Source organism: Citrus clementina, unplaced genomic scaffold, assembly GCF_000493195.1.
Source record: "Citrus clementina cultivar Clemenules unplaced genomic scaffold, Citrus_clementina_v1.0 scaffold_7, whole genome shotgun sequence".
Classification (NCBI taxonomy): Eukaryota; Viridiplantae; Streptophyta; class Magnoliopsida; order Sapindales; family Rutaceae; genus Citrus; species Citrus x clementina.
The window spans coordinates 13,366,704-13,438,792 of NW_006262075.1; the positions used below are offsets into that span (position 1 = coordinate 13,366,704).

The 72,089-nt window shown below is 33.0% G+C and overlaps 6 protein-coding genes and 1 pseudogene across 11 annotated transcripts; all 7 read right to left on the reverse strand.

The window, feature by feature from the left end:
* Positions 1-80: 80 nt before the first annotated feature.
* LOC18036964 (probable disease resistance protein At5g63020) lies at positions 81-2,032 on the reverse strand. The gene is made up of 2 exons (XM_024180197.1): positions 711-2,032; positions 81-591 (listed from the first exon to the last, which is right to left on the reverse strand). The coding sequence occupies exons 1-2, from the start codon at positions 1,708-1,710 to the stop codon at positions 584-586; spliced, it is 1,008 nt and encodes a 335-aa protein (XP_024035965.1). The 5' UTR covers positions 1,711-2,032; the 3' UTR covers positions 81-583.
* A 1,259-nt stretch (positions 2,033-3,291) lies between these two features.
* Positions 3,292-6,174, reverse strand: LOC18036486 (probable disease resistance protein At5g63020). Its single transcript, XM_006427427.2, has 2 exons — positions 3,465-6,174; positions 3,292-3,301 (listed from the first exon to the last, which is right to left on the reverse strand). The coding sequence occupies exon 1, from the start codon at positions 6,172-6,174 to the stop codon at positions 3,487-3,489; it is 2,688 nt and encodes an 895-aa protein (XP_006427490.1). The 3' UTR covers positions 3,292-3,301; positions 3,465-3,486.
* A 2,696-nt stretch (positions 6,175-8,870) lies between these two features.
* On the reverse strand, positions 8,871-12,752 carry LOC18036487 (mediator of RNA polymerase II transcription subunit 15a). Its single transcript, XM_006427428.2, has 5 exons — positions 12,606-12,752; positions 11,386-11,486; positions 10,144-10,255; positions 9,331-9,451; positions 8,871-9,230 (listed from the first exon to the last, which is right to left on the reverse strand). Exons 1-5 carry the CDS (start codon positions 12,708-12,710, stop codon positions 9,226-9,228), a joined length of 444 nt encoding a protein of 147 aa, XP_006427491.1. The 5' UTR covers positions 12,711-12,752; the 3' UTR covers positions 8,871-9,225.
* Positions 12,753-17,581: 4,829 nt separating this feature from the next.
* LOC18036835 (probable disease resistance protein At5g63020) lies at positions 17,582-22,942 on the reverse strand. Its single transcript, XM_024180669.1, is given in 4 exon segments — positions 17,582-18,272; positions 19,762-19,861; positions 20,154-21,674; positions 21,677-22,942. Coding segments are annotated over 2 exon segments (2,688 nt in total). The 5' UTR covers positions 22,854-22,942; the 3' UTR covers positions 17,582-18,272; positions 19,762-19,861; positions 20,154-20,163.
* A 718-nt stretch (positions 22,943-23,660) lies between these two features.
* On the reverse strand, positions 23,661-35,321 carry LOC18036836 (mediator of RNA polymerase II transcription subunit 15a). Of its 6 annotated transcripts, none has more exons than XM_006427433.2 (12): positions 35,216-35,321; positions 33,691-33,809; positions 33,090-33,201; positions 32,397-32,517; positions 30,132-31,544; positions 29,200-29,270; positions 27,546-27,620; positions 25,862-27,265; positions 25,391-25,735; positions 24,759-24,959; positions 24,583-24,671; positions 23,661-24,289 (listed from the first exon to the last, which is right to left on the reverse strand). In XM_006427433.2, the coding sequence occupies exons 2-12, from the start codon at positions 33,801-33,803 to the stop codon at positions 24,082-24,084; spliced, it is 4,152 nt and encodes a 1,383-aa protein (XP_006427496.1). In that variant the 5' UTR covers positions 33,804-33,809; positions 35,216-35,321; the 3' UTR covers positions 23,661-24,081. The 6 variants fall into 6 exon arrangements, with proteins under 6 accessions (XP_006427496.1, XP_024036134.1, XP_024036135.1 ...); XM_024180366.1 differs by having other exon boundaries at positions 33,691-33,814; XM_024180367.1 differs by lacking the exon at positions 35,216-35,321 and adding an exon at positions 34,932-35,061 and having other exon boundaries at positions 25,904-27,265.
* A 2,843-nt stretch (positions 35,322-38,164) lies between these two features.
* Positions 38,165-41,719, reverse strand: LOC18037195 (mediator of RNA polymerase II transcription subunit 15a). Its single transcript, XM_006427436.2, has 5 exons — positions 41,507-41,719; positions 40,283-40,362; positions 39,030-39,141; positions 38,701-38,822; positions 38,165-38,406 (listed from the first exon to the last, which is right to left on the reverse strand). Exons 1-4 carry the CDS (start codon positions 41,579-41,581, stop codon positions 38,751-38,753), a joined length of 339 nt encoding a protein of 112 aa, XP_006427499.1. The 5' UTR covers positions 41,582-41,719; the 3' UTR covers positions 38,165-38,406; positions 38,701-38,750.
* A 3,766-nt stretch (positions 41,720-45,485) lies between these two features.
* LOC18037212 lies at positions 45,486-50,509 on the reverse strand (annotated as a pseudogene).
* Between the last annotated feature and the right edge of the window lie 21,580 nt (positions 50,510-72,089).

Here is a 72,089-nt window from a genome sequence, read left to right on the forward strand (position 1 = left end):
AAAGATAATTATTTCATTGAATAGGGTTTCATCTTTAACTTCAGTATAAGAAAATTAGCTAGACATACTTAAATTAAGAACAACAAAAAAAATAAATCCAGCCATGGAAGTCGAACTACTGCAGATTTTCTTCTCTGTCTCGCGTTTTTCCTCCTCTGGCGGCTCTCCCCTACTCTAAAGCCAAAGTTTGGCTTTTATATTTTTAATCCCTAGCCGAATCCTTGTCAAATAATGATAGCTAGTGAATTGCTCACACAAGCTAAAATCAGCCCACTCTTGCAAAGCCCAATTAAACTTCCTTTAATCCTTCATGTGCTGGCAAAGCTTTTAACTTGTCTTGGCTTCTATCACGTGTACTCCAAAAAGAATTTTCATTCCTTTTCCACTCACGAAAGTCAAGTGCGGGTCCTTTCTATTGCTTTCCACCCCTTTATCTTCTTTGTCCGCATGTGCATGGGTAAATGAATTTGTGGAAGTCGGTTTCCTTGGCTTGAATTAACATGGCATAATTGTTTCCAAGTTAATTAAGCTTTAATGCCCACAAATTGAACTTCTTTATGCTCTTTTTGTCCATAATCTCTAATTAATTCCCTATTCAATAAAACAATACAATTAATTAAAAATAACAAATAAAAATAACTAACAATTAAATAATTAAGGGTAAAATATGTATATAAATTATGCTTATCAATAAACCTCATTTCCCAAACCTGGAAATTGAGAACTTGATGTTCTTAACACCTCAATTGCATAAGTCCATTCTTCAGGTGTCTTCTTGCAAGCCATAGCTCGGCCAGTGGTAATAAGTGCCAGCGGCAAACCACCACACTCCTTAGCCACTGTATGTGCTAGCTCAACAATATCAGGATGGCTATGTAGGGCTTCTTCCCCAACTTTCTGTCGAAACAATTCCCAAGCATCGATATCTGATAAGCACGCGACTTTAAATTTCTTATGAGCTTCCATCAAACCACAAACTTCTTCGGAACGGGTTGTGAATACCACTTTGGGTGCATTATTTTGTGGGCCAGGAAGAGGGACGCCCACTTTTGTTAAATCAACCCGCTGCCATAAGTCATCTAGCAACAGCACAAACTTCTTCTCCTTCAAAATCCTGAAGATGTCTAAAGCTTTCTGTTCAATTCTTCTATTCTTCCATGTATCATTCAACAAACCAATCTTCTCCCCGATAGTGTCTTGAATGTTTTCATGTCGCAAGTCTTTTGACACGACGACCCATATCACATAATTAAAATTAGTTGTACTCTCAAGAAATTTGTTGTTGATATGGGTCAATAGTGTAGTTTTACCGACACCGCCCATGCGGTATAGGCCGACAATTCCAGCTGGTTCTTCTACAAGACATCTCCAAACTTGCTCAAGTTGTGATTGCAAGCCTATTACTGTTGGCTCAGTAGGTCTCTCAGTTGCAGCAGGTTCTGGTACTTTCTCAGCCACCACCTCAAAAATTCCTTCGCCCATTAAAGTCTCCACAAGTTGCAGCTTTTTAGTCACCTTTTTTCCTAAGTCGTAGCTTGACCTGCAGTTCTTGGAACAGTAGCTCCCAAGACATAATCTCTGAATTTCTTGAGAGCCAACTCTTATCAGTTGATCAGCCTCAGCTTTAACAGCTTCCACCCTTGAAACCCACCCTTGCACTTGATTCAGGCGGCTCATTTGTTGCCTTTCAGCAATTTCAACCCTATTCATCACATCATCTATTGCTTCCACCCTTGAACCCCACACTATGAATTACAAGGGTCTCATTTGCAGTCATAGAGCAATTACAACCCTTATCATCACATAATTCTTTGCTTCAATTAACTTTTTCAATTTAGTCTGCAAATCAACAAGATTCTGTTCAAGCTTGCATCCGTATGCTGCTTTGTTGACAGTACAATTGCATCACGAGTGAATTGGATGCCGAAACTGTTACCCATTTTTCGTATGAGATTTCGACATATAAGGGAAAGATAAGTGGGAGGTAATAATTGTTTCTATATATATATATATAGAGAGAGAGAGAGAGAGAGAGAGAGAGAGAGTCATCAAACCCCATTGAAAGTCAATGTTGGGTAACCAACTGCACCATAATATATGTACTTCTGTAGTTTATACATCTATAATAGATAATTAAATGTCTTGCAATTCAGTTGAAAACCAGCTTGAATGTTTAATTAGGCAAATACTCGCATTAGATTAACGTAGTCACATAATAATGTCAAATAATTATTATCACAGACACTGATATTTAATCAAGTCTTGCTAATCTTGGTTGTGGCGTGTAATTAATAAAACGAAATTAACCGACCTTCTTAGTACTTGTGTGTGTGTGTGTTTTCTTAAAAAAATTTCACACTACAAATTTACTAATATTAATGTAATGGATATTCACAAACTTTGATCAACAATGAGAGTACTCTAAAAAGTTTGTTTTTAAAATAGGAGAATTTAGTATAAATAAATAGTTGAAAATTTTATCTTAATAAGTAATTGGAGGGAATTGAATCTTTTAATAGTAATATTTGACCCCTCTTACATTTTTGTAAAAACAAGAGAGCTATAGAAATGACATCCCTTGCTGCCGGTTTTGTTATCCATGTATTGTTGCAAAAAAATAAAATAAAATAAAAATCAATAATTAGGCTACAAAAACGGCTGAGAGGTTTTTAATTAATTAATCAATAATTAATTTTTTAACTTCCAGTGTCTCTTATGACATATATTGTTATCGCTGCTTGTTGATAAAACCTAGAGTATAAATGATTTTTAACCGATCTATTGATTTCATTGACTAATACTAGAGAAATTCATTGTGAGCCTGAAGAGTATTTGTGATCCTTTTCCCAACGTTGTGTAACTTTATCAACTTTATGTTTTTAATTTTGAACCCATACTAGCAAGATTAATAACCAAGTAATTAGATACATCGTAGCGTTGAACATTAGATCTAATGGTTTGATTTTAAAAAAGATCAAAATCAAACCTTGGGTTAAATTAGAGTTTTATAGACCAAAATAAACAAACAAAAGAAGGGAAGTGATGAGCCTTTCTCCTTGTACATTTTGTACGGTACAAAGAGGAATACAAGCATTAAAACAGATTAAAAAAAGAAAAAGGTAGAAAACCAAATGGAATGCAACGAACACATCCGCTGAGCAAACATAAAAGAGACAAAATAAAAAAGAATGGCACTGAGCACATTTTTTATTGGAGCGTCTCCAAAGAGTCTTGCAATAAGAGAGAGATGAAGCGGCACTTGATGGCGATAAAACCTGAATCCGGATCTCTGAGAGAGTACCTTCAAACGATCAGACCAAGTTACATAGATTACAATGAAGGAGATTAACAAGAGGAACTAATAAAAATTAAGAACATATTGTGCAAGTAGAGTAAGTTATTAGGTGCAGATGTCTGCATGAAGGAAATTAATGAGAAGAACTAATGTAAGAGAAAGCACGCACCAGAAATTAATCAAATGTGATGTCAGTCCAAAGTTTTGAAACAGGGAAGAAAAGCATTTCGAGTGGCTTCGTCCACCCATTCAAGCTGATCCCACCATTTTGTGTATCCACTAATAACAATGTTACGCTCTCTTGCACTATTGGAATCGAATGGAAGCTTTTTAAGCTTATGGCAATTCATTGCCCTCAAATATTTCAGAAGTGGGAAGGACAGGGGCATCCAGTAAATGCTCTTCAAATTTATTGCACCAACTAAATCAAGATATTGAAGCTTTGCAAATGGGTTTAGATTTGCCGTTACCTCTGGAACTGCGGCAAATTTTCCCACACTTACCATTTCTTCCATAGCAACGCAACCTAATACTTCAATAGACTCGAGGTTTGGAGCGAAGACAAGGAATGTCAAGTCCTTCAACTTATAGGAATTGACAATTTCAACCTTCTTAAGACTGTGGAAAACAAATTGTTGAACTTCCCCCGTATAATCCATCTTTAACTCCTCCAACTTTTTACACTCTGCAATACGTAATCTGTTAAGTTGCTTCAGATCTGCCAAGGCTGAAACTTCAAGCGATGTCGAATCGTTGAAGCATTGGAGTAAGAGTGCTCGAGTACAACATCGTAACTTATGCGAGCTCAAAACGCTTTGGAGACCATGAGAACTTCTCAAGGTGAAGCTAATCACTTCTAAATATTTCAAACCAAGCAGTTCCTCTACTATGAGTGCACCCCCACCAAAAAAAATGCTGTCTTCGGATGCTCCATCAAAGGCATTATGACTAGCACCAAACATTCTCAGGACATGTAACCTTGAAAGATTAGATATTAGTTGACGTGGAATTGTAATTAAATTCCTTGTCCATTCCAAATTCAAACACTTGAGATTTACCAATGCCTTTAACTCTCCTGGCAACTCTGATATATCTGATTCCGAAAGATCAAGATGTTGCAGTGAAACCAGATCTGAAATCCCTACGGGGAGTTCAGTTAGTTCGGCGTGCGACAAATTTAAAACTTTGAGAGAGGGCATAAATCGGAAGAAGTCATTGTGGATCATCTGTAGCTTATTTTGGTTAAGAAACAAAGTAAGGAGATGACGGCATGTAGCAACCTCAGACAGATTCGTAATTTGATTGTCCATCAATGAAATTCTCCTCACATTTTCCCAACCTTTGACCTCTGGCGCTTCTGTCAATCCAACACCTGCATAAACCAAAAAATTCTCTTTCTCCTTTTCAATGTCGCATACAATCCACAGTGCCATATCTCGAATCACATCGTGCATTTTTACTTTCCCATCTCCTCCCTCTTCCAGTAAACAGGCGTGAAGAAGAATACCCAGAATATGGTATCCTTGGTTTTGTTCTACAAACCTGTCCCTCTCTGTCAAAAATCCCTCGCCGATCCAACAATCTATCAACTTCTCTTTAGAAATGCAATAATCTTCTGGATATAAACTACAATATAAGAGACATGATCTAATTGTGTCACTGGGCAAACTATCGTAACTGAATTTTAAAAGAGGGTAAACCTCATTTCCCAAACCTGGAAATTGAGAACTTGATGTTCTTAACACCTCAATTGCATAAGTCCATTCTTCTGGTGTCTTCTTGCAAGCCATAGCTCGGCCAGTGGTAATAAGTGCCAGCGGCAAACCACCACACTCCTTAGCCACTGTATGTGCTAGCTCAACAATATCAGGATGACTATGTAGGGCTTCTTCTCCAACTTTCTGTCGAAACAATTCCCAAGCATCGATATCTGATAAGCACGCGACTTTAAATTTCTTATGAGCTTCCATCAAACCACAAACTTCTTCGGAACGGGTTGTGAATACCACTTTGGATGCATTATTTTGTGGGCCAGGAAGAGGGACGCCCACTTTTGTTAAATCAACCCGCTGCCATAAGTCATCTAGCAACAGCACAAACTTCTTCTCCTTCAAAATCCTGAAGATGTCTAAAGCTTTCTGTTCAATTCTTCTATTCTTCCATCCACCGTTCAACAAACCAATCTTCTCCCCGATAGTTTCTTGAAGGTTTTCAAGTCGCAGGTCTTTTGACACGACGACCCATATCACATAATTAAAATTAGTTGGACTCTCAAGAAATTTGTTGTTGATCTGGGTCAATAGTGTAGTTTTACCGACACCGCCCATGCCGTATAGGCCAACAATTCCGACTGATTTTTCTTCAAGACATCTCCAAACTTGCTCGAGTTGTGATTGCAGGCCTACTACTGTCGGCTCGATAGGCCTTTCATCCGCTACTGATTCTGGAGCTCTCTCAGCTACCACTTCAAAGGCTCCTTCGGCCATTAAGGTCCCGACATCTCTTAGCTTTTTAGCCACTTGTTTGCCAAGCTTGTAGCTTGAATGGCAGTTCTTGGAACAGTAGCCTCCAAGACATAGTTTCTCAATTTCTTGAGAGCCATGTCTTATCAATTCATCAGCTTCAGCTTTAACAGCGTCCACCCTCGAAAGCCAGCCTTGAACTTTGTTCAGCCTTGTCATCATTGGTTGCCTTTCAGCGTTGACGACTCTCGCCATCACATCGTTCTTTGCTTCGATTAGTTTTACCAATTCAGTCTCCAAGGCTATGACATTTTCTTGCAGGTTTCTTATATATGCTGCTTTTCCAAGAAAGCAATCCAGGCAACGATTGAAAATAGCGCCATCGCATGAGATTGAGATTTGCAAAATGTTACCCATTTTTTTTTTTTTTTTGGATAATAGAAAACAACTACGAGAAACCAAGATAATTTTAGCAGAAGCTGGTGCGGATTGAAAAAAATTTGTGTTTTGTAAATTTAGAAAGATTAGGCATGTACCATTCGCGACTGCTTTACTTGCATTCAATAAATTGGCCTTTTGCTTTTGTAATTTTTTTTTTTTTGACCGAGAGGTATCTTGAGGAAGATCTTCACCTATAGAATGTTATTTTAAGTTCGTACCATAATTCTCTTAATTATAGAAGATATTTTTAAATTTATACTATAATTTAAATTAAAAGTCTCTATTCGAATTGAGAGGTACAGATTTTTTTAATAAAAATAACTTTTCTATGACTTAAAATAAAGAATAAACTCAATCAAGTTACTTAAGGATAGGGATGGCAAAAATCCCCACGGGGATGGGTACCCTCGGGGATTTTCCCCATTCGGGGAGGGTACGGGGATAATTTTATACCCAATTTTTTTTTCGGGGAGGGGACGGGGAAAATTTTTTACCCAACTTTTTATTCGGGGAGGGGACGGGGATGAGGCTGAATCCCCATCCCCTACCCATTTCCCCATTTTAATTTTTAATTTTATTTTTATTTTTAAAATTACTAATAAATAAATAACAAAATTATAAATATTGTTAAAAATAATAAATATCAAAATAGTTGTATGTTGGGAAAGTGGTCACCCTTTGCCGGGAATTAGTTGAAGAGTATTAATTGAAGTTTTCACCAACTGTTTATTGCTTTGATTATACTGGTAGTAGTTCTTCTACTAGATCTACAGGGGATTCTTATAAGAAAGCAACCAAATGGATGACAGGTTTTAATGATTATGTAAACAATGGAGATTGTACAGTTGTTGCAGATGAATTAGATTCATATTTGGATGAGAAAGTTATATCTCGGATGGAAGATTTTAATATTTTGAGTTGGTGGAAGACAAATGCTAATAGGTATCCTACATTAGCTCGAATTGCTAGAGATATTTTGGCAATTCCAATTACAACAGTTGCTTCTGAATCAGCTTTTAACACTAGTGGTAGAGTTGTGAGCTCATACCATAACAAACTTCATCCAAGCACATTGGAGGCCTTAATGTGCTGTCAAAGTTGGTTACGAGCTTACAATAGCGGTATGAGTTTATTTTAATATGATTAATTTAAAATCGAAAATAAAAAATGTATTAGACTATTAATTATTCGGGGACCGGGGACCCTCGGGGATCCCCTGTTATTATTCGGGGAGGGGATGGGGATTCTCTCAAGCAATTTTGACGGGGACGGGGAGGGGACGGAGACATATGCAAAACATCGGGGATGGGTATGGGGAGATTGGTCCCCTCCCCTCCCCTCCCCATTGCCATCCCTACTTAAGGACCTATTATCAGTGAAGCCATCCTTTTACATTTGTAATTAATTTAACATTTATCCTCAGCTTGTAATTTAATAAAAGAATTCTTCTTGTTGTCATTGTGACCTTGCTTTTTGTTGTTCCTTTTGTAATTAAATATAACAACTTTTGCTTTTTTGTGCCACTAACGATTAAAATATTAAAAGCAATTAACGTATAATATTACTTTTCTGACCAAGGCTTCCAACAAGGTTGATCATGATAATTGAGGGGAAACAACGCAGCAACCCTTTTTTTGTTTCCGAATTGGCACGTCGTTTAAATAAAATTCATAAAATAAAGAAACATTGGTTCAGAAAATTTATTGTGTTTATATTACATTAACCATTGGCCGTCATAGTATATGCAGAGTAATTAATCAAACCCCATTGAAAGCCAAAGTTGGTAACCGGCTAGCTAGAGCGCCATAATAAAATACAATAGTATAGCTAGTTAAATCATCTTAAAACCGACATGAATGTTTAATTAGCCAAATAATGGCATTAGACTAATGTAGTAACATGATAATATCAAATAATAATTGTCATCATAGAGAGTGGTTTGCAAACAAACTTTCGCTAATCTTGATTGTGACACCCTATATATAATAAACGAAAATAGCCCCCCTTTAATTGCCAATTGCCATAAGTTATAGTAGTAATTTTCTCAGCAATTTCATAATAATTCATCAGTCTGCTAGAAGAAAACAAATATTTTTCCTGCTTCTCGAATTGAAAAAACACCTATCTCGTAGTTTTTAGTTTTTCCTCACTGAATTTCTCTGTTTGTCAAAAACAATACTGTAAAACTCCCAAGATCTTATACTTTCCATTTCTTAAATACAACATTTCTTTCTGATTTGCAGAAAAAAATTAATTCAGAACAACATATGACAATATGACTTCATATCATACAGTGCAAGAAAACTGAACCCTTTGTAGAAGATAAAATGCTTCCTCTGTTAGCGTGAAACAGCCGACGAAACACATAGTTCAACTTCATTGTTGACTTCATAAAAAATTAATGTTAGGGACCTTCAGAAATTTCGGCATTTGAGTAGTAACTTGAATGGCAATTACAAACAAGCCGCCGCATTATGTTAAACATTTGAATTAGTAACAAAATTTAAGAAAAATTTAAGAAAATTATTATATGTCATGTTATTAACATAGACCCTTAGTTCGGAGCCTCATATTGGAGAACAGTTATGTTATTTTATTTTATTATATTATATTTGAAGTTAAGATATAATAAACATTGAAATACTTAAATATTTAGGAATGCTTTTCAAAAGTGATAAAAGAAATATACGTTACACACTCATAATTAAGCACTTCCAAAAACACACCCTAATTAATAATGACATCATATTATAATGTATCCCAAATCCGTTCATCAAATGACGATTTAAGAGCACTCTCAAACACACCATAATAAGATTATATTTTTCCAATCCATACAGTTTTTGATGTATATTTTCAAACTTCTCATGATCAGACACATGGGTACAAATCATATTTTCTAAGCTCTGAAATCCCCAGATCATGATATCAAATGTCGGAATTATTTATAACTATTGTGAGAGGTCTGGAGGTAAGCTAATCCAGCCAATCATACTGTTATGACTTTGACTGTCGAGGAAGAAATATTCAAGCTGCAAAAGTAAAGAACACATAAGAATGCTAGGATTGATTATAGGGAGCAGTTTCAGAGACAAATTGAAAGTGAAGCTGCATTAAATTCCACGTCACTACCTGGATGAGGGGGTTCGTTGCTCCTGCTAGCATTGTTGGATTGCAAAGGATTAGGCATCGCATTCTGAGACCTGGACTCCATTGAAAGCATCTTCAGAGATATTTTCCGCAGATAATCCGACTGAAATTTGAGACCAGTACAAAATGATTAATCATAGTACTCCATGTTGCCAAAATGATCAAAGAATATAAAACAGAAAACATGACCTAATTGTCGTGCAATGAATATAAATAAATTAAAATAATAAAATATGGTTTGAACAGATAATAAAAATGCTGGAGGCTATTAGGTGAAAATCTTCTTTCCAACAATAGCCACTATATGATGGCAACGACAAAAATGAATATATATATATATATTTCAGTTCCTTTCTTTTTTTTTTCTTTCTTCAGTTTCACAGGTTAGAAGATTTGCAACTTTTTCCTCTTCCAACTTCATTCTTCTCTCCCTTTTTTAAAAAAAATAAAAAAAATTTCAACAACGGCATCATCCGCTTTATCGTCACCACAAATTAATGACCATCAAGAGCCAATATCATTTGATACTTATTTACCCCATTTCCCTCCTCTTTTTTCCACTCTCCCTCTTTGGAGACTTTTCTTTCCCAATTTCCCAAGTACATGGCTACTTTGCACCACATATACATGTCTGTGCTTCCATGTGCACGGTTCACACATAGATTTACACAAATAAATATCAGGAATCTTTAAAAGGAAAAGAAACACATAGGAACAGCCCTGCATTGAAGCACATATATAAGAAAAGAGTATTTACATACAAGTCAAACAAAAAAAGCCTCAAACTGGAATTACCTGACTTGTGGCAGAAGTATATATCTTTTCTTCAAATCGCCCGGCCATGTTCTTGAGTTCATTTAATCCCTCTGGGCTAGAAAATGGAAGATGTCTCTTCAATGTATCCATTCTATTAAAAAACACTATGTTAATGAGTCACTATGCACATTGTTCAGTTTCTCAGAGAACACTCAATCAGTATACAATATGAAGTATTTGAATTCTCAGGCCAAGATCATAATTTGACGAAAATACAAAGTACATAATATCTATATGTAAAGGAAGCACAGTACTCTCTGGCAATTACCCTTCTTATCTGAAAGAATCAGGGAACTTTGTTACATTTAACTCTTGAGCAGGAAAGAGTAGAAACAGACAATTATTTCAGCAAGTCTTCTTTGGAAATCAAGGGGCCATTCAGCCTTGACAGCTATAGTCCATGAACTGATAGCTGGAAGACCAATATAATTAATGATACAGTTCCGTTCATTTCGGTATGCAGACAGCCAACACCAAAATATCTAATTTTGTGTGCCAACTATTGTACAATTTTCTGGGCAATAGGCTTTAAAGGGAACCAATTCAAGCAAGGCCAGAATCAGACAAAAGGAATTGCAATAAGTGACCCAAAATGTGTATCACTATAGCACCCAGTACATGACACAAAATGCGAAAAGTAACGTATCTCAAAAAATGAAATAATAGTGCTAGATCTCGACACATTTTCTAATCGAGGAGCTGAAATGTCACAAGAAACAGAATGGGCATATATTTTACCTATAATGGTGAGCTGAATTTAATAGTTTTGAAACTGAATCAAGAAAGGGCAGGAACGTTTGATAAGGGAATGCTTCATTCTTCAAATTCTTTATTTGCATCAATGTTCTATATAAGCACAATAACGATGCATATCATTTGGTCGATTGATACAGCATGACATAGTCACTCTAGGATGTAGCCATATCTCAGATAGGATTTCACACTCAAATTTTGTATTTGGTGAGCAATGCCTGTGCTTTTATTCGCAAGAATATATCCACAATAAGAAAATAGGAAAATAAATTCTGAGAAGCAAATAACTAGTTTTGATGGGAGCCATACCCGGTAAAAAATTCTATTCTTCTATGGAAATGGTATTGCCACTCAAATCACTGCCACTTAATACTAATACGAGCTAAAACCATAAAAGATATCCCAAAAACTATATAGAGGTTCTCGAGTAGATGAATTATGGCTGGGAGGAGAAAAAAAGACACGTACATTTTGTTGACAATTCTTCGTCGGGATTCTTGAGATAACTGATTTCTCCAGTCACTTGGGTCCAGCCCAGCTACCCCCTTCTGTCGAGAAGTCATCACATTCTAAGCCAATGAAAAAAAATTGCATATATTAGACCAAAACTAAATGTAATATTAAAACAAACCTGCAAAGAACGAAAATAACATTTAACTTAAGCAGGTAAAAATTAATATCAGATTCATAATATCATACAGAAGCACAATAGAAATTTTACATCGAGAGCACATCAAAAACAGAGAGAGAAGGGCAAAGAAGAAAAGTTAATTGCACCAACTTTTCGCTAATTCACAACTGTTACTGCAAAATCAAACTTCCTTTTCTTTTTTTCCCTCATAGTTGCTATCAAGCATACAAAGTAAATAATTTAAATGCTTCATTACTGTAGAAAGATTCTTTAAAAATCAGCACCCATTTCCTGGCTGTTGCTGACATCAGCATATTGCTTGATCTATTCTCCCATATGCATACCAGCATCCAAGTACTTTTGGTTTGTAATTTCTGGTCGAGAAAATCAATATTTTCTATGGAATTACACTCCCAAATATTCACCATATTAGCCAAATTAAGTTCATAAAACAACATCAAAAGTCTAACCCATCATAATTCCTTATATATGACACACACAACCTGAAAACTCACAAGTCTGTTAGCCAAAATAGCCACAATACATAACCGTTTTGTGGAGTCAATCATGTCATAATTTCATTTAAGCAGAATGTTTTAATCCAATCAATTGTCATAACAAAGATGCAGTTTAATGACTGTCTTTCTGAATATCATGAAATAATTATAGATGGCTCATCATATTTCTCAACAAAATTTCAAAGTAATACATAATAACGCTCAATAGTATATAAGCCCCACAAGGCTCACTAATTTCTTCCTCTATGAGCTCATATGGGCTTCTCATTAAAGCAAATAAACACTCCAAAAAAAAAAAAAAGTCACAACATGGGTTCTGTTTGTTTCATGGCAAAGTTTCTATTTTTGATCAAGTTGGTGAATACCTACATAACAAAAAATAGTAATCACAACAGATAAAAACAAAAGGAAGCATCTGCATACAAAAATCTGATGCTAAGGCAAACTCTTGGGTCTAAAAAATTCATCAAGCACTTAAATTCATGGTATCATAAGATCATTTAAATAACAATATATAAACACACACTCAAAAATAGCACCTGGGTTGACAGTGGATTTCCTCTTGAAATTCCCATCTCTGCGTTTGATTGCAGTATTGGTATCAATTGATTCAATTCTTTAACAAGCTTTAAGCTTTTGCACATGTAAAGCAAGCTTTGTGGCTAGAGAATACAAATAAATAAATTTTAGTTTGCTTTCAAATGAATAACTGCCACGTGTATTTTTAAGTTTAAGATTATTAACATTGTGATCGCTGTTATTCTCAGCTAAATTTATATATATGGCCTCTTCAAATATATATATATATATGGCGATTGGAATCTTAAAATTACTTTAAAATAGAGAACAACCGTATATAAAATAAATAAATAATAAAATATATATTATAATTTTAATTATGTAATTATGATTGGTGTTTTATTTTAAAACAACTTCAAAATAGCTAGATTCACTCTCTCTCTCTCTCTATATATATATATCAATGAAAAAGGGCAAAACAATAACTTTACTCATTTTGGCATATAAATCCTTCTTAGTTCAAATTAGTTATATTTAGGTCCTTGACTGCCATTGACCGTGAAGAGAAGTGTTTATCAATTCAAGAAATGACTATTTAACCCTTATTTAATTAAATAACCAAAAGGGGTAACAATATAAATAAATGTTTGTTCATGATAGAGTTAATATCTGGTTTACTCAATAAACAGTATAGAGTTGTGGCTTTTTTTTTCCCTAATAATTTTAAGGTATCTGAACTTAGATTATATTTGAATTTAGTTAAATGCATATGATTGAATGACATTTTTTTTTTCAACATGAGATTATAAATGATTGAATATTAGTAATTTAATACTAATATACTTTGAACTTGTACTTACATAACTTATATCTAAAAGCTAAAACTATTTTCAAGTTGAATATAATTCGATAAAATAACAAGACTTTATTTAATGACATAAAAAATATAATATTGACTTTTAAAAAAAATTAATTAGATATAAATATACATTACGTGCAGGGGCGAAGCTAGGAATCTTTTATACACTGGACTAAACTAAATTTTTTTCAAGTAAATTCTAAATATGGAATTTATCTAAAAAAACAGACAAAAGCTTAAAGAAAGTTTAGTTAGTACATCAAAGTTGTATAATTAAGTCAAAAAAGAAATTCAAATATAATTAGAGACTGTTGAAGTTGTGTCTTACAAAGATTCAAAGTGTTAAATTCTGTGTCTTCGCAACTTTGTTAGAGAGAGAAATGGAAAATTTCAAAATAAGATGGAGTATGGAAGAAGCAATTTGGGAAAATGATGACATGAGCTTTTAACTCTTCGGCAACTCTTAGATGCTCGTGTATGGAAGATCAAGATGTTGTATTCAAACCAGCATTGAAATCCCTCAAGGAAAATTGGTTAGCCATGTAATATTACTTTCAAAGCTCATTTGAACTCATATTAAATAGAAAATCAACATTCACTAAGCAAAACCTTCATTCCTTGCAATAAAATTTCTAAGAAAACAACCAAATCAAAACAAGATACCATTCTACAAACTCACATTGCAGTATTGCAGCATAGTTACAGACATCTTTTACATAATAACTACATCTGCTCAATGCTGTGTGGATGTTATTCCTGTGCTTTTACCCCAAAAGAACTTTCATACATATCACCCCATGAGAGCTGCAAGGCAAGACAAAACTTCCCCAAGACAGAATTGTTAAATTGTTCACTTCTTCAGGTTCCACGGGGTACAACGGATAAACACTTGCTTAAATTGTTTGCATATAAACACTTGCTAAAAGTGGCTAAATCAAAAAGAAGGAACAACTAAGAATTCTTTGTCCTCTACTTGCTAGAATGTTAAACAACACAGATGGTTGGTATATCAGTCATAATTTTTTCTTAATAAAAAAGGGCAGATTAAAGTACAGAATTCATAAACACAGCCATGTCGCGAATCACTTCATGCATTTTTACTTCATTGTCTCCTCCCTCTTCCAATAAACAAGCATGAAGAAGGATGCCCAAAATGTAGTACCCTTGGTTTTGTTCTCCAAACCTGACACTTTCGTCCAAAAATCCCTCACCAATCCAACAATATATTAAAATCTCTTTAGAAATCAAATAATCCTCTGGATATAAACTGTTGGGATTATATGCTCTTTTAAAGTATATTAATTTATTTTCTAATTAGTAAAATATTTGAGATATTTTCAATTACATAAATATATATTGAATAAAGTCCGTTTAATTATAATATATGTATTTATGTGATCATCATATGGATTCACAGAAGACATAAATACAAGTTATCTTATGATTAAATAAATTTAGTTCGCAGTTGATAAAAAGAGTTAGGCGCTCTATTTATGTTTAAACTGTAGTAAATTCATTAAATGATTTGTCTTAATCATATATGAATTTACTGATGTAGTTTGACTACATTGAGTTAGATCACATATGAGATTTAATTAACCTTGAAATAATTGTCAGACTTATTAAATCTTAAGTTAGTTATGATTTCATAATTGTAATTGTTATTCCATTTGAGCTACCAATGGACACGACACACAATTGTGGTCAAGATTACTCGGTATCTTGGTGGGAGCAATTATGAGTATTGGAGTTATAGATTAACAATATAGAATTTGTACAACACATCTCTTTATGGGTTTTCGGCACTTGATTATAGAATTCTTTGGTCAGAGTGTGTCAACATATTTAGTATGTTAAAAATGATTATTAGAAAAAATCAGTAAGTATCAAAGAATAAGATGTAATTAAATCGATTGGATAGTTGAGATATCGATTTAATTAACAATGTGGTACAAATGATTATGCAGTAAAGAAATTAATGTGGTTTGTGACGAATTATTATTCGAGCATACAATTATGAAAGTCAGTTCCAATCTTTTAGTGGTGTAGATTTGGAATTAAATAATTAGACTAGTTTAATTACATGCCTAATTATTGTAGCCACTATTGTATGTTCCCAAATGATCTCTGGGTTAACTCATTTAATTGACTGCACCATTACTGGATTAATAAGCAAGATAACTAGCTATTTGAGTCAAAAGCCTAAATATATCATTTAGTGGAGGCTCCATTTAATATGCTTATGTATAAGGGGCTTTATGTTATTTTACTAGCCGGGCCCCCTATGGAAAAAAGCAAGTAACGTGACTTTTCTTCATTATTTGGAGTTTAGAGTTTTCACTAAAGGGAGATATAAAAAGTTTATTTTCTAAAAAGAAAAAGAGAGCAGTCACTTTATAAAAAAAAATTTCTCTATATTGTTGAGAGAAAATTTTTCTCGTGCTAGTTGCTTTAGTGGTGATAAAGGCACTCACACGTCAAGTGCAGATCAAACCTGAGTCATAACTTGGAAGATCATTGGTGACAGTTCGTGATCTAACAGACGTGGTGGTGACGGATCATGATTTGGGAGCCTAAATCATTTCAGCGGAAAAACCTGGAAGGTTATTGGTGACAGTTCGTGATCTAATAGGCATAGTGGTGACGGATCGTGATTTGGGAGCTTAAATCATTTCAGCGGAAAAAGTCAAATTAGATTTTCAAGGTACGATTTATAGATTACATATTTTTATATATTGTATTAGAGCGGTCCTAAAAAGTTTTTAAAAAATTTAAAAAACTGATTTTTCTCCTTCATAAACTACAATATAAGAGACAAGATCTAATTGTATCATTGGGCAAACAATCATAACTGAATTTTAAAAGAGGATTTACGTCTTTTCCTGAACCTGAAAACTCATAAGCTGATGTTCTTAACACTTGAATTGCATACCTCCATTCTCTAGGCGTCCGCTTGCAAGCTATAGCTCGACCAATGGTGATAAGTGCAAGCGGCAAACCAACACACTTCTTGACCACTGTTTGGGCAAGCTCTAGGATATCATGATGGCTGTCAAGTGTTTCTAACCCAACTTTCTGTCGAAGCAGTTCCCAAGCATCGTTATCTGATAAGCATTCCACTTTAAAATTCTTGTTAGCTTCCACGAGGCCGCAAACAAACAAGCCTGGTTTTAAATACGACTTTAGATGCATTGTTTTTAAGGCCAGGAGGAGGGACGCCCGCCTTTGTTTAGATCAACTCGCTCCCATTTATCATCTAGCAACAATACAAACTTCTTTTTACTCAAAAACCTGAAGATTTCTAGAGCTTTCTCTTCAGAATTTTTATTCTTCCATGAATCACCATCCAACAAACCTACCTTCTTCCCGACAATTTCTTGAATTTTTTCAAGTTGTAGGTCTTTCGAAACTACAATCCATATCACACAATCAAAATCAGTTGAACTCACAAGAAATTTGTTGTTGATATGGGTTAATAGAGTAGTTTTACCGACACCACCCATGCCATATAGACCAACAATTCCAGCTGGTTCTTCTACAAGACATCTCTCTTAGTCACCACCTCAAAAGCTCCTTCGCCCATTAAAGTCTTCACATCTTGTAGCGTTTTACCCACTTGTTTCCCAAACTTATAGCTCGACTTACAGCTCTTGGAACTGAAGCCTCCAAGACATTATTTCTCAATTTCTTGAGAGCTATTTCTTGTCAATTCACCAACTTCAGTTTTCACAGCTTCGACCCTTGAAATCCAACCTTGCACTTGAGTCAAGTGTCTCATTTGTTGTCTTTCCGCAATTACAAGCCTCATTATCACATCATTCTTGTCAATTCATCATTCTTTGCTTCAATTAATTTATTCAGTTGAGTCTGCAAATCAGCAAGATTATCTTCAAGCTGGCTTATATATGCTGCTCTCTTGAGAGTACAATCAAGGCAGAGAGATAAAATGGCATCACATGAGAATTGGATTCCGATAGCGTTCCCCATATTTTTCTATGAGATTTCGACAAAATGGGTTTGAAGAAAAAAATGAGTATAATGGGAAGAATTTTCCTTGGTATAGCTAACGGATGTCAAAACCCTTTAGAAGTCAAAGTTGGAGTCCGTGTTCTTTATCTATTTATTTGTTATTTATAAAGAATAAAAACCACTTTCAATTCATTGAAGAAAATAAATACATCAGTTGTGAAGGGTATGAACCCATTCATACATTTCTTTAAAGCTAGTTTAACTAAAGAGTGGGCAGTAGCATTACAAGATCTGAGCATACTGGATACTAACATGATCAAAGCCCTTCAATAGGTTCTGAATTTCTGAGATAACCCGGAAGATCTTGGATCTGCTGTGCTAACTGTTGTTTACAAAATTAACCACCTCTTGGGAGTCTGATTCAACAACCAATAACGTCAAGCCTGCACGACCCGCAATCTACATACCCCATTCCATCGCTTTTGCCTCCACAAAAACAAAGGATACATCTCCAAAAAAACTTTGAAGGCTTAATTGCAGCTGCAATTACATTCCAGATTCATCTCGAATAACAGCTCCCAGCCCTGTGATTTGCTTTTCTGAGTTGGTGGCTGCATCTGCATTTACCTTGAAATAGCCTCGTTGGAGGGGACTTCATGTCTGCTGAAACAAAGCCTAATGATTTCCAACAGATGCAGATGCCAGTAATTGAGTTCTTTTGCATGCATCAACCACAGCTTCTGTCTTAGCTATCAGCAACCTAGGATTCTCCCTCTTTCCTTTAAATAAGAAATGGTTTCTTGCACTCCACGTCCAAAAAGTGGCCACCAACAATTCAATATCAGCTTTGCTTCTCAATCTAGTCATACCATGTAACAAAACTCAAAATGTTTTTTTAAAGCAACTTTGAAAGTCAAATTACATTGTATTATATATTCATATATAATTAATTAAATGTCTTGCAATGCACAAAGCAATTAACTGAAATTAATTTATTATCTGTTGTAACATGATTATATCAACAATTGCCATGATAGGTATAGAGATGTAAATAAAACTTCGCTAATCTTATCAGTATATTGAAACATAATATGCCTTGTAATCAAATCTCCTCTTTAGTTATATAAGCATCGGTTGAATTTCAAATTGTTTGTTTCAATCAGTCAGCTAGAGGGAAAAGCATTTGTGAACTGTGCAGAGGTAAGCAAATCTTCATGGACTTGAAATTGATGTATATCCAATTTAAATTGGTGATGTGAAGCATAGAGAAGGTAAATTTTATTTTGCATGTCTTTCCTATATCAATGCATGTTTTTATTACTAAGAAAGCAAGAGAGTACAGAGGAGCTCTCCGAACGCTAATAGTAGTTAAAAATAAATAAAAATAAACGAAACGAAAATTGGGAACACCCCAACAGTTAAGAGGATATATACTTAAAAAATGTAACTTATATAGGCATGAAATTCATATACATAAAAAGTGTAATGCATTGTTTGGTAAGACACAAAATGTATTAAACATGGCCCCCAGTTTCAAAATAAAGTGTGCTCTCAAATACGAAAAGCATACACAATGAACAAGTGGCAGGGAATATATGAATATGAACGATTCATCTTAGCTTGCCACAAGTTGTGTTCGGTACATCCCATATTTCATAAACAAAGAGTACTTTCCTCTCATTGGCAGTAATTGTAATTAAATTTCTCAACTTGTAAAATCTAAAGAATACTAAAGCCCTGGTTGCTGTTGAGGTTGAGTAGTTGTATCACCACTTGAGTGTTTGGTAAATACTTGCTATTGTGGCTACAAAGTTAAATTGATTTCATTTCACACTTATATGATGAAAAATCTGTAATTTTTTTATTATTGTTGTCAAATTATTACTTAAAATCATATTTACTTAAAATCATATTTACTAAACTCTATTACCTTTTGTTTTATAGTTATAATTTTTTTTTTTAAACAGCAGTTGTGCTTAAAAATTAGAGTACCTTAATATCAAATAGGCCTAAGTTTTAATAATATTTTATTACTTTTTGCTAACACACTGAAATATCATTCAATCAAATACATATAAAAGTAGAATTACAAGTTCAAAATATACATCATATAGAATCAATTTACAATTTATTACTATAAAGCTCACCACGTCTCCTCGTGATTAGGTGTTACCACCGAAAAAAACTATTGGAGATTAATGTCAAAACAAACAAAAATGAAAGCACTGGAGCTAAATTTTGGTGAGTTTATTAAAATAATTAACACGAGGAGCTGGAACACTATAAGTAAAACACGAACTTCCGAAATCAAAAAAGAAAACTCAAAATGAAATGTAGCATTCCCTTACCTTATTTCAACTGAAAACTTCTCTAACTGCATTGGAGAGCAATTAGGGTCATTTGTAGGAACAAGCAAACACAAGGGCTTAACAGGTGACTGCAACTCATCTGAATACACATATTAAATGCAGAGGAATGCATTAGACTTTTTTGATAAATATTTTCTTGTTCAGTTCTGAAAATAGAAAAATTGTCATATGTAACCTCATAATTCTGCAAATATCATGTAAACCCAAACTAAAATTGTATATAATAAATTCAGTGAGAAACCATCAAGGGAGACAAGGCTACTTTGATCAAGCTGTGTCACAACATACGACAAATGGGAAGGAAAGAAACAGAGTATTTTATTACATGAAGGAAATTAACAAGAAGAATTAATGTAAGAAATAGCACTCACCAGAATTCCATTACAATCTCTGCTCAGTAATCTCCAGTAGAGATTTGAAACAGGGAAGAAAAACATTTTGAGTGGCTTCATCCTCCCATTGAAGCTGTCGCCACCATTCTCTGTCTCCACGAATAACAATTTTACACTCCTTTGCACTGTTGGAATCAACTGGAAGCTTTTTAAGCTTATTACAAGTAATTATTGTCATTTCTTTCAGACGTGGGAAGGACAGGGGCTTCCAGTAAATACTCTTCAAATTTGGCAGACCAAGTAATTCAAGATATTGGAGTTTTGCAAATAGGTTTAGATTTCCCATCGCCTCCGGAACATCACTTACAATTTCTTCCAATGCAAGGCAACTTTTTACTTCAATAGACTCGAGGTTTGGAGCAAAAACAAGGAATGTCAGGTCCTTCAATTTTTGGCACCGGGCTATTTCAACCTTACAAAGGCTGCGGAAACCGAAATGTTGTATTTCCCCTGTATAATCAATCTTCAATTCTTCCAATTTTTCACAGTCTGCAATCCGTAATACGTTGAGGCGCTTCAGGTTTGCCAAAGATGAAACAACAAGCGATGTTGAATCTTTGAAGTATTGAAGGAATAGAGCTTGAGTACAACATTGTAACTTATGCGAGGTCAAAAAGCTCTGGAGAGCATAAGGACTTCTCAGGGTCAAGCTCAAAACCTCTAAATGATTCAAACCAAGCAATTCCTCCACTAAAAATTCACCCCCATCAAATAAAACGCTGTCTTCTGATGCTACTTCAAATGCATCATCACCAACACCAAACATTCTCAACACATGTAACCTCAAAAAACTAGCTATTAGTTGCTGTGGAATTGTCACTAAACTCCATGTGTATTCCAAATTCAAACATTTGAGATTTACCACGGCCTTTAACTCTCCTGACAACTTTTCTATGTTTGTAAGTGAAAGATCAAGATGTTGGAGTGAAACCAACTTTGAAATCCCTAACTGTAAGTTGGTTAGTCGTCTGTTGCGTGATAGGCTTAAAACTTTGAGAGAAGGCATAAACTGAAAGAAGTCATTAGTGATTATCTTTAACTCATTACTGTTAAGAAATAAAGTAAGGAGATGAGGGCACTTAGGAATCTCTGACAGATTCTTAATGCGATTTTGCATCAGTGACAATCTACTCACATTTTCCCATCCCCTAACACCTGGGTCCTCAGTCAATCCAGCACCTGCACATACTAAAAATTTCTTCCCCTTCTTCTCACTGTCGCATGCTATCCACAAAGCCATGTCCCGAATCACGTCATGCATTTTTACTTCATCTTCTCCCACCTCTTCTAGTAAACATGCATGAACAAGAATGCCCAAAATATAGTATCCTTGATTTTGTACTTCAAATTTTACCCTTTCATTCAGAAAACTCTCACCAATCCAACAATCTATCAAATTCTCTTTAGAAATTCGATAATCCTCTGGATATAAACTACAGTACAAGAGACAAGATCTAACAATATCATTGGGCAGACTTTCATAGCTGAATTTTAAAAGAGGATACCCTCATTTCCCAAACCTGGAAACTCGGAAGCTGTTGTTCTTAACACTTGAATTGCGTGTCTCCATTCTTGTGGCGTCCTCTTGCAAGACATAGCTCGGCCAATGGTAATAAGTGCAAGTGGCATACCCCCACACTCTTTGGCAACTGTCTGTGCCAGCTCAGGAATATCAGGATGATTGTTCAGAGTTTCTTCTCCAACTTTGTGACAAAACAATTCCCATGCATCTTTATCTGATAAGCAAGCCACTTTGAACTTTTTTTGGGCTTCCATCAAACCACAAATTTCTTCAGAACGGGTTGTAAATACCACTTTAGATGCACTACTTTGTGGGCTGGGAATAGGGACGCCCACTTTTGTTAAATCAACCCGCTGCCATAAGTCATCTAGCAACAAAACAAACTTCTTCTCCCTTAAAATCTTGAAGATGTCTAGTGATTTCTCCTGGAGGCTTTTACTCTTCCATGACTCATTCATCAAACCTATTTTCCCCCCAATAATCTCTTGAATATTTTCAAGACGCAAGTCTTTGGACACTACAACCCAAATCACACAATCAAAATCGTTTGGCACTTGAAGAAACTTGTTGTTGATATGAGTTACTAGAGTAGTCTTACCAACACCACCCATGCCATATAAGCCAACAATTCCAGCTGGTTCTTCTACTAGACATCTCCAAACTTGTTCAAGTTGAGATTGCAGGCCTACTACAATTGGCTCAGTAGGTCTTTCATCGGCCACAGATTCTTGTGCCCTCTGAGCCACCACTGCAAAATCTTTTTCTCCCATTAGAGTCTCCACAAGTTGCACCTTTTGAGCCACCTCTTTCCCAAAGTTGTAGCTCGACTTGCAGTTCTTGGAACAGTAGCCACCAAGACATAATTTCTCAATTTCTTGAGAGCCATCTCTTATCAGTTGACCAGCTTCGGTCTCCGCAGACTGCACCCTTGAAAGCCACCCTTGCACTTGGTTCAAGCATCTCATTTGTTGTCTTTCAGCAATTACAACCCTCATCATCACGTCATTCTTTGCTTCAATTAATTTTTCCAATTTAGCCTGCAAATCAACAAGATTATCTTCGAGCTGGCTTATGCATGTTGCTTTGCTGAGAGTACAATTTAGGCAGTGAGACAAAATGGCATCACATGAGAACTGGATTCCAATAACATTACCCATATTTTGTTTGAGATTTCGATAAAGAAAAACAAGAGTCTGATGGAAGAACTTTAGTCTAGAGCCCGTTTGGATGTGATTACCAAAACCATCACGACACCACAAGAATAGAGGGAAATGGGAATTGACGGAAAATAAATAAAATGATTTAAATATCAAGGGCCCCAAAATTAAAGCAGTGAGCTTTCACGCAACGACTAATAATTGACGGAAAATGATTTACATGCAAAATTACATATAAAATTAGGCTTTTGCTACCTTACTTTGCATGTAAGGTACAATTTTTTACAAGACTGATGGATTTAAGTGAGATTTATATCTAAATTTGTAAGAAATTGTACCTTACATGCAACGTAAAGTAGCAGTTCCCATAAAACTATACAAAACAAATAGAAGAACATTTATTTAAAAAAATAAATAAAATAACAAGGTGAATAAATTTATTTTTTTAGTGAAATATTTGTTAATAATTTTTTACAATTTTTTTTTTCAAATTTTACGTGTAAATATCATTACTCACACTGATGTCGGAGAAAACAAGTAGTCAACAATTTGTCTTAGCTGTATGCCACGAGTTGTGTGCAGTAGAGTACAGAGCGTCAATACCCCATTTCCAGCATAGAAGGAAACACGTTCTGGGCTCAAAGTCTTTTTCTCCAACAGTAGATTAGAATCTCTTAAATATCTCAGATTAAAAATTGATCTTTGATCAAATTGTAACCAAAGCAACCCATTGAACTTATTTAGTTAACGATCCCCATAATTATCTTTCAAAGCTCATTTGAACTCGTATTAAAAGAAAAATCAACATTTACTAAATAAAACCTTCATTCCTTGCAATGAAATTTCTAGAACATTAAGAGAGAAAAAGTTTCTCACTTTCTCTCATCTTTCAACTGAAAACAACCAAATCAAAACAGGATACCTTCTCACATTACAGTATTGCACCATAATTACAGACATCTTTTACATTATAAATACACATGGTCAATGCTATATGGATGCTATTGCTGTGCTTTTACCCCAAGAGAACTTTCATACACATAACCCCATGAGAGCTACAAGGTAAGACAAAACTTCCCCAAAACACAGTGCTTGTGTTGACGGTGCCCATCTGGCAAAGTGCTTGAGTGGTTAAGTCATCACCATGGCTGAAGCATTTGTAGTAAATTCTTCAGCATGGCTAACTGGGATAACCGTTCGACAGATTTGCACGAGTCTGAAGGCATGATCATGCGGCGCTCAGGCAGTTTTCCCAGGTTCCGTATTTTGAGCTGAAACTGCCTCCACCACTTTGCTGGGCATACTCAGAAATAACGGTTCGTGCACAAACATCCCAAGTCCTGGCTATCTCCCCGAGTGACATGGGTTGTGAAAGGCTTCGTAGAGAGATGCTAAACCTGGACTTTGCCTTCACCGAAAGATCTTCGTATTCCTTACTGTCAAAAACAAAGTGTGTTTCGTGGTTTCACAAGTTTGTCAGACTTGGTCTAGAAAATTGATTATGTCATTTAAGTTAGACACAAGGAAAGTAAGTTTAGATGATTTTGGCTCATTCAACAAATTTTCAATCAAAAGATACGATTAGGCGGGATGAGTGGAAAAAAGGAACTATGGAAAGTATTGGAGAGCAGTTTCAGTGAGTTAATGAAAATAACACGACGTGCTGCTACAAGTAATACCAACTTCTGGAAAATAAAATAGAAAAAGTAGAAATGTAGCATTCCCTTACCTAATTTCCACAGGGAACTTGTCTAATAGTATTGGAGAGCAATTTGGGTAATTTGTAGGAACAAGCAAACGCAAAGGCTGAATAGGTGACTGCAATTCATGGAAACACGAATAAATACAGAGGAAAGCACTAGAAAGTAAGGATTTTATTCCTTTTTGGAAGGCAAAAAACCTCACCATTTGTGCTGAAGCATACTGTGATTTCAAATTTGGACTGAGAGCAACAGCACTAAAAGAGCATTTAACAACAGTCCCTTCACCCCCTTCACCAGCAGAACCAGCTGCAGTTGGATCAGCATCTTCATCACTGATATCAACCACCGTGTCTATAAGCCGTTGATTTATTTCCCTTATTTCTTCCAAAAGGGCGTGATTAGCCTGTAACAGGTGCCAAATATTTTTGTTATACCTAAGAGTGATGAACATAAAGATGGCCCTAATAGTTCTATAGAATACAGAAGCAAAATAAGTAGCGCCTCTTTGCATTTGATATGATCCAGCTTATGCATTACATAAATCAAAGGTTACAAAAACTGGAATTTCAAAGAATTAATAAATGTCCTTGAAATAGGACTTATGAAGAAAAGGTAAGTTATTTGCCAAGTGCAAAATTGTAAAGAGAATATTTTGTCTTTGTAAAACTAGATAGTCAATCATTTAGTAACTCAAGAAAAGAACATTTCATAGATGCAGTCCCAGTAACTACAGCAAAAGGTGTCAACCAAAGTTTTATATCATAAATCCAACTGCAATTAGTCCATTAACATGAACCTGCTGTTGTTATACAAGTTAGAAACTAAGTACAATACCTCTATTCTTGGCCTCTTGATACTAGATGTTGCAGTTGACTCCAGGTCAGAGGTCTCTGAACCAGTCAATTGCTTAAAACTATCATTCATGCTACCGGCTGATGATACAACACTCAAGGGCATTGCACTTGTATAACGCCTCATTTTCCGCGGTCCACTCGATCCATCTTGTGTGATGAAATTTCTAGCCTGCAGACGACACTTGGTCATGGCAACCAAATCCTCACCAACTGCAGCTCTAGACCCATTACCTGGCGCTGATCCTGCTATCCTATCAATCATACTCACAACTGACCCAATGTCACTGACAGATGCACTCAATGCTTTAGGTGACATTGATTTCACCTGAAAAATAAACAAACAATATATTCAAAACAGATATAAATTTTAAGAAAACAATACAATTATCCCTTTTATATGGGGAAACATCACTAAATACCACAAAAACTCAGTGTACCAAGATATATTTACCGCTTTAATTAAGCGCTCAAGAGGCTGCTCTGTAACACTTGCCTTGATAGAAATAGCTGTCAAAGCATTACCATGAGCACCATCTGGACCAGTAAACTCAGCAAGCAAAGGTGAGGCTGATATCCCAGGAGTGCCAATTGCAAGGGATGGAGCTGCTGCTTGAGCACTAGTGGTTTGTTGATGTCCAATATTTCCAGCATTTGAAAGTGAAGAAATACCAGATATGGGTTTCTCAGAATCCCCTGGCATAGGCGATGGAGCCATGGGCGTTGAAGGAGATGGAACAACAAAAGGAGAGTTCACGGACTGCAATGGGGTTCCACTTTTTGTGATTGATTGAAGCAGATTCTGCTGGTCAACCTGAGGAGAAGAATGTTGTGGTATTTGAGGGGATGCAGTCTGAAGGAGCTGGGGTGAAGAAATAGGAAACTGAGCCCCTGGTTTCAATGGTTGATGGGAATAAGCTGAGCGCTGGCCTGATGTCAGATGTTGCTGAAAAACCCCAGGCTTAACAGCCATCCCCTGCCTAATTTTCAAGTCATTTACATCATTCATCTGATTCAGCTGTGGCATTTGGTGTGTCGGCAGCTGTGCTGGCAGTTGCTGTTTTGCTTGCTGATGTTGTTGCTGCTGATGCTGTTGCTGTTGATGTTGTTGCTGCTGCTGTTGTTGCATAAGCTGCTGTTTCTGAAACTGCATATGGCGCTGTTGCATTTGTTTCAGCTGTTGTGACTGTAAAATTTGCTGCTCCTGATGTTGCTTCAAATGCTGGTGTTGCATCATATTTGAATTCGACTGGAGAGCATTAATATTTGACTGCAGCATGTTCACTCCACTTTGTGATGGTAAATTGTTAATGCTTGCTTGTTGGGGAGCACTCACAGAATTTTGTTGCAGAGATCCAGCATTAACTTGATGCATTGAGCTTAATGAAGTTCCTTGTCCTGAATCCATATTGGGACCTGGCTGCACTGAATTTAACATATTCTGTTGTGAAGTTGAAACCCCTGAGACAGAAGGTACTGAATTATGCTGTACATTTGTCACATTGTTTGGTTGCATAGTAACCATTGAACCTGCTAAGTTCATTGATTGAATCTGTGAGTTCATTTGATTGTCATGAGGCTGCCCTTGACTAATTTGAGACTGTTGCTGCTGCATGGAATGCATATGTGTTGGGGGTAGCTGTCCTTGCTGTTGCATTGAAGAAACAGGCTTCCTTGGCCTGTTTGTACTGATGAAATTAACTATTTGCTTCTCATAAGAACCCAGCTTCTCCTTAAAACCAGGTAAAATATTGCTTTTCGAAACCTGTAAAAATGTTATAATGCGCTCCAACATGGTCTTAAATATTTTCAGCTTTTCAAGCTGATCTGATTTCGGTTGTTGTGGAAGAGAATCATGCTGACAAGCAGAAACAAAAATATACATAATAAGAAACAGCCTATTACAGTAAAAAATAACAAGATAACAACGATGCAGACAAAATGTTGGCGGTATAATTTTTGTTCTCTATAGGAGGCAAGAGAAGTGGAAGGCTTAGGGAATATCTGAAAAGGCTTCCTGACAGAACACGCCCTAAGAATTGATAAGCAGATGAACTTGAAGGAATATTCCATTACAGCCAGAGATCAGATGGAAACGCTAGTTAATCAATATGGTTGAGGATAAAGGGATCGCTTACCTGCTGCAATTTAGCAGCAATTTTCTGATACATTTCATTTAATTCGGGTAAATACATCTCCTTCATGGTTTTAATCTGCAAAGTAAAATTTGCAAAACAAAATTGTTAAATTATTCGCTTCTTCACGTCCCACAGGGTAGAACAGATAGTTGCTGCATATAGAATATTTAACAGCACAGATGGTTAGTATATCAGTCATAATTTTTTCTTAACAGAAATGTTAGTGAAAGGAATACAAGGAGAAAGAAAACCAAGTACATTAAATATGCCATCCATTAAAGAGGAACAAAGCTAAACCTAATTCACTCTAAAGCATAATCAGCAAAACATGACATAACGGATTGTTTCTCCATCAGTCATAATTTTTTCTTAACAGAAAAGGTCAGATTAAAGTGAAAAAAAAATTCATAAACGCGGATATGTATGAGTGAAAGGATGAATTATCGTTTTAGACATGAAAACATATTTCAGCTTCAAACTTCTCATCAAAAATGAAAAAATAAGTACGAACCAAACCATCAGTTCAGTGATTCACAAGTTACAGTAACATTAGTGAAATGAATACAAGGAGAAAGAAAACCAAGTACATTAAATACGCTATCCATTAAAGAGGAACAAAGGTAAACTTAATTCAAAAATTAATTCACTATAAAGCATAATAAGCAAAACATTGACATAACAGATTGTTTTCTCCATCAATTTCAAAAGCAGAAAAATCTCAGATCACAATTTCACAGAAAGTCTTAAGAGTTCATAGGTGAACCATGCCAATAGTCAGGGTTGCTGTGTACTTAAACACTCAAAATTACACCTTATTTGCATCCTACATAAACCATGCCTATGCATTGGAAGTATGGCCATGAACGAGGGTAAAAGCAAGACTGTTCATGGGATTTGCATTTTGAATAATGGATGGTTCCTTGAGAGGGGATCATGAAAAGCAGATCGACAAATCATAAGATTTTACACAACTGTGGAATTTAAGCATACATATATTGGGGGGGGGGGGGGGGGAGTGAAAATGAAAAAAGAAACCAGCCCAAATTTTGATAAAAAGATGGAAAAATGTTCTTTTTGATAAATAAACTCTCACTGATAGATTCTGTAGTTGTGTCTCAAAAAATCATAGATCCCTACCCTGATTAGAGAATGCAAAACAAAAATACAGGTATACGGAAGATAAATCAAGAAAGCAGAAACCTCTCTTGCCACGGTTTAGCTTTCTTTGCCCCAAATTTTTTATCATCGTCGCTTTATATCATCTAATATCTAGTATGACTACCTCAGTCCTAATCAAGAAACTTAATTTCACAGGGTGACCTGAATCACTCATTCTCATTTTCTTGGTGTAATGAACGCTTAAGGGAATTTTTGCTGTAAGATCAAACAAAGAAATAATAGATTAAGTCACAAAAAATTTCATTTATGCTTTGACAAGTCTTCTAAGATTAATGGATCTCTTTATCCTAAAAAGGTGTTGAGTTACTATCACAAGGATATCAATACAGTTTCTAAGTGATTTCAAGTTGAACATTCTTAATAGACCCTAGGTTTTCCCAATCCAAATTTCACCACTATCAGACCCAGATCATCACCTTGAATATTTTCTTACGAGAATTATAAGTAGACTTTATTAAAGGACATGAAAAATTACCTTTTGATACACCTCCTCTTGCCAATCAACCCCATTTGCTTGTCCTGTCTGGTGTGTGGAGTCAAGAGATGCTATCATTATAATAAAGGCACATGTAAGTTAATGGAAAGGCACATGTTTGATTCGTAATAAATAACACAGAAAATTATACTATACACATGCCATGCAGTGGAGCAGTCACGGATGTTTCAATAGAATTTAAGGTAACCTGAAATTCCAGTGGCAAAAGGAAAAGATTGGGATCATGTTGTGCAGGTTTTGATGGTGGGATGAACAGCATCACATAGAAGCAAATCACAAGCAAATATGTAATTCATACGGTGGAACAAAGCAAAGCAAGATGAGTTCATCATAACTATCTGAAGCAATTTAGGCGGACAAGAAAACAAGAATCAATTTCTGCCACAAGCAAAACAATTAAGAGATGGCACTCATAAACTCTTCAAGCAAAAAAGTTATGGAAAACAAACTTCACTCCTGTCCACAATCAACCATGCATTTAAAATTCTTAGTTGCTCTGCAAGAAAGAGGAGCCTTCAGTAGCATCAATAGAAGTGATGTTGAGAAGCAATAAGTTTCAGTGTATGTGCCCAAAGGAGTAGTGGTGGGACAGAGAGACAAATTGGGAACTGGCATCTTTACCATGAGCTTACAGATTTGATCAAGATAAAACATGGTCATTAACTTAGTAAGTGAAAAAATATACGAAATACAAATTGAAGCATTACTCGTGAATCCATTATTGCAATGAACAATGAGATAAAATCTCATGGACCATAATGCACTTTTATAAGCCAAAAGATTTAGATACTATTATAAAAAATTGATGTATGAGAGGTAAAAAGGGAATAAATATTACTAATAAAATGGAATAAAACAGCAAAGGCACAGCCATAACAAGACTAATTAACCGCATATATGAAACAACATACTTGACGATGTCTCTGGAAGGGCTCTTTGTGGTTGATATAACTGCTTTTGCTGATCCATTACATTCTGCGGTTGAAGCAAGGAAGCAGATGCTTGACCTGATGCCTGAAGTCTTTGCTGCATATCTCGTTGTAATGGATTAGGCTGTTGCTGTAAACCCAACTGCTGTTGCAGCTGAGTAGGCTGTGATTGAATTTGTGACATCATCTGCTGCTGTTGTGGTTGTGATTGCTGTTGCTGGCCTTGATTCGGTAACAAATTAGGAGCACTCTGCTGCATTTGTTGCTGCACTGGAACCTTGGGTTGCTGTAACATATGTGCAGGGTGTTGATTAGTCTGCATGCTTGAGTTCCCAGACTGAGTTCCAAGCAGCTGTTGCTGCGGCTGCTGCTGTAATCCTGAAACATTACTTTGTGGGCCCAACTGTTGATGATGCATACTTGAGAGGTTTTGCTGAGCCATTAACTGCTGCTGCTGTTGCTGCTGCTGTTGCTGTTGCTGTTGCTGCTGCTGTTGTTGCTGCTGCAAGTTTGGAAGATTACTCTGCTGGCCAAGCAACCTCTGCTGCTGCTGCATGTCTCCAACATTGTTTTGTTGGCCAATCAACTGACTCTGCTGCATGTTTACAGTGTTTGGTTGTTGTCCCATTAGCTGCTGCTGTTGCTGTTGCTGTGGTGGCATTACTGACTGCTGTGGCATTGGTGTTTGCTGTTGATGAATACCCACAGTTTGTTGCTGTTGTTGCTGCGGCCTAAGGACTGATTGTGGATGCTGCTGCATCATGGGTTGTGTTGATTGCTGAACTGAAGACTGCTGGTTCTGTTGAAGACCAGGGAGAGGGGCTGATTGCATCATGTTAGGCATAACAGATGATGTTTGCATACCAGATTGCTGAGAAGATTGCAACTGATTAGGCTGCAATAGGTTTGGCTGCTGTTGTGGCTGCTGCTGGATCTGAGGTTGCATTAGTGTGTGTGAGAGACCTCCCTGTTGCAGCTTCTTGTTCAGAGGCTGTTGTGGATACTGCTGGTGATATAAAAACTGCTGTGAATTCTGGGAGTGCTGTTGTTGCTGTTGGGGGAGGACCTGTTGCCTTCCTTGAATTTGCCTCTGGGAATTGGCAAAAAGATTGGAGGGCACCCCCTGCCCCATTGAATTCCCTCCTGAGTTTTGTGAAATCCCAGACATATTTTGCATGTTGACAGTTTGGCCTACAACACTAGGGATAGGAGACTGGGATAAACCAGAGACAGAAGGAAGAGCAGATGATAATCCAGAAGAACCTTGAACTCCTGCTGACAACATGTTATTCTGAATGTTCTGCGATAATAGCTGTTGCCGTACTTGGGACTGATTAGCTGACAATGGAATAGGAAGTGATTGCCCTTGATTGTGAACTTGGTTTTGCATAGACCCTATGTAAAGTAAAAAAACCAACAAAAACACCAACTTAGAGGAACTACCATCCCAAAAACATAGCCATTAAAGCCCTTGAACGACTAACATTTTAACTAAAAGAATCATTTAAACACCAATTGCGGAGTTAATTCAGAGCAATCAATTCATAATTCACCAAGCATCAAAATGTATCTGGAAATAAGAATGAAAAACAATAACAAATTATATTTGGACACATGTATCAATTGCCTTTCCTTTGCAACCCTCCACGATATACGTATTGATGATAAACAGTAATTAATATGAATGATAGGACAGGACAACCAAATCCACTCATTTCTGCAATATGGTTCTTAGATTAAAAAAGTGGCATATCTAACACTAGATGACATGAATAAATACCTAACCATGTCCAATTAAAATTTATAGTTAATAAATGATTCACCTTGATTTTCCTAAAACATAGTAGCAATATAAGCATATATTAGATAATTGCCACGAAGCTCGCCAATAATGCTATTATCAAAATTAACACAAAGACTATGGTTTTCTACAAGAAAATAAACACAGTTACAGTTGACAACACACACATAACAGGCCACATTGTTTTTAAGTTCAAATCTTATATGGCTACAAATACTACAACTGGCTCCACTTGGCAGCTTAAACTTATGGCTTGGAATGTCCAACAAAACTAATTCACACATATATAACCGTGTTTTTTATCGAAATATATAATCAAAATGAACATTCATGCATTACTAACATTGTGTCTGAATAATGATAACCAGCTCTACTTTCCAAACAGCAGTTTGTTGTCAGATTGAAAGCGAAGCTGCGAAACTGCATTTAATATTCCATGTCACTACCTGGATCAGGGGGTCTGTTGCTACTGCCAGGATTGTTGGATTGCAATGAATTAGGCATTGCATTCTGAGACTTTGACTCCATTGAAAGCATCTTCAGAGATATCTTCCGCAGATAATCCGACTGAAAAATTCGATACCAGTACAAATAATTTAGCACTCCATGTTACCAGAATCACAAAAGAAAAGAAAATGGAAAACAGAAGAAACAGAAGCTAATGGTCATGCCATGACTAAAGAAAATGATAAGACATGACACAAACAGCAAATAGAAAATGCCCAGGGGCTCATTATGCTCAGAAAGTCTTCCTTACAACCACTACCATCATATGCGGCAAGGTCAAAGAGGAAAAAAGGATTTTATTTTCACTTTCATATTTTAGAAGATTTGTAACCATAGTAGCCCTTTTTCCCCTTCCAACTTTCTTATTCTCTCTCCTCTTCCCTTTTTTCAAAGTGCATTTTAAATGACAGCATCTGTAACAGATATTAAGAAACTAAAGACCATCTACAGCCAATATCATTTTTATTTCTTTTTTCATTTTTCAGTCCTTTTGTTCACACTTCCTTTACAAGTCTATTTAGCACCAAATATGCATGTGTCTGTACCTCCACGTGCAAGACATAGTGCACATAAACTTTACATAAACAAATATATGAAATATTGAAAATTCAAGGAAGTCAAATTGGAATTACCTGACTTGAGGCAGCGGTATAGATCTTTTCCTCAAACCTTCCAGCAATTTTCTTGAGTTCATTTAATCCGTCTTGGCCAGAAAAAGGAAGATGTCTCTTTAATGTATCCATTCTAAACAAAATCAATAAATTAATGAGTCACTATGTTGGCACTCCAAAGCCCATTCTCAGTCACAAAACAATATTCATCTGGTCATGTGCCTTAATCAAAATGAGGAAGTTGGCCAAACAATACAGAGTGATAAATAGGACAATCCTAACCAATTAAATTTTGTGTTCAAGTTTTGCATTCAGTGCCGATATATAGGCGATAAGCCACTATCTGTGAGCAGGTCCATGATTCAACTCTTAAGCTATTTGTGAACAACAAATAACTAGTTTTGAGGATAGTGTTTCTCACATATGACAGATAACAGTACTGATAACTGTCTTTGATATTCCTTTTGTCGTTTTCATAGTAACCTGAGCTATATATCATTTAAATCGCCACAAATGCTTAAAAGGGTTATACCTTACAAAGGACACTAAAAAATTCATAGTACCTATAAGCGACGGATGCGGCTGATCATAAAAGGAGAAAGAAAGAAGCTTGCACACTTACATCTTGTTCACAATTCTTTGACGCGAATCGGGCTGCAACTGTGTTCTCCAGTCACCTGTGTCCAGGTTGGACTCTCCAACTGGAGGAGTAGGCCTCCAATTATTGGTATCCATCAGATTCTAAACTAAGAGGGTGAGGAAAGAAGTCAATGACAATCGATTCAAAATATATGTCATTTTAACATCGAAATTTATTATTAGGATTTGAACAAACTTGAACGTTCTCCATGTAACGACGTATTTCTTTATAAAAAACCATTATTTCCAAACACAACTTATGAATACAAAAAGTCAATCTACATATAAAAATGTTATATGACTCTTTGATCTTAAGAGGAATTCACAACCTGATAGCTTTTAGCACCAATAATTTCAGTGTTCGTCATTTTCTATTTGCGAACATAGAGCAACCTTATAGTTGATCTCAAATAAATACTTCTTGTTTCTACCACTAATTTTCCTTGTTTGGTTTAATTGGGGAAAAAAATATATCATGACACTCTTAAAAAAGTGCATAACAAACACGTGATATTCCATTAAATAATACACCATTATGGGCGCAACACATAATCTAATGAAATTCAATGCCTTCTAGCCAAAAGCGCCACAACCATAATACGACAAAAAATAATTTTGTTCAGCTAGCATGTATGATGGAAGCAATCATCAAACTACAGTCTCACTATACACGTGTTGCTCTAGACAAATATTAACAGTCAGCTGGCTTTTGCAGTAGCATTAGTTTCCTTATATAGACAACTCTTTGACTTTTCGGCCATCCATACTTCAACGGAGTATCACTTAAAATTCCCCAGCTTCACTGAGTTTCCCATTGGAAATCCAAGGCGACCAAATCCCTTTAGATCAAAATTACAACATGGACAGCATCTAAACCTCAGAAAACTTGAAATTTACTTAAGAATCCATATGAACAACCTGTACTTTTATTTCCACAGTAAAGCTTTTCTGGGTTGCTTTTGTTTTGGGTAAACAAAATATTCTAGAATCATATTTTAAAGGAAAAAAAAAACAGAAGATGGGTTCCGTAGTTTCACAGGAAAATTTCGTTTTTCCGTGAAAAATCGAATCTTTAACAAGTTTGCACACACCCACAAACACGAAACATCCAAAGAGACAAATGAATAACTAAAAGAAAAAAAGGAATTCAAAGGAAAACGTTCTGGCACAAAAATTTGGTCTAATTCACAAACAGATAAAGAATTCTGATTCAAAATAACTCACCAAATCTCTATTAGGATCCATGCACGATTGACTGATTTAAAACCATTTCAAATTTTTATTTTTTTCTTTTAAAAAAAGAACTAATTTCAGCTGCAATTGACTCAAAGTATGATTATATTATATTATTCAACCCATTTCAGTAAAAGAATCCGAAAAAAAAAAACCAAAATCAAGAATCTTACAACAATCGGTGGATGTTGTCCTTAACTCTTAATCACTTGTCAAAATAAGTCAAAATAATTTATATATAAACAAATTTAATGAAATGGAAGGAGAAGAAGAACCTTGAGGGATTGATTGATTGCAGCCGATAAGTTTTGTTGGTTGGTTTGTTTGCTTTCTCCGAAAAAGAGAAAGAAAGGGTCAGGTGTCAAATTGGACCGAAATGAAGAATAAGGAAGCTTAAATGGATAATTCCTCTACTTATAAATGCATGTCCATACGTGTGTACTGGGTCTGGATAATAACATATATATCCCTTTTTTTCATGTTTTCTCAAATAATGGAATAATGTTTGTTTTATATCAAACAGGGCAAATTAAAATGATAGAAATAAGATTAGCTTATAGTAATGTTGAATTTTAACCATCACAATGTAAGTTAACACTGAAAGAACTTTCAGTTAATTCAGTTTCATCAAGATTTTCGGTGGATTTAATAATTTTCTTTATTTTTTGTTATGTAATAATTAAAAATTTTCATACTTTAAAAAATGTTATTGTATTAGTCGAAGAGTTAAATCTATTAATAAAAGACAAATAGTAAAAATTAAAAAAGATATTTCTAATATAATTATAATATATTATAGACAGCGGATTGTATCCTCATATTCGTTAGTGTAATAAAACAAATACGACCATTAATGAATTGTAATGATGTGTGCTTAAATCTATCGTAACGTTGAATCTCTTATTACTATAATTGTTGTTGAAATAAAATTATTATTTGTGTTTTCATAAAATATAAAAACTAAAATGTATTGTACAATCAACACACTTTCTCTTCGTGTAGGAAATAATATTAAAGTTCAGGGATCTAAATGTGATTAAGGACTTTTAGAGTTTTAGTTGTTTTAATTTCAAGTTTTTCTTCTAATTTTCAATTCTTTTAATATACGATTGCCACGTATTGTCGTGACTCATACCACAATATTCCGTTTGAAATTTTGTGATTTCGAATCCATTTTATTGAAAATAAAAAATAAAAGTTTTTTAATATTAATGAAAGTTAGATTAATATATATCAGAATTTTTTAAGAGAAAGTTTCTAACGGTTTTTGAAAACTTATTCAAGATAACTTTTAGAATTTTCTAAGAAATTATTAATGAATTGAGAAATTAATAAAATTTGTATGTAGTGGGTGTTGGAAGGATAGAGTGGTATAGCAACAAAATTGAATTCATGCAGGTTAAAATTTTTACTAGTATAAAATGTAAGGAATAAAACATATAAAAATAACAAAAAAAATTAACTATAAGAATTATATATCAATATTTGATACATTTTACAATTGCCAGTGTTCTGGGTTTCTAAAATTTTATTTTTTGTTCTCCTCTACTGCCATTCAGCTCCAAAAAAAAAATAGTGATGCCTATATGTCAGTATCAAAAGTTTTAGATAGAAATCAAGACTTTTGGCCTTTAAAGGAAGGCACAAAGTGCCAAAATCGTGAAAAGTTAAAATATGATTTTAAATATTTATTGTATTTTACTCAATTGGGCATTTGGGCTTAATTTAAATTTTACAATTGGACTAAAAATATAAATATATGAGATATTTTTAACAAAAATTTACACTTAAGTTAATGAAATAATTAATTCAACAAGTCAAATGTATAATTTCATATTAAATAGGGCATAACATGTCTGTTAAAAATTTCTTAGTGGGATGGATATGATAAAGTCTTAATGGTGCAAAAAGTTTAGAATTTCAATCTTTTTGCATAAGAGTATGGTAGAGGATTGGTAGGCGTTTATTTTAATAATTTCTTAAACAATAAAGAAGATAAATAAACTTGATCTCTTTTTAGATACTTATTCTAATTAAAAATATCTTTATATGGAAATCCCATAATTGTACAAGGGCCATGAGATTATTATTAGTCCTGTGAAATTACGGAAATTCATCTTTCTAAGGCAAAGTACTTTTTGTTGTTGGTTAGTTTGATAATTGGCAATCATTACTCCTTATGATTTTAAATCATTGACTATTTTTATAATCCATCTCTTTTTTTCCTCAAACTTATCGTTTATGAGGACTATTATTTAGATTAGGACTTCTGAAAAAAGAAATTAGAAATTTCAAGTAATATATAACAAAATTTAACTGATTATTAAAAAAATTTATAACAAAATATATTAAGGCCCGTTTGAAATTAAAATTGAAATACTACTAGAAGTGATACTTCATTGATTGTGTTATGTTAAATGGACGAAAGTACAAAACAAGTCAAATCAGACAACAAGTATGAATTGATACTGTATCTAACAACAACCCAACCGGCTAATCTATTTTATTTTTTTTTAATAAGCAACCGGCTAATCTTAAGATACTTAAGTTGCCCTATTTTATTAATTTTTTTTTTCCTGAGTAAGCCCATTTTTAAATTTAAACAAGAAACTATAATAATTACTAATTAAGTCAACAAGTTTGCCATTCAATAACTCCTTCATATATCCATTGTAAAGGTGTTATACCCTCCCAAAGTGAGTTTTATTGGTTAAATTTATGTGTTGGTCCATTGCGCATATGAAAAATAACATATTCTAAAATTTATTTATCAGTTATGTATGTTATATTCAGAGTCGTGGTCAAGTTTATACCAATAAATATTTAAAATTTAAGTTCGAAATAAAATCAAAGTTATACAACAATATACAAGTTTATTATATAGACCTTCTTCAATGCGTATTCTTGAATTCACAAGACATTAACATCAAAGAAATACCATATCATGTTACGTGCGTTATTTTATTCAATACTTTCTAAAAGTTTGGATAAGGATGAGAAATGTCATTCACTAAAGACTAACTACCAAAAGCATACACAGCTAGTTCAGATATGCTCGAAGACATATTCTAAATTAAGATAAGCATTAAAAGCTTCAACCATCTAAGAATTTGTACCAAAAGTGATAAAGAGTATACCTAAAATGCACCCAAATTCTTTTCTTATGAATTTAAACATCGTAATTAAGGTAACTGAATCATGCTTAAGCACTTCCAAACACACCATTAACATATAATTTTCAGAATCCATTCATTAAATGACAATTTACCGCACTCTCAAACACACATTAATAAGAAATATAAGATTATACTTTTCCAATCCATATAATCTTCAATATACATTTTCAAATTTCTCATGATCAAACTTAGTTACAATATCTATCAATTGTTCCTAAGCTTTGTAACTCATGTAAGCTTTTCCAGCTAAAAGCTGTTCTGACTTTGATCATTGAGGCAGAAATTTCATGCTGCAAACAAAGAAAAGTACGTAAGAATGTATTAATAAATAGTTCATACAAGTTTAGGTATTCCAAATGATTTTAATTTTACAAAATACGCCAACATAGACATTCCCCTAGTGCAAGGATTTAAGAAGTTGCAATGTCTAGCATCCCATGTCTTGCATTTATGTTAAGAGCGTAAATAAAGGTAAAAATTCTACAAGTCAAAAAGCATAATGTTGTTAATATGAGTTAATTTGCGGGTGAAGCTTCAACAACTGCATTGGATAAAAGCAAATATTCAAATTCCATGGTTATTACCTGGACCAGGAATCTGCTGCCACTGCTGGCAGTGGGTGCATGGCAGAGAACTAAGGCATTTCATTTTGAGACCGTGAATCCAACTGATGCATCTTCAGGGATATTCTCTGCCGATAATCTGACTGAAATTTGAGATAAGTTTAGAACTTTAGATCTCCTAATACTCCATGTCATGTTGCCAAAACCACAGAAGAAGAAAACAATGTGGGGGGGGTGTGGATGAATCTAAGTAAGAATTTCGGAAAGGAACAATAAAAGTGCATAATTTTGAATTTTGGTGTATATGTATATATTTTATGAAATTTATAGAATGCAACAACATAACGTACCTCACTCATAGCAATAGCATAATTCTTCGCCTCAAACCTCGCAGCAATTTTCATGAGTTCGCGTAATCTCTCCTCACCGGAAAAAGGAACATGCCGCTTCAATGTTACCAATCTATGTAAAAGAATAATTAGTTAGTAACTGGCCATGCAAGAGTTGATCAGCTAGATATTCATGAGAAAATCCTCCATCCGTATGGCGCACTGATTCATTTTATCTCATAACCTTCTAAAGTAAACTATTAGAAATTCTGTAACGGTTTAAATCCTTGGACCAAATCTACTGCATCTTTGCCAAGCGAAGGCAGGCCTGCAGGCAGGGGCCACTAAAACCAAAATGTCTTATGCAGTGTGCCAACTAATGTGCATTTCTCTGGGCAATAGGCTTTATAAGTAGCCAATTAAAGCACAGTCAGCATCAAACAAAAGGGGTTTCAACAGGTTACCCAAAATGTCTATCACTGCAGCACTTGTAATGACAAAAGTCGCTCATAATAGTAGGCCTTTAAACATTTTCTAATGATATCATCAGGAGCTGAATTGTCAAACGAAAAGTAATTTGGATATCTTTTGCTTATTATGTTGTCTGCTGAAAGGACCAAATATGGGGAAAATTTGGCCTGTGTAGACATGTGTTCAACCTTGAAAGAATGCATTTACCAATCGCCTTTGCAGCAACCACATAATTCCAGAATAAAGACTCAATCACACATCAAGATGGTCATATGATGTATCCATCAGGTTTACCACATGCATTCAAACATACCTTAAAAGTTTATTTTATTTTTCACCAATGCCTCTACTACTTCCATCACAATCTGAGCGAGCACTGAATGCAAAATACAACTAAGTGGGTAACTTGAATTACAACTGATAAGCTGTTTTTCTTAGCCACCTCAATTCTTTTGACATTACTAAGCTCATTCTGGCCCATAGGGTACAAACTACTTTCAACAAGGATGCATATCATTTGGAGAAACGACACAGCATGCTATATCACCTTATATGGCGTAACCATATCAGATTGAATTTCACACTTGAGTTTTATGTTTGGCCACCAAAACTCCACACTTGATTTTCTTTCTAAGCCACATGTATCCAAAATAAAAATATAGCAAATTAGATTATCTGCCACTCAAATCACCACCACATAATACTATCAAGAGACAAAACATCAAAAGATAACACGAGAAAGTTAATAGTGGTTCCTTAAGTAGACAGATTATGGCTGGGAGGTAGAAGAAATAAACACCTACATTCTGTTGACAACTCTTTGTCGTGCTCCACGCCCCAACTGAGTTCTCCAATCACTTTCGTCCAGTCCAGCATCTTCGTTCTGACGAGTAGTCATCAAATTATACGACGAGAAAAAAGAATTGCAAATACTAGAACAAAATGAAATGTAATTTTAAAACAAACCAACAAAGAGCAATAGAACAATTACTTAAGCTAATAAAAAGGAATACCAGATTGATCATATCAGAAGCACAATAGAATGTATGTCGTGAGCACTTCAAAACTTAAGAGAGTGTGTAAGAAAGAAAGAGAAAAACAAGGAGCTGGGGGGTAATAAAAAAACAAAATGCACCAATTTTGGGCTAATTCATAATGGTTAATGCTAAAATTTCAATTTCTTTCTCTTGACTGTGCTGAGTAATCAAGCTTACAGTGTAACATATTAAATGCTTAACTTACTCTAGAAAGAATCTATAGCAATCAGAACCCATTATCTGGGTGTCGACGACTTCAGAAATTTTCTTGATCATATACATCTATGCATCCACCACCTTCTGATTTGTATTTTTTGATTGAGAAAATCAATACTCTCCAAATATTCACCAGGTTTACCAAAGTGCAAAAACAATATCGAAAATCTTATTTCATGATAATCTCCAGATTAATGGCCCATGTAATCCAAAGAACTCTGAAGTCTCTTAGCAAACTAGTAAATCATTTGTGGAGTATCATGTCATAATTTCATTCAACATATAGCAAGAATACCATAAACCAAGCAATTATCATAACAAAGTTTACAGTTTATTACCTGTGTTTCCTAATAAATATTTATAGTTTAGCTCAACAACTTTATCAACAAAAATTCAAAGCATTAAATATGCCTTTTTGGTCAAAATTGCAACACTCACAGCATTTAAACGCCAAAAAGTAACTAATTTACTGAAGGACCCTATATAAATAAAATAAAGTACAAAATACTCAGTCATATGAGCAAAGAAACACTCCAAAAACAAAATCACAACATGGGTTCTGTTTCTTTCATGGAAAAGTTCTTATTTTTCGATCAAGTTTTTGTGATCAATACCCACGTGCAAAAAAAAAAAAAAAATCAAAATTTGAGTCGACAGACCTCATCAAACTCTAATGTTCATAGTATCACATCATCATTTAACAATATCTAAACACAATTTAACCAAAAAAAAAAAAAAACCCTACACCAAAAAGAAAGAGAAAAAAAAAGGCACCTGTGAAACCTTTGGAGAGGAAGGTTTCTTGAGAGTGTCCCTGAGAGAGAGGGGCTTCCTTCTTGAAATTCCCATCTCTGTGTGGCTTCCCCTTCTCCAATGATTACAGGCTTTAAGCTTTTGCTCTTATTCTCTATTACGGTTTTGGTATTACCACAAATTCCATTTTATTTTATTTGTTTTGTTGTTTCATTGGACTTCTCATTGCATCACACTCCTTTATCTAATTGGTGCATAGTAAAATACTAATTCTTTTTTAGATATTTATAGAAATAGCCTTAAATTATGGATAATTCATAGGTATTTATAAAAAGGGCCTAAATTCAATTTTTCTAATGATTAAATCCATATGCTCATATTGATTATTGTAGCTAGTTTATATTTTTAATTTCTAATATTGTAATACTTTTATTCTTGCTGACAACAAAAATTATGAACAGATGAAATTGGTGATTATTAATCAACTAATTGGTCAATTAATGGTGTTAATAGATTATGATAAAATAATAAATTTTGTAAATATATGCAATAGTAGTAAAATGATGTGTTACAATACTTTTAAAAATGGGATAGATATTAACTGTTATTTTTTTTCCTGAGTTATTATCATTTGGCTGCCTTAAAAATTATAAAATATCAAATGACAGTATTAATTTTTGTCAATTTGTTACTATATTCTTATAAAATCTTTTTATTTTTCAACCTTATCATTTAGTACTATTAGTTGACCATTAGTTAACAATTAAACTACCAACATGCCCCTACTTTAAAAATTAATTAAGTTTTTAATTAAATAAAAAAATCAAACCTAGCTGAAGAAGGCGTGTCTTCGCTTCCAAAATTTCTTATTCTTGTAATTAAATATCTCCCTTAGCTAAACTGCTAATCTTGCTCTCATCAAGATGTCAAATTGAAGTCAGCCATTAAAGCTTGAAGATAGCAAATTGAAACTGCCATTAAAGCTTGAAAATTAATATGCTTTCTTATTTCTATCAATCTTAATTTCTATTTCATCAAATCCTTCAAATTAATAATAATAAAACCATTATTCCATAACTAAATCAAACTCATCAATTAAAAAATAAATCTCAGAGAAATATTATGTAAAATCCACTTCTAAATTTATCACGTATCCCTAGGGATAAGTTATAGAAAAGAAAAAAATTATATACCCACGACTGTTATAGGAGTTCCTCTAAGGTTTCGTTTGGTACAATTTTTTTAAATAGAATTTATTTAAGTAGAGTTTTTAGTAGTAAAGCTTTTACATAAAAAATTTTAGTTGTTTGGTTGTCAATAAAAGCTTTTATTAAAAATCTATGAAATTACTTTAACAGACAATGTTTTTTAAGTTATGTTATGAAAAGAATAAAATAAGATTGTCAAATAACTAGAGGATATTTTGTATATTTTAACATTTAGAAAAGACTTTTCAACCTCTACTCACAAAAGCTTAAAATTTGAGCTTTTACTAGTAGAGGTAAAATAATTTATTTAAGCTCTAAAAGCTCAACTAAAAAAAAATCAAACAACAATAAAAATTATAATAAGAGCTTATGGAATTAAATAAGCACTTATAACCATTAAATAAGTCATACTAAATAGGCACTAATTCTTCTTTTAGATGACATCCTTTAATGCCAATTGTCACAGTCCAGTTTTACCCACGCTATGCCGTGCGGCCTTAGACGTCAAATTCACACTCTCTTGGCCAGGGCAGGCCATGTGGAGGCTTGGGCCATGACACAATGGATGGCTTGTAAGTTGTATTCATTCAACAATGTCAATAATTTTTCAAAGAAGATGGACCACTGTCTTTGAAAAAAAAAATGAAGAAAAAGAAGAAGATGATGATGATGCAAAATTGGGATTCACGAATTTTTTATATTTTATTATATTGGCTTGTAATTTTTAAATTTTATCTTAGTTTTTAATCTAAAGAAACTTTTACCCTTTTAAATTTTTAATGTCTACATGACATTAGCGTTGGACTAACAATGTTAAAAAAATATAATAAAATAAAAGATTTTCGAAATATATAGTAGTAAAATAATACATACCAATATTTTTGTAGTCATTTGATATTCACCATTCTTATAGTTAAAGGATAACAACCTTTTTTTTTCAATAAAGGCAAGTGGGTGGCAAAGTCTAAATTCATTTTTTAGTCTCCTACTTTCCTCAAGAATAAAATCTAAGTAGTTAGTCACACCCTTGAGGGCAACTACGTACTTACGCACACACAAAAAATAAAAAATCTATTGAGAGAAACTTATATCAAATTTATTGAAACAAGTAACCACAATTTAAATAAAATTATTTGAAAATTATTCAATCACACCCTTGGGGGCAACTACTTACACACAAAAAAATTTGAAAAATCTATTGAGACAATCTTAGATCAAACCTACTGAAGCATAACTCAAATTTATAACGTCAAAAATTTATAAAGAGAATTTACCACACTTGTATTGATGGGGGGAGTTCTACCTCCATCTAATTTTAAAAATTAATAAAAAAAATAATGGGACTTAAATCCTTACCCTCGAGAATTTTGAAGACATGGGTTACCCATGTTAGCATAGCTACTCAAATAAACTTTACCGCCTAGATAAATAAATAAATAAATAAAACTCTAAGAATTTGAATTAACTCGAGAAAATTTCAACCTTGGTTTTAGTTTCATTCAAAAATCAGCTTATTCCTTATCAACATCAATTCTTCACTTATTCAAATTACTCGTTCAAATGCTTTTGATTTAATTACTCCTGAAACCTTGTCACCGCAACTGTCTTCGTGAGCACATCTACTGGATTAATTATCTTCAACGCTAATCTTCCACAGAACAACCGATCCTTAGACTATACTTATCCTTGTTGGTGTCTTATCCTCTCATGTTGTTTTGGATCTCACTTTGGCCGTCACAAAACACTCCAACACTTCTCTATCTACTAAGCCACAAAGCCTCTTTCACGGCCTGTGTGATGGCTATATAGTCTGCCTCTGTTGTTGATAAAGGTACGACATGCTGAAGCAAGGCTTTTCAGCCCACAACACCATTAAATAAGGTAATGATACCTTCTGTAACTGTCAATGACCTGTTTTTGTCTAAATATACAATTTAGTCATTTTAACTGCGTAAAGTATTACTGTACCAAAGAGATCCCCCGAATATCTGAGCAGCCCATGTCGTAACATCTGATCAATGCTTCTTTTCTAGTTTTCAGGATCTGCAGTGAATCTATTGACCAAACTCATGACACAAGCGACTTCTAGGCTTATTAAGCGCACCATTACAGACAAAGGAGACTACCAACAACACTATCATAAGGGACACCCCTCATTTATTTAACAAAAAAGTAGATATTTAAAATTGGTTAGAACAAATAATTTCTACTCACAACAAGAAACCTTTATTCAATTGTTAAAAGCAAAAGAAAAATTGACAACAACTAGGGTTGACTTTTTTTTACGTGAATTGTAAATAATACAAAATTTTAATTAAAAGAATTCTAACTAAAATAAAAAAGGAAAACAGCACTTAAAAACTGACTTCCCAATAAAGAAGCAAAGATCATACAATTTTTTTAAGAGAGTGCTACACATTTTAAATTTTTTATCTTAAAAAATTATCCCAAATAATGTAGTATCATCAATTGGTTGATGAGATAATACTATTAATCCACTTGAATCTTGTAAAGAATTATCAACTACTTAATGAATGACACATTATTTAAAATAAAATTTAGGATAAAAGATTTGAGATGTCTATTATTACTTTTTTGTTAAAAATTAGAGAAAAAAAAATCTTTAGACAACCTTTTGATTCCCTACATGAGAGATGTAGTCAAAATTTGACGGATATCATGACATTAGTGGATTTTTTATTACTCATATCAAGAGTTTCAAAACGACATATCAAGCTCCGAAATCCAGCATGGCACTGAGCCAAATTAGCTCTGGCTATTATGAAGATGTCCTACACATACTTGAATGATCGACAAAGGCTAGGCCTGTAAGTGGACAAGAATATTTCAACCAGAAGAGGAAACTGCAACAAAGCAAACAAGGTTACGGGGATAAAAGCAAGTAGAGAAATTGGAATAATAACCCATTTCCACGGCTGGGATAGAGCTATGTAAATGGTTGCACCGAATGCTACCATCATGGCTGCAATAGAAAAAAACATGCTTAAAAGGCCGATAATTAACTTCCTTGGCAAGGAAACCAGAAAATCTTCTTCAGCGTAACGCGAAGTAAGGATGCCTAAGAACATCAGCAATGAAGTGGCTGAAGAGAAGAGTGCAAGCGCATCGGATGTGATAAATACTATGAAAGGTACATCGTGCAAGAAATTGGGTATCCCTTCATTGTTGTTGCCACCCGGTACGGTGAAAGCTGCGGCAAACACTACTGTGATGATGAGAGAAACTACAACCGTGCAGGATTGAGCTGTGTCCTTCATCCATTTTTCACCCTCCTTAACTAATTCTTTATGTGTCTCGGTAAACACCTCTCTCGGAGTTTTATTGGAAGCATTGTGCATTTCCTGAAAGGAAGGACGGACTAAATTTTCCACGGCCTAAACAGAAAATTAAAGCGGATTAGAGGTGGTAATGAGATTTATTTAACAAATAGATCCTAGCTACTAGTTACTAGCTGAAACAAATTAAATTTTGTTATATATATCATATAGGATATAATTAGTCTTTGAGTTGTTCTCAAGTCCAGAAATCCCAAATTTATAAAATCCTAGACAAACTGATAACTGCTTAAACATACTTTCACAATGTTGTCAAATGGTTTACAACATTTTGAACATTTTGAGAGTCTGTTCAAACCGTTGTCAACTTGTTTGGGATTTTAATCCTGAATTTTATTTCCGAATTAGAAAATTTTCCATTAGTCTTTTATGTTATATTCATCACCTTGAACCATTGCATCTCCCGCTGCATCTGCAATGCTGCACCAGCGACTTCACTTGAAGGCACTAACCGTCCGGCTAAGTGCAAGATGTTGTTTAAAGATTTGTCCTGGCTGTTTTACAAAAATAACTTTTGCCCCACGCATTTGACGGAGGAGCTTAAACGGTTTTTCCCGGCGATACAAAACTGCAAGCATGCACAGGTTATTCCCGTCTTCATCAACAAAACAAAGTGAAGAGTAGTAAACTTTCATGATTTCGTTGACTATCTCATAAATCCCCAATCTTTAATATCTCTAAAGCTTTCCCAAAATTCCATTTAATTCCGGCACACATCATTCTGACTATTTCAACGGTTTGCTTGTGCATTAACTTTGTATCGTGTATGTCTTTAATACTCGGAGCTGCATGTTGCTGAAATCAAGTCAATAAAAAGTCGATTTCCCTGAAAGAATTCAATTCAAGAGAAGAGATTCTAAATTTTTAATTATTACCAAGATGCACCAGGGCGTTCCAGAACACAATGTGCAATTTTTGGCTCAATGCACCTGTGAGGTTCACAGAATAATAATTAATGAATTGTAAATAAGCAAATTAATTAAAATAATTTATTAATGATTTCTAGCTACATATATGCTTAATGAGGAACATTCACAAACCAAATGTAGTAGCCATCCTCAGAGCTATGGATTTAGTCGAGCTATCTGGTCTCTGAATTGGATTCTCAGCGTCTCCCTTGACATTTTCGGGTGCATAAAAGTCAGTCTTTTGGGTTTGAGGAGAATGAATATATTCTATTTGCACAGGATTAACGCCTGCATGTAAAGACATGGCAATTAACTTGTAAAATTATATAAGCAGCGATAAGGTGGACGATTTCACAATTTTGTTATAAGATCAACTGTTTTATACAACCTAATTATGATGACATGTTTTGTATGTTATTATTTGCAATTTCTATTTTTGAATAATTAGTTTCCAACCGGCAATGACTTTCTGGTATTGAAAACTAGGGGACTGGTGTTCGGGTTGGATTTTTCTAATAGTGTCTAAAAATATAGCCAACCCTAATCTACTCAAAATTTACTGTCGTTGAGCAGACCTTATAAGTACAACCTGAAACCTATGTTGGCGACCTGATTTACAAGTACAACCTGAGGTAAACGACCTGATTTGAGAGTAACTTTAAGCCTATATGAGCGATCCAAAAATTCACCAGTCCGATCTGGAAGTAAGGTAGTCCGACCTCAAAATTCTTTTGTCTGACTTGAGAATTAGCTTGACATGGAAAATTGCTAGCAAAGAGAACGTGCCTAATTTCTAGGGAAGTTGTATGCCATGATTTCTTAAACCACCTACAATTGATAACCACTTGCAGCTGCTGAAAAAAGTGGGCTGAAGTTAATGAGGTAACCACCCACGACCAAGAGCTTATTTAAGCGGAAGAGGGCATTAGAGGAGGGGGTTAGCAAAATCAACCAAAAATTCTACAAATCACCTATCTAAAAGCCTCTTTATTTCCTACGAGATTTCCAACACCTCTATCGGAAAAATTCCTTGATTTTAAATTATTCACAATCCTTCCTTCTCGTTTTTCTTTCCTTATATATAATTTCTGACTTAAGCATCAGAGAGTCTATGCCGGAACTCCACCAGCGTATCCTAACCATGTTTTCTGGTTGGCAGGTATAGAAAGTTGCGATCAAAGTGACGTTTGAGCTTGGATTCGTGCTGTTATTCCCCAAAGAAAACAAATTCAGCTGTTGAGGTCATTTTTTGGCATCAACAAGTAGTATATATGTGTGTATTTGTATATAATAATAATAATAATAATAATAATAACTCTCTAGTGAGGACATTCTTATTTTAACAAAGTGAAAATGCCACTAATAGACAAAAATCACAGTTTCTAATGTATTAAAATATGTATTTTTTTTGTATTTTAGTATGCATCCTCCCATTGTTGTTAAAGTGAGGATGCCCTCACTAGAAAAATAACTATATATATATAGAAATTTTCTAATCCAAAATTTTAAAGTGAGGAAAAGTTTAGGAAAACACATAAACCTTACGGTTTAAGTGCTTTAAGTTTTAAGCCTTTAAAATCCTATGGTTTTAAAGCTTTCTCAGACTTTTCCTGCACTTTAAGATCCCAAATCGAAAAACTATATATATATATATATATATATATATATATGTATGTATGTATGAATGTATACGTATGTGATCAAAAGGATTGTAGCCACCTACAATGATAGATGAAGCGATTCCAATATCCAGGCCGACTTCCACTCGCGAAACCCTTAGGCTTTTTAGCCAGCTTTTGTAGAATGATACGTCTGTGATGGTCTTTATCACGGGCCAACTTTGGATACTGCTTCAATAAATTGCAAGCTATGTCTGTTCATGGACAAATGACAAAAATCAAAAGGATTATGTGCAAAAAAATTATTTATCAGTAGTGGCAAAACAAGGATTATTTTGGTCTAACGGGGTACAATAGACAAATTATAAAATTGAAGAGGCCAACAGTGGGGGTTATAATGAATAAACCATAAAATTTGATGTGATATAAGAAAATTTTATAAGAAATAAAATGGCTAACTTGGAATTGCCCAAGCAGATAAGGATTTTTTTCCCCCTTATCTTTTTGTCTTTTTACCATCATAATTTAGTAAAACAATTGACTTAATTGTAAATAAAGTGAAAAGGCAAATATAAAACTCAATCTTAACCACTTATTAAATAAAGAGGAAAAAAAGATTAACAGAAAATCCTTCTATGTCAAAGTTAACCGATAAGTATACATGATTTATTATTAGATGACGGAATTAATATGATACATTATTTAAAATGAATATCTTAGATTAAGTTTTAAGATGTTTAAGATCAGTAAAACCATATGTGTCAGATATTACACCAGACCCTGGGCATGTGGTTTTTAATATGGTGAAGCAAATTTTAGAATATATGCATATTACTACTAAGGGTATTGCATGTATACTGACCTAAAAAATTAAATTCGATCAATATTTCCAGCAGCTTCAAACCACACTCGCCGGCAAAAGGGTTTGAATACTTCTCATGTGAGTCCTCTTCCTCTACTCCGGTGACTGATAGAAGATATTCAACTGTTTCTCTGTGGCCACTCCTTGCTGCGCAGTGAATTGGACACTGACCTATTCTGTTTCTCATGTTTGGCAAATTTTTGTTATATTTCACTAAGATTTTCGCAGCCTTTGTATTGCCAACTATTGCAGCACTGGTTAGCGGCGTGCCGCCAGAGGTATCTGTTTCTTCTAGATCTAGTGGAGAGATCATGTCCAGAAACTCATCCAAAAGCCTGTGGGCTTCGTCCTCATTAATGTTAGCCATCGAATGGAAAAGTGTACCACAACTTTCTGTAAATTTGGCATACAATGTGTCCGGATTTTCGCTTATGAAACGCTCTACTTCTTTCCAATCTTTCCGTACTAGAGCCCTGCGTAGCTGCGGGTGTTCACCAAGATCCACCTTAACGCCAGTCTCCACCATTTCCCTGAACCAATCTATATATATGTACGGATAGATAGATGCACATGTATATCTATTAGTTACTGAATCAGTAAAAAGAGTGTTAGATAAAAAAGGAAAAGTCTTTTATGCTCCTCCAGCATTTCTTATCCCATTCACTTTTTATCATGTGTATACTTTAACTAATAGTGATACTATTCCTATACATATGGCAAGCAACAGTAAATAGAGCAATGCTTTTATAGCACCATATTAGACTCTTTTTCCTTTATCTTCGTCTTACCTTCCGAAGTCTTCACCTGTTTTATTTGTTGTCTCTCATGGCTCTTCACTTCAATGATCGGATCATTCGCTGGCTTCATTTCAGTGATCTCATCTTCCTTTTTCCCAACAACAAGTTTGCTGGAAGGTTGAGCAAAATCCTTTTGCTTCATCTTAACAATCTCATCTTCATTTTTGCTATCTAAGAGCCTGCTTGAAGGTTGAGAAGAATTCATGGGCTTCATCTCATTGATCTTATTGTCGTTTTTGCTGAGATCACTACTGGCAGGTTTAGAAGGATCCATCAATAATCGGTTTCAGAGAAAAAGACCAATTTCATATACAAAAAAGATATGAAGACAAGAAGAAGAAATTACTAGCTTTAAAATGTACTTTTATTTAATTCTTTATTTTGAATGATGTGAGGAGAGTAGCCCAAAGATTTTAAATTTTTTTCCTTTTTCTTGAAATATAATGTTCCCAAATTGCTCCACCTCAATTTAATTTTCTAATAATGCGTCAATGCAATACAGTCACACACACTTTGTAAAAACAAACAAAGATGAATGATTAACTTTTGTTCGAATGTAGTGCTTTCTCCCTTGATGCAGAGTGTTCTCACCTCCTTTATCAACTGTAAGACTTCAAGGGAGCTGTGGGAAGGATTAGCATGAATTTTTATTATCTCTTACTCAAATGCTCGGTGTATGCCATTGAGGATACAACTTCAATCATTCAGGAAAGCATGTTCACTCTCCATCACTGAATTAAATGTAATCATATAACTTTTGATGATCTTGTTCTACATTTTCACATGCGCTTAGTGTAGTGGACCGCCCAAAGTTTCAGCTCCGGCACCGAGATTCTATATAATACTCTAATTTTTCCTAAGGGTACTTTCTAGGGGTGGGCACGGTTCAGTTCGGTTCGAAATTAAGTAAACCGATTTAAATCGGTTATTTTATAAAAAGAACCGAATAAGAACCGAACTTAATAAGAACCGAACTCAAACGGTTCTTTTCGGATCGGTTCGGTTTTTTCGGTTTTGGGCCTATTGGGCTTATTTTGAATTTTTAATTTTTTAGTCCATTGAGCCTCATGAATGTAATAATTTTTTTCAACAATTAATTTATCCTAATTTTATTACAAATATTAACAATAAATACAAAGTATTCAAAACACATTTTATCACTAATATCTTACTAACTATTAATAAGATACTCCCAAAATATGAAATATTAAAATTTCAAAATACATAACTAAACTCCAATACTCCATCTATATAAACATAATCATAATGTTATAAAGAGAAATAACACATGTTTGATTTGAATAAAATCATGTTTGATTTGAAGAAAATTATTAACACATGTTTGATTTGAATAAAATCAAAAAATAATTCGGTTTTTCGGTTCGGTATTCGATTTTTCGGTTCAGCTAAGTGAACCGAATACCGAATCGACATTTCAATTTTTTTTACAAACGGTATATTCGGTTTTTTAAAAAAATAAAAACCGAACCGAATTAGAAAAAACCGTCGGTTCGGTTCGGTTTTTTTAACACTACGATTTTTTTGCCCACCCCTAGTACTTTCTAATTTCTTAGTAATCTTTGTATCTACTATAAAAAGAATAAAATGCCTTTGTCTTTCCTGTTAATGAGAGAGAGGGAGAAGGGAAGAAGAAGAAAAAGAGAGAAAAGAAAAGAAGAGAAAATCTTCTTCTTAGTATGACCATGAGCAATACATGAAAGCGAGTTGTGTCATTTAAAATAGATATTCTGTTGAGAGAGAATTGAAGAAAATTTTCAATTGTTGACTTTTGTTAATTGTTGTGGAAAAGAATGATTAGATTATTGTAGTGGAAGTAAAAACTTAAAATTTTGCAGAAAATATGCTGACAATGAATTATTTTGAAAATCATAGTCATTTATACAAATTGATTTCGATTAAGAATTTTTGGTATGTTAACCTAGACATCTTCAAGAATGTTTTGAAGTGAGCTAATTTTATAAGAATTCAATTTATTACGATTTTTCAGACACAAGTTTGAAAGCCTGGAAATTTTTTATTTTAGTAAAGAACATGAATTATGAAATTATTTTGCCATAACTAGACTTCTTAAAAAACTATGAAATTTGGAATAGTGATTTGTCAATATGTCTATTTCATGATTTTAGGATAAACAATAAATTGTTTTGTATTTTTAAAATAAGTATGTTCAAAACAAAAAATTGTTTGACATAATTGATGTTGTCTGAAACATAAATAATTTTCAATAGTTTTTGAAAGAATTAAGCTATGAAAAGTTTTACCAATGAATTTTCCGTATATCAGCATATGCTCTGTAAAATTTGAGATTTTTTCAACAAATTAATTATTTATTAAAAATCAGAGAACATGGGTTGTTCTGTTTTGGGGATCGAATATTGAGAGTATTTGAGGTTGAGTTTAAGAGATATTTAAAATAAGAAATTTGAGGACATTGAAATTTATGATTATATCTTATGAGATTTTTTTTATTGATTTTTAGGTCGATGATATCAATAGGCATTTGTTACATATGGATACCAAGAAGTAAGTAAAGTAAACTTATAAATGAATCACAATAAAGAATATATTATGTTTTACATGTTTGAAAAACTTATTTTCGATATGTACGAATATGCATTTATATGTTTTCTGCCGATATGTTTATGTGATGTGTTGCATATGTTGAACGTGATTATGTACATGGGCATATGTACCTGTGAAAGTTCATTGGCAAATGCATAAACATGAGAAGCTTTTATAAAAAGTATGCTTATTAATTACATTTGTAATTTTATGATTTATACGTAAACTTTCTTATTGTATTAAGTTTTATGAGAGTTTGCATTGGGAGCCACCTTTTGAGATTATATAAAGGCAACCTCTCGAAGGCCAATGTGCCATGAAGTGCCATGCATACTGCAAAGTATCACATGCATGATATGTATTTTATTAAAAGAAAATGTAAAAGTTTGAAAGTGACAAAAAGAGATTTTGATGAATTTGTTTTACAATGTCTTCAAAAGATTACAATGTATTATCTATTTGCATTTTATATAAATATATATGTATTTTGGTATAAGTAAAATTAGTTTTCTTATTGAGTTTTGTACGTATTATAGTTTATAATGATTCAATTTTCAAAAATCAAGGCTGATTCACGATGAGTGATGGGAAGGAGTTGAATTAAAGATGACAGATGGTTTGGTAGATTTTTAGATTCTTCTACTGTAGTTTAATAATTCTGTTTGGGAATTGAATCTTTAAATGATTGTAAAGAGATTTTCAAGTATATTTGTGATACACGAGTAGATTTGCCCCCAAAATTCGGACCGAGTGTTATATATGTTTATTGTGATTCATTTGTAACACTCTGGTTTGAACTCCAAGGGCAAATCTACTCACATATCACATATACACTTTAAATTCTCTTTATAATCATTTAAAAATTCAATTCCCAAACACAATTAATAAATTGCAGTGGAAGAATTTAACAACTTGCCAAACTACCTATCATCCTCAATTCAAGTCCTTTCCTCACTCATTATGAATCAATCTTGATTTGTGAAAACTAAATTACAATAAATTATAATGAGTGCAAAGCTCAGTAAGCAAACTAATTTTACTTATACTAAAAAACATATATATTTCTATATAATACAAATGTATGATACACCAGATCTTTTGAAAGTACTGTAAAATAAATTCATTAAAATCTATTTCTGTCACTTTCAAACTTTCACATTTTCATTCAATAAAATATATATAATACATGTGGCACTTTGCATTATGTGTAGCACTTTGCGGCACATCGACCTTCGAGAAGTGGCTCCCACATAGTCTCAAGATGGGGCTCCCACACAACTTCAAGAGATGACTCCCTATATAAGCTCTCATAAAACTTAATATAATAACAAAGTTCAGGTATCAATCATAAAATTACAAATGTATTAATAAACATACTTTTTACAAAAGCTTTGCATGTTCATGCTTATGCTGATGAACTTTCACACGTACATATGCCCATATACATAATCATGCTCAACAGATAACAATACATCACATAAACACATTGGCAGAAACATATAAATGCATATCCATACATATCAAAAATAGGATTTTCAAACATGTTAAACGTATACATATTGTTTATTGTGATTCATTTAAAAGTCTACTTTACTTACATCTTGGTATCTACATGTAACAAATGCGTGTTGATATCATCGATCTAAAAAAATAAATAATAAAACTCTCATAAGATATAATCAAGTCCTAATCATAAATTCTAATGTCTTTAAATTTCTCATTTTAAACATCTCCTAAACTCAACCTCAAATACTCTTACTATTCAATCCTCAAAATAGAATAACTCATGTTCTCTGATTTTTAACAAATTATTAACTTATTGGAAAATTTTCAAATTTTACATAACATATATTGACATACTAAAAATTCATTGGTAAAATTTCATAGCTTAATTCCTTAAAAAGCTATTGAAAATTATTTACGTTTCAAACATCATCAATTATGTCAAATAATTTTTTTTGTTTTGAACATACTTGTTTTAAAGTACAAAACAATTTATTGTTTTATTCTAAAATCATGAAAATTTCCGCAGACATACTAGACAATAGACAAATCGTTATTCCAAATTTCATAATTTTTTAAAGATTCCAGCTATGGTAAAACAACTTCGTAATTCATATTCTTCACTAAAATAAAAATTTTCAGGTTTCAAACTTGTGTTTGTAAAAAATTGAGTTTTTATCCAATTAGCTCAAAACTACTTTAAGAACATTCTTAAAGATGTCTAGTTTAGCCTATCCAAAATTCATAGTCAAAATCAATTTGTACAAATTACTATAATTTTTGAAATAATTCATCGTCAGTATTTTTTCTGCAAAATTTTAAAGTTCTATTTCCACTACAATTATCTAATTGTTCTTCTCTAAAACAATTAATGAAAGTCTTCAATTGAATTTTACCTTCAATCCTCTCTCAACATAATATCTATTTCAAATTACACAATTTGGTTCCATGTATTACTCATGGTCGAATTAAGAAGAAGATTTTTCTTCACTAAAATAACTTCCTAATTCATATTCTTCATTAAAATAAAAATTTTCAGGTTTCAAACTTGCGTTTTAAAAAAATTGAGTTCTTGTCCAATTATCTCAAAAATAGTTTGAGAACATTCTTAAAGATGTCTAGTTTAGCCTATCCAAAATTTAGAGTCAAAATCAATTCGTACAAATTACTATAATTTTCGAAATAATTCATTGTCATCACATGTTATGCAAAATCTTAATTTTCTATTTCCACTACAATTATCTAATCATTCTTCTCTAAAACAATTAATGAAAGTCTTCAACTGAAATTTACCTCCAATCATCTCTCAGCATAATATTCATTTCAAATTACACAACTTGGTTTCATGTATTGCTCATGGCCGAATTAAGAAGAAGATTTTTCTTCTTCTTTTCTTTTCTCTCTTTTCTTTCTTTTTCTTCTTCTTTCCTTCTTTCTCTCAACTGATCACTCTCTCTCTTTAATGGGAAAGGCAAGGCATCATGTTCTTTTTACACTAAGGTAAAAGATCACTAAGAAATTAAAAAGACTAAAACACCCTTAGGAAAAATTAGGGTATTATAGAGAGAGAGAGAATAATTTTATAATAAGAGCACAAGTTAAAAGAAAAAAAAAGATTTCAATATATTATAAGACAAAAAATACTACTTTGAAGTTTGTATTTTTTATCTTTTACCTTACGTCTTAGTATTGAAGTAAGAGATTCTTTTATTATAAAATTACTAGATAATACAATAACACATAGATTTAGTGTTTTACGCCATCATTAATTATTTTACACTAATGTAAATCATTTTATTAGACTGTAAAGTACTGAATCAACATTGTCTTTTGCCCAGGCGTTTGCAAGAGAGAATTTAGGCGTGTGTGTATGTGTGTGATCATTCTCAAGAGTGGGTGCCCTCATTTTTTTTAATGCGTATACGCTGTTAAGCCGTGCGATTTAATAGAGTCATGTTTTAATGTACTATAAAATCGTAAAGTTTAATAGTGTGTCTGCACTGACTCTATTAAACCACAAATCTTAACAGCGTGTTCACATGAAAAAAATAAGAATGCCCACACTAAAGAAAAACTATATATAGTTTTGGTTCTCTCCTAAGAGTGTCAACATCAAATAACATATAGGTTCATTAATTTACACTATTGGTAAAATGTTTTGCTAGGTCGTAAAATACTGAATCCGCACGTTATTTCGTGGACTTCCCAAGTAGAGAAATTTCGCATACATGCATATTTAAAAGTTTTTAAAATAAGTATTAAAAAATTAAATTAGATTCTTGCCTAATTAATTATAATAATAATATTTTAAAAATAGAATAAATCCAAAAAATGAATTATTTGATTAGTTAAAAAAAAATTGATAATGTTTTCCTTAACAAAGCATGAAGAATAAAATATATATCTAACACATGTATTTTTTTACATTAATAAATTATACTTATAATGTTATTTTTAGTATATTATATTGATATTTTTTTCTTGATAATTACATAAGCCAGTGAAGAATTGTTTAATCATTTTAATTAAAATTAATAGATAAATAAAATTTAAAATCTATTATAAAAATTGTAAATATAAATACAAAAAGATGAACCTATTATAAAATACACTCACCTAAAGTTTTACTATATTTAAAATTCTTGTTCACCAAAAAAATAGCTGAATATATTCATATAACAAAAAAAAGGGATAAAAAAATGAAAGAATAACTTATTTAATTGGAAATAAATTTATTTAATATGGGTATTAATAAGAGAGAATGTTAAAATTTTATTCACATATTTTGCCATTTATATAAAAATCCAAATATTTAACTTTTTTCATTTAGATCTAAACATCTATAGTTACATATAAGAGATAAAAAACAAACAAATTGAAAACTGTAAATGTCTGAAAATAAGTAAAATTTAAATTTCGGACAAAAAATAAACAATCCCTAAATATACTGAAGAGAAGTGCTACGAACACCAGCGACCGCGAGTATCTCAGTCATGGCTCTATATATAGACACGTGTCAATTTTATTAGTTTAAAAATTTCACCCCCACTGAGTTACGTAAGACTCCAAACTTTTATTCATTATAACAAAAATATCATTTTTAAATTACAAATCCATTTTTCATTCTTTTCTTCCTCAAATTTTCCTCCATCCATTCGAGCCCTCACGCCTCTCCCTCTCCCTCTCTGTCTCACTGAACTCACTCCATTTCTCCATGTCATCAATGGTCATTATCCTCACTCTCAAATCCACTCTCACCCATCAATCATTAATAACTCTTCAAACCACTTTCATTCTTCCCCAACAAAAATACCCACCAAATAAAAAATTGCTCCAATTTTTTCAACCATTCAAAAAGGGCTTAGATCTACTTATAAATAAAATCTTTGGTATAACACCCACAAAAAAAAAAAAAATTAGAAGACTTGCAAATTTCAGGATAGTCATCTCTTAAGCTGGGTTTTTGTTTAACTTTTTCCGAAAAGAAAAATTTTCATAAGAACTTATTAAATTAAAGCTTCATAGAGGAAGATTTAATAAGGATATTATGGTAAAACTAAATAGCCATAAATGAACTAAAAAAGAAAACACATGTCAACACAAGAAACCAGCGACTGAAACAGTCGCCCATAATGATTGCTATCACTGCTCATATACTGAATGATCTTTTTTTTAAAAAAAAAAAAATTGTAAACTAATAGGATTTACTAATAAACGAGGTTTATCTCTATCTTTCGAAACATAAGAAGTTTAATATGGTTTTCCGAAAGCGCTGGGGTCCATGTATTCTTTTCAAATAAATTTTAGATAAGAGGAGACAAGATCTCAAAAGATTTGCTCAACAGGTAGTCCTTTGATTCAAAACAATTATCACATAAACCCACTTTAATAATTATGTCCTTTGCCTACAGTGACTCAAAAATTGACTCTAAAGTTATATAACAAATAAAATATTAAATTAAATGAAATATTAAATAAAAATAAAATTAATTATTTTATTTTTAATTAAAATATATTAATGACTTTAAATATATTTGTTTCATCTTCGAAATATTTTTCAAAATATATATTATTTTATTTATTATATTTATTTTCATATCATACTTGCATTTATTTCATGTAATATTAAGGTCAATTTTCACGTGAAACCACTTAAAATTTTCACCAAAGTTAGATTCTCGCAAGCAGATTATCAACAACCCATAAACCACGATAGCTACTCTGGCAACAGGAAAATCTTACTACAGAATCTGTATTATAACCTGTGTCTGTTTCTCTTTAGAAATGGGGAAGGAATCTTGCTCATAAGGGTTTGAAGATTGTTATTATTATTATTATTATTTTTTAGGAAGAAAAAGTTGGCTGAGTATTAGAATTAATACAAACTGAGCAGTGAGCACCAAGAGAAACTTTTTTTTTTTTTTTTTTTGGGTGAGGTTACAGGGCCTGCGACCCCAATTTTATCTATTATTATTTTTCTGAAGTGAGCTTTCAGCGCCTATGAGAGAGTATTTGGCTAAAAAAAAAAAAAAATGTTCATTCTAACATTACGCACCTTTTGGCATTCATGCTTCGCTCTTTGTTCTCCATTCCTGCAGCTGCATTTTCGTCATCCGAAATCTTGCTTATCTCCAATTCAGCAACTGTATCTAGAAGCTGGGGGAGCAAATCTTCTTCAAGATTCGACATGTGCAGTTGACTTGTGTCTTAGCTTCCTTGAGCCTCCGCCGGCAACTATAACACGACCGCGTTGTCTAGGACTTTAATGCCTCTATTCATTTGATGATTCTACTTAGATGTGGCCGAGTTAAATAACTTATGAAATTGGTGGATGAATGTCAACATATTTCATAATTAAAAAAGTACAGAGATCCATATGTATTTTTCAAACGATAAGGAGCCGTTCCTTTTTATTTTTTTATTTTTTCTATCTTTGTGTAATGAATGGCTAGGATTAGTCAAGCCAATTTTTTCCACTTTATTTATAATTAAAATATTTTTTTTTCAACTAGTTTGTGGAAGTAAGGAGAAGAACAAAGGAGGAAAAGGAGAGGATTGAATCTTTTTCTTTTTCTTTTTTTTTTAATTAAGAGATTTTTTTCCATTTTACTAAATTATTGGATTTTAGTGTATATTCTTTTCTCATATTAGCAAGTAGCAACTTAATTAGGGTCATCGCGGCATCGAAATGAAGAGAGAAAGAGAATGTTTGGAGAGCTTGGGAGGAGATCAATAGACAGCTCAATGTCCTTCACATCAGCTTCTATTACGAGTCATGTTAAATTACGTTATATATAATTTACACAACTGATCAAGAGTGGTGTCCAAAACTTCAAGCATTGTTTGGTTATCAATATATTTTAAGTTATTGAGTATATTTTTTTTATTCAATGTAAGTTACATATAATTTAACTTAGCCATACCCACTAATTTAATTGTAAGCAAAGATCCAAAATGCATGTGTAAGATTGGGATGGATTAATTGCTACAAATTGTATTGATATCATTTATTTAAATAATTGTTATTGTCTTGAATTTAAAAAAAAAAAACTCAAATCGGTTTTGGTAAAAATAAAATAATATGAACCACATAAATAAATAAACAAATAAGGGGAGGGTCGATCTGAAAGAAATGGTAATTTTGGCCTTCCCAATAATACCATACCACGTGCGCGTGGTCTCCCAGATTCCGAGAGAAACTAGCAGGTGGAGGTTTCCCGGATAAAAACTATGTTACAACTGTTGAAACACTCCAACACATTTGTCGTTTTATGGTTTAATTATTTAGCAGTCCTCGATATTTTGTGTAAAATTAAAATAAAACCACAGGTTTCAAATTTTTACATTTAAGTCCTGTTTTGAATGAAATGGCATTTGAAAGGAATTCATACTGCTGCTTAACAATAGACTTGAGCGATTAGATAGCCGAGAGGGATGGTGGCCTTTCACAACCGCTTTTCATGGTCGCAAAAGGTAGGTGCCACAAAAGGTCTAGGAAGTCGCAAATTACGAATTGTTATTAAAACATGGTTTTAAAAGCCTAAACTTTTAAAAGCAAAAAAACTTGGATAATTCTTAAAAAAACATAAAGCTCAAAAACTTTTGAACTAATTTCTTTTTTCTCTTTCTATATGATGTTGTTGGCTACATTTAGAAATTAAAAACAACTCTCTTACATTTAAAGGGTAATGTTGGCATTTTATAATAAATCAACATATTGTACTTATAGAATACAAATAAACTAACACATGGAATAATATTAAAAATGAAAAAATAATAAAAAATAAAAAAATTTTAATGACAAAAATAATATAGCGTTACTGCCTAATACATTTTATAAGTTTTTATTTTATAATTTTAGCCTTTTTAATTTTATGATTTTCTAAAGTATTAAAAAGTTAATAACCCATATTCTTAATTCATATTCAATTTGTTTATTCTTTATTAAGTGCATACTATAAAATAAAAAATATTATTTACGCATGTTAATTTTTCATGTGCTTATAAAATTTTATGTGAAATTATAGTTAAATTAAACTAATGGATCAAAGTTTAAAAACTTAAACAATATAAACTAATAGGTGTAAATATTTTAAAACTTTTAACTTTTATAATTTTATAATAAACAATAAGGACTGCAATGTTAATAACTAATCAATCAAATTTTAAACCGTTTGAAACACTTTTTCAAATCAGAAAAGGACAAAGTTGGGATAGCTGGATCCGGGTTTCCGACTTTAATTGATTTTTTTTTTCGATCCGATGACCAAGTCATTCATCTTGTGAGTCGTGACAACTGACAACCGCAGCCACTTTTGACTATATTAGGTAGGGTTGGCAATTTAAGGGTTTGGGTCGGCTTTGCCAAGCCCAAGACCAGACCCATATAATGTCAAATAAGTTCAGGTCCTCTCAAAGTTCATCTAAGTTGAGCGGGCTTTAGACGGACCGGGTCTTGACTGGTTTGGGCCTAGGGATGGCAATGGGCACCGCCCGCAGCGGGTTTGCCATTACCAAACCCAAACCCGCACAAAATTTGAATTACCAAACCCACCCGCAACCCGCAGCGGGTTTTAATTTTTTTAAAAAAACCCACCCGCAGCGGGTTTTAACAATTACCAAACCCGCAATGGTATCCGGCGGATTTTTTGCGGGTTTCCGTATTTAAAATCACAAATGTTTAATATATAAATTTATAATAATAACCTCAAATTTCATATAACATACTCAATTTTATATTTAAACAATGTAAATGAAAAATTAAAATTTCCACATCAATTCAACACAAATTCTCAAATTTAAGTATAAATTATACAAATCCATTTAAAAAACACAAACTAGTATCTAAAAATAATAATTACATTTCATATTATCATTTAAAACAAGCTCCAAGAGAAGATATTCATTTCATTCACCACCATAAGCACACATCCAACACAATTCCTATAATAATAATTAAGATTAATATTTTCAAACACTAATTCGAAGGGAAATGCCTTTAATTTTCTTTAGGTTATGACTTTAGAATAAGAGATGGGTCACATACACACATATACAACTTTGAGTCTTTAGCTATTTGGTAATTTGATTAATGACATTATTTTCTTTATACATTTTTATATTAAAATTAAATTAAAAATATTTGGAAAAAATATTGCGGGTTTGGTGGATATCCATGCGGGTATCCACCGGGTATAAGGTTAATACCAAACCCACCCGCATCCATGTGCGGGTTTTAATTTATAATACTAAACCCGCCCGCAACGGATAAAATTACCCGCAACGGGCGGATTTTGGCGGGTGGGTTTGGGCGGGTTTGCGGGTTTGCGGGTACAATTGCCATCCCTATTTGGGCCGGGCCTCGGGCTAAGCCCGGACTTTTACGAAATTTTAATTTTTTTTAAAAAAATAAAATTATAAATTTTCAAAACATAATTAACTAATACATAATACTACAATAGGCTAAAAACTTAAATATAATTCTCTAATACATTATTAGCCAACACAAAATATAAAAATACTAACAATACAAGTACCGTATACAACATACAAATCAACCACATAATGTTACAATAGACTAAAAAATTTAAAAATAATTCTCCAATACATAATTAGGCAACATAAAATAAATCATTAACCAACAGCACAATATTATTCAACATTTTATACATTAACCACAATATTTTTCATAGCTCAAAATCATAATATTCTTCACAATATTCTTCAACGGATTAACCAATTACATATATTTATACCTTGCTGTGAACTCATATTACATAATCTAACATTCTGGTGATGTCCTCATATTACATAATATTGTATTGATAATACAATAAAAAAAAGTTTGAAGCTTAATTGAGGAGGAGTAACTGACCGGAGTTGGATGGTTTGCTACCTCGCTACTGGTGTGCTTTGAATTCGCGTACTACAGACTGCAAATTGCTGCTGCTGCCTCGCTCGAGTTCAAGTGTTTGCTGCAGCATCGCGCGGCTGTGCTGGTGGGTTGGGGTTGCTGCTGCGTCGCGTGAGAGATGCTGGGTGGCTGGAGCTGGACGGTGGGTTGCGCGGGATGGCGGGAGATGCTCGCCGCTGCTGCTGGCTGAGTCGTGGCCACTGGAGTGCTGGTGGTGGATGCTCGTCGCTCACTGCTGGATGCTGTTGGCCCCGCTGTTGACTGCCGGCGGCGAGAACAGTGAGAAGTTGAGGTGACGGTGAGTGAGGGAGGGAGGGAGGGAGGAAACGAAGGATTTAGGGATTTTGACTTTGAGTTGGGTTTTGTTTAAAACTAACGAATTATTTTGTTTGATTCACTTTTTTTTTTCAGCTTTTTTTAATTTAAATTTATGATATATTATAAATATTTTTCTTTAAAAAAAAAAAAAAATATATATATATATATTATTTATTATAAAGCCCAGGCTTAAGCCTGGGCTTTTAAAGAAAGTCTTTATCTGAGCCCATTGCATATGGGCTTTACAAGTCAGAGGTCCTTGTCTCTCATTTAAAGTCACGGGCTGGGCTTAAAGCCCACGGGCCTGGGCCGGGCCGACACGGGCCTGGGCCGGCCCGGGCTTTTCTGCCAACCCTAATGTTAGGTAACTCTTTGTCAAAGCTAGAAGAGTAGTGATTGGTATTGAGAAAATGAGAGAAATTCATCCTCTCTATTTATTTATTTTTTATTTTTCTCATTTTTTTTACACCAAACATTTTCAAGCTAGAATAATAAAAAAATTTAAATAAATTAGAAATGATTTGACAGTGTCAATTTGTATGATTAAGGACTTTTGATCAAAGTTACTATATATAATAATATAATTAATTCACATAAAATTTGTAGAAAAATCATATCATTTATAACATCATTTAAAATAAAATTTTGTGATGTCTGTTAGTACAAAATTTATGATTTTTATCATAACTCTTTTTTATCATCTTTGCTCACCAAAGTGTTTTAACTAGGGTTGGCAAAATCCGAGTCCGGGTATCGCAATGCTTGGACCTAGCTCGGATGTACTTTTTAGACACTCGAGCCGGGCTAAAAAAACCTGGCATTGGGTTTGAGTTTTTAATTCAGGTTTTTGTAATCGGATTTTGTATTTTTTTAATATTATATATGTATACTTTTTTATTTTTTAAATAGTTTTATAAGTTTTAAATTTATTTCAATGAAATTTTGACATGAAAATATAAACTCTAATGTTTTAAACTTTACATATGTGTAATAGATGAGTTAGATAAATTTAAATATTTAAAATAATATATATTTTATAATTTTTTTAATAAAATCTGAATTTTGGCTGAATCACGGGTTTATCAAGTGATGCTCAGAACTAACCTAACTTTATACCCAGGTCGAGTATTCGCCTGGGTGTGGTCCGGGTCCGGACTGAGTGGGTATTTTTACCACCCCTCGTTTTAACATAAGTATAACTTAACTATTTTACTATTGTAATATGATAATGACTAAAATATCTCAATAAAAACGTGTTTTGTCATAATAATTTAGATATATAATTTTAGAGTCAGACTATTCCGATAAAGGACAATAGAAATGTATTCTTCTCTTTAAACTTTTTCTATTATTTAATTATTTGCGATAAAATTTTAATTAATTTGTTTTTCCACCGTGTTGTATCCTAATTTAGTTGCCATGTTTATATATTACAAGAATTTTATTTTAGATTAGGGAATTACTTCTTAAATTCGAATTGGATGTATGATAATAGAAAAGAATTTATATTGTTCAAGTCAAATAAACTAAAGAGAGAGAAGTGTAAGTAGGATTAGTCCTATTTGTATTTGTCCTTAAATACAATTGTAAAATAATAGGAGATCTATGAGATTAAGGAAGGAATGCCAACTATTAGAGTTTTATAACCTGTATGTGTTAATGTTTTTTTATGAAGCCCAACAATTTCATCATCCTCCTATTGGGTGAAGGCAGTGCCGCGCTGGCTCAGATGTGAACAGAAACCACAGTAGGCAGCTTAACATCTATCTTTGATTTGATTTTGGCGCGATGGGTGTTGCCTGCATCTTCTTTTTAAAGAGGAAATTATTGACATGTTTTCAAATTCTACAAGAAGTTATAAGCTTTGTGCTTAGAATTCTTTCTGGGGATCTCCATTGAAAAGTTGAGTTCTTGTTTTCCAATTGTGTAAAACTTACGTACCATTGGCATTTGGATGTAATCTTTTCTCTGCATTTGTAATTTATTAGTTGGATTCCAGCAATCATTTTTAGAGTAGTGCATAACTCTTTAATTCGAGCTTGGCACTTGGTTATTATAAAACTAAAGGAGGATAGATTATTACAAAAGACTAACTGAAAAACTAAAAAGCACATAGAAAGAATTCTCAGGTTAAAGAGAAAAAGAATTAGTTATAAGAATTAAGAAGATTGAGCAGTAAGAACTAAGTAGGGCTTAACGATATTGATGGAACCCAATTTGAATTTAACAACTAGTTAATTATAAATCAAAACTATATAATTAAGTTACAAGACAAACGTTGTTTTCTTCCCTACCAATACCATGAACAATTCTCATGGCTGTTTTATATTACAAAAGATAACTTATGTAATTTAAAAGAACGTGGACATTACTAATCTAACGACTAACTCTAAGTTAATGAATAGTGGGAGAGTATCTAACAGTATAACTTCTTGTGGGAAACTTGATCGTGAGTCAAATTTGAAATTGTATTTATCTATGAAACGTTGGTTTAGGGTTATTTTTGCTATTGGAGGGGGTGTCATCAAAATCTTTGATTTTTTTTTTTTTATATATATAGTTGATGGAGTAAATGAAGGGTTTTAAAGAGTTTTTGGGAGGGGTGCTAAAAGCTTTGACTCTAGTATTTATTTGTTTTGCATTAGTTATTTGAATAGTGGTATTTGATCTCTTTATTATATTTGATTAACCCCCATTTTTTAATTAACCCTATTAAAAATTTTAAATTATTTTTTATCTCTCAATATGTCCACCAAATTCTGAATTTAACCTTACTATAATTTTTATCTTTTCTACAAACACCCATCATATAAAACTTATAAAATCTATTAAAAAAACTCTCATAATCACTATAATATCTCTCTCTTTCTTTTAAAGATTTTATCTATTGTTGTCCTAACTATGAAAAAAGATTTGATACTTCTTCATCATCCTCTATTGAATATTGTAAATTATTTCTTCTATGATTACAAAAGTAGAGTATACAAATTTGAGAAGAAACAGTAATCTAAAAAGTTTGAAGAAATTAGGGTTTAAGAAATTATATTAATTAATTCAAATATTAATAGAAATTATCACGTGAGTGCACTTAAAAACTATTGGCCTTTTTAAATCATTTCAAGAAAGGATAAAATAAGTATAAGAATAAAAGTGATTAATAAAGATTGGTGAAATACAATGAGTGATCAAAGGGTGAAACTATTTGAACCCATAAAAATACTCACTAGACCCACCTTTTAATGAATTTTTTATTACTAAAATATCCCAAAAGTAAATTACAAATATAAACAAGATAATATGATTTAATTAAAAAAAAAGGCTCTTTCCATCTTCATATCCTTTGTGTTGTTCTCCCTCTTTGTTCAATGGTATTGAATTAATTAGAATAATAGAGGATAATTACTTAAGAGATACTCTTTGTCAATGAAAGAAGGAAAGTGCAGGAGGAATGAAATTATGAAAGTTGTTTGCTTGCTTGATCTGGCTTTGCTTCGAAGTCTAAAGATGATAGAATTTGAATTTTGTTTCTCACATGCTATAGAAATAAAGATTGAAGGAAGTTGGATTTAGGCAATAAGTTCCTTCTAACCTAATTTCTTATTACTCGGGTATGTTCTTAGTCAAGATTTCTATATTTATGTGTGAGAATATAGTGCAAATAAATAGTGGAGAAATAAATTTTTTTTTGGGTGTGATTTATGAATTATGATTTTGTTATTTGGTGTAATTTATGAAAAACATTCAAAGGTTAATGGGACAAAAAACAATGGATGGAAAAAATGAATATGAGAGTAAAACCTTAGCCCAACCCAAGTTATTTGTATTTTTCCTTAAATATAATTATAATAGAATAGAGGTTTGTTTAGATTATCTGAACCGATGTCAAGAATCCCAACTAGATTCATGGAAGGGTGCCAATCTCGACAGATTAAATCAACTTGGGCTTTTCTCAATGTTAGCCCAACCCAAGTTTTTTTTTGGACTTCTCATGAGTCCATTACAGAAATAATTAGGAAAAAATGTTATTTTAACCTATTAAATCACTCATTAAACACATTTATTAAATAAACTCACTATTAAAATTTAATTTTTTTTAGTTTTGCTCTGCTAAACCACCCAAGTCCCAATGTAACCTTATTCCACAAAATTTATTAAACCCATGTTTTACTTAAGACTCATAATTAAACTCATATATATATATTAAAGCTGTAATTGAATAGATATCTGTTATTATTTTATTTGAGTAAAAATTTTAGCATCATCTATATAAATCTTCCCCACAGTTTTGTTTTGTGAACAATAAAATAAGTAGCAACAAGTTATTATTATTATTATTTTTCTTATGTGAAGCTTAACCATCAAGGAATTTGAAAAAGAGAGTTTTAATAGTAGTAGAATTTCAAGTAACTTGTGATTGTAAATTAGATGTGATTAGAGATAGCTTTAATCTTGGAGAGGGGGTGTAGAGAATAAAACTCTTTATCATTTAAATTCTTTTAGTATGACCATAATAGTAATTTATGTGATAAGTATTTTAGCAATAAATAGATTTAAAAAATGGATTTCTTGAACACTTTGATGGGTTCAAATATCTTTACCCGAATATAAATTAGAGTGTATATAATTCCACACATAAAATTAATCACTCAATTGTACTGATTTATTTACAGAAATAACATTGTTAATCCCCACTTGTACCCATTTATTTATAGAAATAACATTCTATCATCACTGAATTTAGAAGAAAACTTTTTGGATCGTTCCGCGCAAGCTTCTTTGATTTGTTAGATTTTGGTTGAATAAACGTGCAGTTCCTTATTTTGCATATTTTTGTAAATTTCCCCTTTTTCATATTCTGCACACAAGTTGATCAAAAGCTTATTGTTTTTTCGTCATCAAAAGGTTTTCTTGTTCCGTCAATCCTTCATCTACTTCATCATTATATTCCTTCTTTTTGCCTCGTACTTGCAAAATAAAGGTCAAATTAATAGAGCATCATAATATAAGTTTCGATTAGACTTACGGGGTGCGTCGAATCAAAATTCAAAAGTATTCTTTTACATTGAATTAAATTTAATGTTCAAGAGAAAATTATTAGATTTGATGATAACACGAAGGATTTTATTGATATTTAAATCCATGATGATGATATGTACATACAATTAAACTTATTAATTAGAAAGTAGATGAATAAGTCAGTTTAATTTTTTTATTTCATTTATTATTTAAGAAAACCTCAACAGAGCAAGGCAAATCATGTCCGAGATTTGCTTGAGTTGGGAAAAAGACAAACAAGTGATTTTGTTGGCAACATGGACGTACGTGTCCGAGTTTGAATTCTCATCAATGCATGATTCTTAATGTGTCATTCATTAGTTGTATCATTGATTATATTATAACTGTCACATTAATAATAGGATAAAAACGTCAAAAATTACCTAACAGTTTAAAGTATCATAGATTATATATATAAACGTATCCATTAAGTTAACATTTTAGTTGCCTTTTCCCCGTAACCATATAAAATATATAAAAGAAAAAAATGTATAAAAGATCTTCAATGATATTTTTTTTAAAAAAAGCAAAACTCTAGATAACTATGACGAATGAATTTCACTCACTTTTATTGCTAAAAAAACAAGGTGTTTAAAATTAAAATCATTTTACAATTGAGGTATCCAAAATCATAATTGAATAAATGATTCTCACAGCGAAGGGAAATTAAGCCCAAAAATTAAAGAGAAAAAAAATCTGCAGCAAGCACGATAATAATTTTTTATGTGTTTATTACATAAACACATAAAACGGAAAATTAATAAACTAACACCACATTGATGCAACAAATAAACCCCTTTCAATTTAACCACTTTCCTACAAAACAAACATGATCCAATACTCTAATATATATACATAAAACCCTCATTACTAAAATTTAAAAAGATGAAGAAACAAAATTCTTATGATTAAGAAACTGCCACCCTATGATCATTATTTTGGGGACAATTCGTTTGACAAAACCTGGTGGGTTTATTCGGCTGAAAATTCCTTCTCCTTTGAAGATCATGGCTTGCTGGCTTGATGATCCGCATTAAAAATGGCTTTATAAGATTGGTTTTTGATGCCGTATTCAACATCATCATCTTCTTCTCATTATTGTTCTTTGAGTCCATTTTGTTGATGTGGGCAGCTGTTGACTTAGTTGCTGAAACTTTCCGGTACCCGCCGCGGTGGAGGCCACAGCGAAACGAGCCCGGGTGGGTGGAGGGAGAGCAGAGACATGTACGGGCTGTTGAAGATGAAGAAGATGAGTTTTTGGTTGCCATTGATGCGCATGTGTTCTTTTGTGAGTGCTTCTGTTTGTTTTGTTTGAATTTTCTTTTGTTTGGATGCTACTGGTGTCACTAAAGCTTTAAAAATAAAGTTGAACAAGAGTGGATTGCTATTCCTATATAATTCGTATTTGTTGATTACCCAAGTTGCCCTTGTATTTAATCATTCATGTACCAATATGAATTGCTTCTTGTCATTTTGACTTTGTATAGTAGTAAATGCCGAGTTCCGAAATTAAATTTATTTAATAATACGCATTTTTGTGGTGTTTTCTTGAATCAAATGTTTAATTAGGAAGTAAGTAATTAATTAAGATTCGGATACTTTGATGAAGATTTTGTCATATGCTCATGAACGACTTTAATGGTTGAGTTGTACATCAATAGGGAGTTACAATAATATTTTAATTAGTGTTAACTTTAAATTCGCGACAAATTCAATGTACATAAAGATGTTATTGTATTAGAAATAGCCAAAAATGAAATGCTTTTATCATAAGATGTCATTAATGAAGAGTTTTGATGAATGCATGTAGAACATGTTGTGAAAGGAATGAAGATCTCACTCTTTTTAAAAGCATGTGAGTGCATCCTCTAGTGCAATTTTTTGTGCATCTACAAACCCATTTCGGATAAAGCAATCTCTCCACTTTCTTGAAAAATTAAAAAAAAAAAAAGCAACCTCTTTAAAACAATTATTTTGTGAAAAAGATAAAAATACATATGACTATAAATTTAAATGTTTATTTAATCCTCATAATTGGAATCAATTATTTAGTTTATCTATGTATTTTTTAAAATAAATTAAAAAGTATTTATTGTTTATATATATTTTTGACAAGATCTATCTCATTATTTTCTATTTTTTAACTTCTGTAATTCAATTTGTTGTAAGTTATCAAATAATAATAGTAATTTTCTCTTAAAAAATAAATCCAATAGCTTTAAAAAGAAACGATAGATATTTTAGTTAGTTTTTTAAAATACAAGAATGACCTAAATAATTAACTTAAACTGTAGATTTTTTTCTCTCTTTTTAAATCTATATTAAAGTCACTGGATAGTGGATGATACTAATAAATCAATATTGCAACAATTTCTTTTTAATTTTCACCCATGTACGCTCACTTGCCAAAACACAAAGTGAGAATAAGAAAAAGGCAAAAGCTTGTCCAACCAAAAAGTTGAATGGGTTGCTACTTATTACAATGATATAAATATAAAAAAGAGGGTTATATAAACATTGAAAACGAAAAGTGCAATTGGAAAATTAACCGAAAATGAAAAAAATTCAAGAAAAAGAAAGAGAATCATAAAGCACTTTTGCCAAGGTCATCACTATGCTTTCTTTTTCTTGGTCGGTTGAATTGGATATATCTTTCGACTTTTGGCCACTTTCTCATATGCATGCCAAAAGGTTAGTCTAATGTGGGCTTATTAATTAATTTTCTCATTTCTTTTATTTTATGGGTTTGCGGCGTTGTAGCCGGCGTCATGCTGGGGTCTCTAAAATGGCAGCCAAAGACTTGGTGCAACCGACTTGTTAACCGGTAGCACTTTTTTTTTTAAAAAAAAAAATTTGAAAAAAAGAGAATGAAAATAAAAATTTTAAATAAAATGTTAAAAAATAGTATTTTACAATATAATTACAAGTAAGAAAAAAATAGTATTATCATGTTGCATGTTTTATGTGGTATGTGGTAAGTTGCCAGATTTCACGTGAAATATTACATGTTGCATGTATTACATCCGTTATTGCATATTGGATATCGTTAGCGCATGTTTCACATCTGATGTTACATGTCTTGGATCAAATAAAAAAAGGAAATATTCCCAAATATTTCCAATCGTTTCATATTTGATGTCAATGTTGCATTTTTGACCTTGTGTGTTGCATATTTTACATCACATGTTTCATGTCCTGAATAAAGCAAAAAAATGAATATTCCCGAATATTCCCACCTGTTTCATATTTGACGTCAACGTTGCATGTTTTACATCATAGGTTGTATATTTGACGTGAAATGTTGCATGCTGCATGTTTTACATAAATTGTTGCATGTTTGACGCATTATTGCATGGTTGACGTCAAATGTTGCACGTCTTGAATAAAGTAAAAAATAAGGAATATTCCCTAATCTTCCCACCGCTTTCATGTTTGACGTCAACGTTGCATGTTTTACGTGATAGGTTGCATACTTAATGTGAAATGTTGCATGTTGCATGTTTTACATAAGTTGTTGCATGGTTGACGTCGATGTTGCATGTCTTGAATAAAACAAAAATAAGGAGTCTTGAATAAAGCCAAAAATAAGGAATGTTCTTAAATATTCTCACTCGTCCCATGTTTGATGTCATCGTTGCTTGTTTTACGTGGTAAGTTTCATATTTGATGTGAAATATTGTAGGTTGCATATTTTACATCGGTTGTTGCATGTTTGACGTCAAATGTTGCATGTCTTCAATAAAGCCAAAAAAGAAATATTTTCAAATATTCTCGGTCGTCCCATATCTGACGTCAACATTGCGTGTTTTACGAGATATGTTGCATATTTGACATGAAATATTTCAAGTTGCATGTGTGACGTCATTTTTATATGTTTCACGTTAGATGCATGCATGTCTTGAATAAAGTAAAAATTTTAAACTTTCCCCGCCCATTTCATATTTCACGTCATTCTTCCATATTTGACCCGAGTTGTTGCATT

Coding starts and splice junctions, on each gene's coding strand:
- LOC18036964 (XM_024180197.1), bottom strand. CDS start 1,710: ATGAATAGGGTTGAAATTGCTGAAAGGCAACAAATGAGCCGCCTGAAT.
- LOC18036486 (XM_006427427.2), bottom strand. CDS start 6,174: ATGGGTAACATTTTGCAAATCTCAATCTCATGCGATGGCGCTATTTTC.
- LOC18036487 (XM_006427428.2), bottom strand. CDS start 12,710: ATGTGCAAAAGCTTAAAGCTTGTTAAAGAATTGAATCAATTGATACCA. Junction 11,487..12,605: donor GAAATCCACTGTCAACCCAG/GTGCTATTTTTG, acceptor TCATTGGCTTAG/AATGTGATGACTTCTCGACA. Junction 9,452..10,143: donor ATACTTCTGCCACAAGTCAG/GTAATTCCAGTT, acceptor CTCAAATTTCAG/TCGGATTATCTGCGGAAAAT.
- LOC18036836 (XM_024180365.1), bottom strand. CDS start 34,952: ATGGATCCTAATAGAGATTTG. Junction 25,736..25,861: donor TTGAGCGCTTAATTAAAGCG/GTAAATATATCT, acceptor TTTATTTTTCAG/GTGAAATCAATGTCACCTAA. Junction 24,960..25,390: donor TCAAGAGGCCAAGAATAGAG/GTATTGTACTTA, acceptor CACCTGTTACAG/GCTAATCACGCCCTTTTGGA.
- LOC18037195 (XM_006427436.2), bottom strand. CDS start 41,581: ATGGGAATTTCAAGAAGGAAGCCCCTCTCTCTCAGGGACACTCTCAAG. Junction 40,363..41,506: donor CCTCTCCAAAGGTTTCACAG/GTGCCTTTTTTT, acceptor ACTACTCGTCAG/AACGAAGATGCTGGACTGGA. Junction 39,142..40,282: donor CAAAGAGTTGTCAACAGAAT/GTAGGTGTTTAT, acceptor TCTTTTACATAG/ATTGGTAACATTGAAGCGGC.